The 70,727-nt window shown below is 44.3% G+C and overlaps 3 protein-coding genes and 1 long non-coding RNA gene across 4 annotated transcripts in view; 2 read left to right on the top strand and 2 right to left on the bottom strand.

The window, feature by feature from the left end:
* Positions 1-3,717, bottom strand: part of LOC140003335 (ubiquitin carboxyl-terminal hydrolase 42-like) — a 10,826-nt gene extending 7,109 nt beyond the window's left edge. The window contains exons 1-2 of the mRNA XM_072043014.1: positions 2,376-3,717; positions 539-776 (exon numbers count right to left, since the gene is read on the bottom strand). Coding sequence (XP_071899115.1) covers positions 539-776 — 238 coding nt within the window. The 5' untranslated portion in view covers positions 2,376-3,717. The remainder of the gene's footprint in view (positions 1-538; positions 777-2,375) is intronic.
* An 18,033-nt stretch (positions 3,718-21,750) lies between these two features.
* LOC140003362 (uncharacterized) lies at positions 21,751-23,925 on the bottom strand. Its single transcript, XR_011811864.1, has 3 exons — positions 23,563-23,925; positions 22,214-22,343; positions 21,751-22,061 (listed from the first exon to the last, which is right to left on the bottom strand). It is a non-coding gene; the product is annotated as an uncharacterized lncRNA (long non-coding RNA).
* Positions 23,926-30,949: 7,024 nt separating this feature from the next.
* Positions 30,950-46,745, top strand: LOC140003349 (cysteine protease ATG4A-like). Its single transcript, XM_072043096.1, has 12 exons — positions 30,950-30,966; positions 37,863-37,960; positions 38,424-38,522; positions 39,316-39,417; positions 39,973-40,045; positions 41,387-41,466; positions 42,005-42,192; positions 42,302-42,380; positions 43,266-43,411; positions 44,462-44,518; positions 45,671-45,782; positions 46,054-46,745. The coding sequence occupies exons 1-12, from the start codon at positions 30,950-30,952 to the stop codon at positions 46,116-46,118; spliced, it is 1,116 nt and encodes a 371-aa protein (XP_071899197.1). The 3' UTR covers positions 46,119-46,745.
* An 11,340-nt stretch (positions 46,746-58,085) lies between these two features.
* On the top strand, positions 58,086-68,125 carry LOC140003348 (cysteine protease ATG4A-like). Its single transcript, XM_072043095.1, has 12 exons — positions 58,086-58,100; positions 59,376-59,442; positions 59,906-60,004; positions 60,801-60,902; positions 61,458-61,530; positions 62,837-62,916; positions 63,455-63,642; positions 63,752-63,830; positions 64,715-64,860; positions 65,916-65,972; positions 67,125-67,236; positions 67,508-68,125. The coding sequence occupies exons 1-12, from the start codon at positions 58,086-58,088 to the stop codon at positions 67,570-67,572; spliced, it is 1,083 nt and encodes a 360-aa protein (XP_071899196.1). The 3' UTR covers positions 67,573-68,125.
* The last annotated feature ends 2,602 nt before the right edge of the window (positions 68,126-70,727 follow it).

Below are 70,727 nucleotides of genomic sequence, written 5' to 3'. Positions count from 1 at the left end.
TTCGTCAACCATTTTAATTTTTCTAAGGCAAGGCTAACTGCCATTCTGTTTGCAGTACCTAATGCCAAGTTCCTCTCCATCTATAATCTTTAACCTGATTAACTCAACTACTGTTTTTTTCCTTATTATAACTTAAACCACAAGCTTAGACTTGAAATTATACGGAAAAAAGGTAAAAACTAGTAACTAGGAATGACGGTACCCCTACAGATACCAGATCTTTTCCTGAGCAATGTTATCATTCAAAAAACGTGTGAAAAATGGAAGCTGTGAATAGCAACAATCAAACACTTTTCTTTGCAAAACGGAAAAGACATGGATGAATCTGTGCATTACAAAAAGCTCCCCATATTTCTCTGTTGACTGTAAATATATCAAAATTAATTTCTGTAACATCAGTCACTTCAGTTGCCTTAGGGGATTCGCTTTTGAAGTCTTTGTTCACACTAGTCCCCTTCTCTATCAGTGCAACAAGTAAGAACTGCATTTTCTACTTTTGCTTTGAAGAAAATGGAGTCAGGATAAAGCTCACACTTACTTAGATCTCTTGGGGCAAAAGCCTTAGATTTTTCAGATGATCTACAGTAAATAGCACCTCCACGTCCTTGGGCCACAGAGACTTGGCTTGAATCTTCTGCAGGCGGTATCTGGCCCCAGTTTGCGGTGCGTGACATCAGTATTTTAGTACTTGGTTTCTTGGATTTGCCAGACCGCCTTGAAGAGGGCTTTTTAGACTTTGAAGATTTGGGCTTCTTAACTACGGTCATTGTTGACATCTGCGACAGAGACAGAAGTTCTGGTTGACGTAAGAATATCAAGAAGCATTCCAAGAAGAAAAGAATAGCAGAAGTCCTGTCACTTAATCTCAAAGAAACAGCCTTAAGAACTAAATCGCTGGTATGAATGATTTAAAAAGAATCCCCAAACTAAACACACAAAGTGAAAATTTCCATCTAAACTCTATCGGTATTACTTTTAGCTTCTGCAGAACTAGTGGCTGATGCCATTTCTTTCACTTCTGTAGGATTTTAATCCATTACAACTCTGGAGTCTTTTTAATATAAAAATGTAGAAGACATTCTCTGAGGGGAATCAGTTATTTATTGATTTCCAGAGTTGCACAATTATCTGTTAATTATTACCTATGATCTAATAGGTAATTGTTGCAATTATCTATTGCTGGCGTTAGTAATGGAACACTATTACTTCACTGCCTGTGTTTTTCTGTTTCGTGTGCACAAAGGTACCCAGAACTCACTGCTCCTTTTCTTCTGTCTTTCCAGGGATCGCCCTCTACCTCACTGTCTACTGCACCAATCATGAGGGGTTTGTTGTTATTCTATAATGAGCCTAGCTTTTAAATACACCTTTTCTGGGCGTCACTTTGTGATAGCAAGTTAATTTGTGAGGGCTCCTCAGTCTACATCATGTGGTCGCTTTTTCCAGGTGAAAAAGCGGAGCCGTAAGTGGCAGTACACTAAAGCCCTGGCATGTTGAGATCCAAGAAGAGAGATGTTTGGCCCTCCTTCTCACTCCTGGGAACCATATACCTCAAAACCCACAGAGGATGGGCTATATCTCAGAGAAATCTTGGGAAAGGAGAGCATGAAGAGCACGTTTGCAAATTTATTTCTCCCTGGGCTTCTTCTGCTTCTCCACGAAATACGAGTTTGAATATAACTTTGGCAGCAGTACTTCTGGTGTTTTACTCCTACCACATTTAAAACTCCTACAAAAAACTGAAACGTTAGACTAAAAAGCAGCTCTTTCCGTTCTGCTTTGTAAAGTTGCACGTTTTCCTCATGCAAAACAACAGGGCAATGTAAGCTAGAAACGGAAATGCTGAATGTAAAACAAAACAAAACAAACCTCAGCCCTCCAGGACAAAAGCCAATAACTGCTACAAAGTCCTTTTTAAAATGCTGATTAGGTTTCAAGGTGATACCGCTTTAAATAAGCATAATTGTGTGTCCGTAGGCAGAAGCATCCATGACAGGATGAACTTCTATACTTCATGTTTTGTTACTGTCTTACTGTAGCACACAGGGACTTGTTACCTATAGGGAAACCACTAACCTAATGGAGCGTTTAAAACATAAGCTAGTTTGTTATACCAAAATGACTGAGAGAACAAAGCATAAAGTGCTTTCAGATTTCTAGCACGCCTTGATTGCTATCCATTAAACTTCAGACACGTTAAACAAAACACAGTAAATAAGAAAACTCCTAGTCCCACAGCTGGCAAATTATGTGCAGAGGTTGTAACTAGAACTTTTTTCCCTTGACATTTTACATTTAAGATTGATTTTAAATCCATTTTATACACACTTTCCATTCCTGAAAAAACAATACGCAAACCTGAAAAATGCATTTACACGAGAAATGAAGTCGTCCTTGTCCGACTGGAAGACTAAGGTGACAGCTCCTGGGCTCAGGGATTTTCAGATAAGCTCCGATCTTCACCAGTGACAGCTCCTTTTTTCGGATTGAAAGAGAAAATGTTTCAGCAACACACTGAAAACACACTTAAGGGACAAGAAACAAAATTAAGACTGTAGTGAGAAGGAGAAAAGAAAAACAACACTGGGGAAGAAAGGAAAAGGTAAAGGAAAAAGGAAAAAGGAAAAAAGCCTTGATCTTTATACTGACCAACGAGATAAGCCTTACACATTTTTAAGTTTATTTTTGACAACTGATTGAGGCGTTACCAGGTATTAAGTACGATTCAAGAGCAAATATTAACACTAGAAAGAAGAAATCCGATCCACCACCACTGTTTCAAAATACATCCATTTCTAATGTGGAGATAACGTCTCTCTGACAAGGTAGTAGAAAAACTGTAAATACCGACAGAGCTTCCTCTCCCGATGTTCCATATACATACCGATGCTGTTCCTACACCTACGCTCTGAGCATAAATTTATGTTGACATGAGTATCGGGTGTTACTCCTCTCTTTGTTTGCCTTGAGAGACACACCTCTTGTCCACTGAAAAGTAAACTCAAGATTCCAGATCAGTTAAGACAGTTGCTATCCCCCCATTCAGAGTTCTGCAGCAGCACTGTTCAGATGTGTTTAGCAGTCTCTTTAGAAAATGTTATCACTTAGGACCTGCTTCTCAGTAGGTACACGTTTGGCCTCCGCTTAGCAGAGAGTCAATCCCAGCTTAAGCTTTCGTACAAGAGCCCCTTCACAAAACGGACTTGGGCCCTGACATAACTGAGCTTAACCTTTAACCTTGAAGCTTCCTTAAAGAAGGAAGCAGCACCCAGGCCAGGAAATAGAAATTAATCGTCACTTTACCCTGAAACGCAGTGAGCTATTCTGTGCTGGCAGGATTGCTGCCGGGCTGGCCGACGAGGCGGCGGGCAGCTCCCCGGGGCCACAGGGCCTGTCACAGGGAGCCGCCGGAGGTCTCCAAGGTCCGGGAACAGCGGCAACAGCGGCAACAGCGAGGACAGAGGGGACAGCAGCAACAGCAGCAGCCACCTCAGCCAGGGCCGTCTCCACAACCGCCAAAACGGTCTCGGAATGCTGCCGAACTCGGAGCTCCAGCGTGACGCCTTTTGAACCTGGCCGCTGGAAGGACCTGCTTTTTGACTCTCCTTCTCTTCACTAGGAGCATGTTCCCTCGTGCTTTGGTAATGCTCTTTCTCAGTGTTTTTAGTCTTGTCCTTTCTACCTTGGCATCTCTCTGCAATAGCTGAGGAGGAAAGCTTTTTAGAGCTACATTCAGTGTCACACTTGAGAGAGGAAGTTTGCCGCAATTTCTCACCAGGCTCAGAAGACTCTTTGCCGTACAAAACGTTTTCTTTTGAAATAAGGTCACGTTCTTTTGATCTTCTTGGTTTCTCCTTGTCTCCACTGTCATCACATTGGTACTGTGCGAGGTATTCATCCTTCCCAGTAGATTTCGGAGGGTCCGCGACACTGCACAAAATAAAATCACATTTCTCACTTCTGCTGAAGGACGTGAAGATTAACAGTAAAACCTTCCAAAGGCAAACAAACAAACAAAAACATCCAGACTACAGGAACACTCGCAGAGATATGCCATTTAGAAACCTCTCCTGCGATTAGGACACCTTCTCCAGCTCCCAGAGAAAGTGTTTTTTCCCCTCTTGCTTCTGAAGCCATTGCACTAAAAAAGCACACGCATCTGTCTCCCTCCACATGCTGCTGCTCTGAATAAGAGCCAGAAGATTCAAAACCACCCTATTTGGTCTCCCCACATAGCCGAAAAAGACACCAGTTGAAACAGAGTTTTCTACCTCTCTCCCAGGAATTTACATTCACATATCTTGTGACTGCAAAAATAGAAGGCGGGGCTCAAAAGGAACAGCCAGTGTTGGAAATGAAAAAAAGCAGCCCGTTTCTTCAGAGTCTTAAGCCTATGCTACTAGGAAAACAAAACAAAACAAAACAAAACAAAACAAGAGGAGAGGAGAACAACAGCGGGAAATTTACCTATTCTCCAGGTGTTCAATTGCAAAGCCTCCTCTGGAGGATCAACAGCTGTGAATTCAGCGTGCTTAGGAGAAATCAGATCTACGTCTGAACCACAACTATTTCAGTAGCATCACTAACTTATGTTACTCTGAAGAAGCAGTCAGCACCGTTTCTATGTTAGGAAATAGCTGAACAGTCTGTTATTCACAGGAATTATTCAGGCAGGCTTCTTTAGGAAGGCTGGGTTTCACTAGAACATTGCTCCGCAAGTCCCTTCTATTCCTTTTCCCCTTAGAATCTGGGGATGTTTCAGCTAAAAAGGAGGGCAGAAACACTCTCCGTAGGTCTCCACCATGTAGTAAAACAGTGCTGTGTACCTGGTTAACTTCTGCAACCAGCAAAGCATTGCTATTTGCAGCAGTGCCCTGACCCCAGCCTCTTGCTGAGCTCCGTCCTGTGCTGCTCGGATGCTCCCGCTGCTCAGACACGGGGGCTTAGAGAGCCACCGGGCCAGCACAAGCCCCCGAGCTCACTGTCAAACTTCACTTTTGGCATCTTTCACTTCACCATCGCCGCCGGACGAGGAGCCCAGCAATGCCTGACGCCGCTCCGGGCTCACCTAAACGCGGGGCAGGAAATTCAGATTCAAAGCTGCGAAGGTTTTTCTTAGTGAAAGCATGGAATGAGTGGCCATCGGTGACTAACCTTACAGGAAGGCATTCACTTTGTGAATGCTGCACTGAGTGAAGACTGAAGGCGTTTTCTGAGTGACCTAAGGAGAGCCCTCCCCGAAAAGCAGGACGTTTTATTGTCTATGTAACATCTCCTTTGAAGGCTCGAGCATGAGATACACCAGGTTTAAAATCTCAAGACACGGATCTGCCACCACAGAAGCAATACATTTCATCTACTAAGCCTAAATACCGTATTTTGCCTCCTCTGTAGGTTTAAAAAAACACGGCCATGCTCGAAGGAATGCATTCTCAGATATTCTACGTATTTACAGTGCTTTAATTAATACCACAGACATGTTGTGCTGTTGAGGGGAATTTGCAATTACATTTTCATTTCCAACCAAACGCAGCCTGACACAAATTGGGAGCAAAAGGAACTAATCATCTGGAAGCCGGGATATGCATCATTCGCCATTTTCTAAGAAAATGACAAAAATATAAAACCCCAGCAGTCTGAGAATGTGAGCGCTGAGGTAAAGGCCTGATCAAACAAACGCACACAACTATGATTTGTCCTTTTAACTCAGCAAAAGTCTGCAAACTGCCATGGTAGCAAATGAGGAGAAGGAGCTGGTATTTACAGAAGTTGCAGCTGAAGATTCAGATAAACCATTCGGGTCGATGCTCCCTTCCTGCAGGTTTAAGCTGCGGTCACATCGCCTATTTCAAACCCTTTTGATTTCTACCAGTCACCCCAGATCCCACCTATTTTGCACGTTTTCCAATCAATGAATTCGCTACATGATTTCTGGGGCAGAAGAGCAGGCCTGGTGAAGAGGAGCATGCCTGGTGCCATCATTCAATCAAATCAAAAGCGTCCAGGAGAAGCCCGGGGTGTGGTACTCACAGGGAATGTTTGCGAGCGGCCAAGTTCAGCAGAAGAGAATAGGCAGGACTGGAAGCCCAGGGGAACGAGATGCATCTGTTGTTGCAGGCAGCCCCAGCAAAATGTTACAGCTTCACTAGCCTGGGGCATGATCCCCCCCTTCCCTTTTCACAGCCAAGTACAATATTAGCTTGCCTTTTCTTTTTTTTTTTTATTATTATTATTATTTTTATTTCTTTTTGCCATCGTCAGGCTGAGGCCGGCTGAGAATATTTTGTGTCTAGACTAATAAATGTTTGTGCAGATTTTACAAGAGCGGCTTATGGGAACAGAATCCACTTTTTGTTTTCTGCTGGAGGAAAAAAAATAAAATAAAAATAAAGGAGGAGCATTAAAAGCAACCAAGCACCCCCGTGCATTTGTTTGAAATTGCATATTACGGTGCTGCTATTTTATGTGCAATCAATACATAATTTGGAAGAAAAAAATGCTTTTAAAATTCAGAGCTATCCCTGAGCAGCTAAGGTTCTCTTGGAAACTGAAGGAGGAGTCTGAAATTATTGTTCTTTTGTTTGCCTCCCCCAGTGGGAAAGGCAGCACACAAGTAGAAACCACTGTGCTTTGAGGCGGCATGAATCATTAAGAATAAAGATCCCCCCCCATTTAAACATGAGATATTAAAACTGAATCTAGGACAAAGGTAAACTAAACAGACTCCTTCCTTCCCAGGCAGTCAGTGGGTTAAATCAAATATCAAAGGGGCAACATCAACCTTATAACTTCCTCTGCCGAAATTAAAAAAAAAAATAAAGGTAACTTCTATTTTGCCTGCCCCGACCCCAATCGCATCGCCCGAATGGGTGCAAACTGCTGGGATATGTGAGGGCCCAAGCCTACATTTTCCCTTTTTCGTATTTGTTGGAGGAGGGCGGGGTATCTCCAGATGAAATGGCTGACCGAGCTTTTTATTTCCTCGCTTTGGGTGGAAATGACTGAATCTTTCCAGGCAGCGGAGCAGTGCTCGACCGGCTCCCTCGGCCTCCCCGCGTGGGAAGAGCTCTGCCGGGAGCAGCCCGCGTAACCCTCAGATGCCAGCCCCATCAGGATTAGGTCCAGCAATGGGATGTTGGCTCCTCTAAGTGAGGACGCATCCTCTCGAAACACATACACAGAGATTTAAATGAGATATTCCCAAGAACACCTGCCTATTCTTTCAGCACGTGTGCAAAGAGTAAATTCATTTTACTTCATTCCTCTTTTTCTCAACTCTCCCCTCCTTCCTCCGGAAGGAAACAGCCAAGCAATATTAGCAGGGCCTTCCTTTTCCCCTGGTGGAGTCCAAGAACGCGAGAACTGAGAAAAGCGACTTGTCAGGAATCAAGTTTAAGAAGAGTGTTTGTGGACTGCGAGGTAAAATACCGGAAGCTGTAATCAGAAACACAACTTTTAACTAAAAAAAGCTTCTTTCCATTGTAAATTATTCCAGTTAGTGAAATAACAAATTAGTTCTCTGCTCAGCCACAGCCTCCTCCACCAAATTTAAGTAAAACCTGCAAAGAAGTTGAAGTTGTAAAACATTTGTCAGATGCAAGGGGCAGCGTTGCGTGGGTTAGCATCACGCTCAGATGCCCACAGTACCAACAGGTGCTTTCTTTCCAGAGGCACTGGCTCCTCCACGAGTTCCCCGCACGAAGAACTGAAGAAGCTGCAGGCAGGGTGAGCCTTCCTCAGTCCTCATCCTCACAGCGAGGAGTACTGGGGACGGGGAGCTGTGTTTCGGCTTGCTAAGAAGCAGAAACCCCCCGAGTTTTCAGGCGGGCTCCGCTCAGCTCCCCTTGTGACTGCTGCTCGGGACATGACCCTGCCTTGCTCAGCACCCTCGACTCCAGCAGGTGCTGCTGCTGGCAGCTGCCCTATGTATACAAAAAAAGAAGAAACCAACACAGTATTTTCCTGCTTTTAAGTATATCCCAAAGATTTACTAGGCATTGTGACGTTCTGCAGAAGCCCACAGCTGTAACTAAGGTTTGTGGGGTGTAGAGGGGCTGGGGGCTAAACAAGGCCAAGAAGAGCCACATCTCCTCCCCGGTTGTCTCCCCTGTACTCTTTTTAGGACATCCAACATTCCCAGATCTCGTTTTGTCCCAGTGACCAAACAGGAGCCTGGCACTCATGCACTACGCCTTAAAACCTCTACAAACCGTGCGCCTAAGTCACAGCACTCATTATAAGCCGGCAGCTCTTTCTGGTCTCACAAACTATATGTGGCTTGAGAGATGCTCTCCAGATTCAGGGCGCTGAACACCTGCAGCCTTTGCCATAACCATGACAAAGTTCAGGAGCTCCCTGCTGGCTCCAAGGCTGGCTCCAGCAGCGGCTTCAAGCTGTGGGTCAAGAAGGCCAAGACACCCAACGAGAACCTGCAACACCAAGTGGCTTTCTGGAACGGCTCCAAACACAACTGGAAGCCTGTTGGTTTTTTTGGAAGTGAGCTCTTGTGGACCTGTTAGGTGCAAGCAGAAGTCAAACTCTCAAAGCATGTTTGCATCATTAAGCTCTCCATGATCTATCTCCAAGGTCTTCTAAGAGCTAGTAGCAACGTGGTCAGAGTTCTTGCCTGTTTTTCCCTTCACGTTCTTCCACGTCAGCAGCCCTGTGCTCCCTTTGGGCTGACTTCCAGAGCTGGGTAGAAAGGATCCCCTGGAAGCAGAGATGCTGCTTTATGCAACACCTTGCAGCTCACTGCACTCTGAAGGGTACACGAAAAGAGGTGAGTGGTCCTGGTGTGGTTCCTTCCAGCTCTCAGAAAGGCAAGAGAACTGGAAATGAACCATCAGCCAAAGGGAGGCACGGCGCAGCCTTGCGAAATGCCATCTGGCTGCTACAGGATAAGGAAAGGAGGCATTTTTGGTGGCTCCCATCTCCACAGAAAAAGAAACAACTATTTATGCAGCAGAGTGGTTGGAGTATTTCAGGAGGCCCTGAGCTACCCCAAAAACCAACAACAAAACCACAAACCAACCCGAAACCAAACCAAACTAACATGATGGACTGCAATAAAAGATGAACATCAGAATTAATACTACCAATGACAATAAAGATGTTGAAAACTTGAGTCATCACATCCCTTGTGTAGACTGCAGGAGGAAGCACCTTTAGTGCCTGATGTGACAGTGTCAGAAAGTTAATTAATAACACCACAAAACTGGATTCCTGTGAGCACACACTCGGCAAAGGTGATACAACCGACAGCCGGACTTGAACACTGATACTGGTACCTGACTGGGAAACAGCGAGGAAACAAAGGGAGGAGGGGAAGCCGTGCTATCCTGAAAATTGCATCACTTGTTTACAAGTCACCGGCAACTCCGAGGCAAACCATCTCGGGCATTTATGGATCAGTGACCTCACGTCTCTGGCACAGGACGGAGAGGGAATACCGACCGCTATTCACAGAAGGGAACAGCGCGTCCAGGCCCTCCTGCACTCCACCAAATGTGGTCAGAATGTCCCCTCCCCTCATCACCCCAAAACTTATCACGTAGGACTTCTATTAAACAGACCCCAAAGAGCTCGTTCTGTCAATTTTGCAACAGGCTCAGCATTTCTCAAAATTAGAGAGGCTAACTTCATAATATACAAAAATACTGCATCTGGCACAGGGGAATTCTCAGCTAGACTTCAGCCTTGAGACAAAGCGAAACTGACCATAGAAATAGAGATTGGCCAGAGCTCAGCCACAAGAGAGTATGCCTCCGTTATATTTATTATGTGCAAACAGAACTAGAAAAACAGTTTACACTGACTTGCTGCTTTAGAAGTTAGTTCCATAAAGATGGAAGAAATTCTCAACTCAAACTTGAAGAAAGCATCAGACTTCAAAACCAGTCGTAGATCTTTGAAGTAAGACTGTTATGAATTCAGAAGTCACATCCAAACAAAAAGATCATTTATATTAATGGTAACTAGATTAAAAAAAAATTAATCCTGTCCCTCAGGCTTTGTAAGTGACTGGGGGAAAAACAGCGCAAGGATAGTAATAAGCCTAAGTGAAACACCACAAACTGCTAAGGGAAGCAAAAGACCCAAAGAAACAGCCTTTTTGGTACATTAGGAACAAAAGGAATCCTAACAACAGCACAAAGTCCATCACTTGACAGAAATTCTTCAGCGTAGAGAAATTTACAAAAGGCAGAACCGTTCAAAACCAAGCTCTAACAGGCTCCAGGGACGCATGGACACGCAGCAATAAACATCGGTTTTCCCAGTAATAACCAGCAGAGATAAATGACGACAATTACGGCTAGCAAACGGAGCGCTGGATGCAGCTGAAGCAGGCACAGGTCATCGAGGGCTTGGCAAGAGAAGAGAGAGCCCAGGAGAGCCACAAGAAGCATTCAAGGAGTAGGAAAGCCTCACAAAGAGAATGCGTGCCCTACCTCCAAGTGTTATGTCTCAAACTTGTCTTTGTTAAACAAGCACAGTGCACAGGTGCTTTACGGAAATGCAAAGGGCTTTTTGGCTGAGGAAAGCTAGTAGGACTGCCAGCCTGAAGTTAGCAGTCACCTCGTTTAGAAAAAATGGCACCTCCTTCTAACGAGCTCCGGAGAACCCAATTAACAGCGTAACTGGAAGAGGCTGCCTTGCTGGCAATGTTTCAAGACGGTAACAAATGGGTTTTCTACATAATGTCTGCTTGTTCGGGGAGGTTTGGACTTACAGCCTATGGCATTTAGGTCCTGGGGTTTGCCTCATACAGGTTGATCTCCACAGCTGGACCAGGTTCCTCAGAGCACCCACCAGCTCCTCGTGCGTGAAACCCCTCTGAGCAAACACCAACACAGCACAGGCTGCTGCTTAACACCAGCAGCACAGCTTTCCAAACTCCCCTCTCCTTTCCCCCTCCAGCGGGCTGCTCGTGTTCACCTCAGGCCTTCCACAACAAAGCCCCCTTTGCACGGATCGCCGTGCACTTTGACAGCCCCAAGGCGCTCTCTGGGGCGCCTGTCCCGGCTGGGACCGCCACCTCAGCCTTGACTCACCCTTCAACGAAGCCAAACTCCTCCGTCAAGCCTGACAGGGAGCCCCAGCACCTACCGGGCAGCGCTGACAGCCGCAGCCTCTCCGCTCCCTCAGCGCCCCGCCGCCGCCTCCATTAGGTGCCTCGCCCCGCCGGCTGCCGATCTCCAGCGCCGCGCAGCACCTGGGGGTCAGCCGGGCGTCAGGGCGGCCCCTGGTACCGCAAAAGCCCCCGGCACCGCAAAACCCCCCGGCAGGGCTGGGGACATGGCCCCGCTCCCCTCCCACCGCCACACCGAGCGCGTGTGTGTATATATAGAGGGGGGGGGAGCCCGGTCTCGGCTGGCTCCGTCCCGTTTCAAGGCACGGAAAGCGAAGTTGCTCGCCCTGCCCGTGTGCCCCCCATACCCCCGGCTCTGTCACAGCCCAACCGCGCCCCGTTCCCCCCTCACAGAGCCGGGGAAGGGGTGCTCGCAGCCGCCCCTCTCCTCAGGGCCGGCCGGGGGAGCGCCTCGCCTTCTCCCCGGGGGTCTCCCGTGGCCGCCTGGGGTCGCCTCCCGCAGCCGCCTCGCCCCCCTCTCCTCTCAGCCCCGCCGCCTGCCTCCTCCGCCGCCGCCGCCATTTTGTGTCTCCGGGAGTCGTCCGCCGCCGGCGGGGTGGGTGCTGAGCCGTCGCCAAGTCCCAGCTCCGCCGGCCGCCCGGGCCCTCGCCTCGCAGCCCGCGGCACCCACTCGCATCCTCCTGGCGCCTCGCAGCTTCCCCCCCCGTCCCCGGGAGGGTTTGAGAGCCGGGCAGGGCCAGGCAGCGGCGGGCCGCGGTGCCTCAGCCTCCCCCGGCAGGGAGCGGGGCGGAGCCACTCCGCCCGGCAGGCGGCGGCCGGCCCGGCCCGGCTCGGCTCGCCTCGGCTCAGGGCATAAAGGCGCTGAGGGCGCCCGGCTCCCCGACCTCGGCTTCTTCTCCAGCCCCGAGTTCCCCTCAGGTGCCCGCTGCTGAGGGAGGAATGCCCTCCGGGGCTGGCTGGGACACCCCCAAAACCTTTGGAGAAAAAAGAAACAAACAGCGAACAAACAAAAAACCCACCCCCAACCCCCTTTTTTTCCACCTCCAAGTTGAATAAAGAGGAGCTCTTCCTTCAGTACGTGTCCAGATATCTTAGTCTACGCTTCGCTTTAACTCCCACTACGTACTTCTCTTCAATACCGCTGCTTTTAGCAATGTTTTTACCTCAGACGCTAAAAGTTGATCTTTTCCCCAAGTCAGAAAAAACAGAATGGGGCTTCTGGGAACCCTTAGCTGTGACAGCTGTTCATGTCCAACCTAGATTTACTCCTTTATATATATTTAACTGTGAAGGTCTTCTTCTCTCCAGACTAATAACGGGGAGAAGTTTGCCCAAAACTTTGAAGAGCAAAAGTTTTGATGCCAGGAACGCTCCTGCTTCCTCGTTGCCTGTCATTCCCTTTTAAGTATGAAATTTTCCAGTTGCAATGCAATGAGCTGACTGTGGTTCCATAGGTAAAGATGCATTTAGGATACCAGGTTTTCAACATCGTCTTGAAGTGGATAAGAAGAAACACATTTTTGCCTCAGTGATATTTTTTTTTCCTCTCCTTTGCCTGGAGATGCAATGAAAGCTTCCTGTTGTCCGCTCAACACAGGCATCTTCTTCACGGTAGCTTTTTAAATACAGTGCTAACAACACAGCTCTTTGTTCCCTTCTGTACATCTACTGAAACGCAGATTAGGTGCCAGGCGTAGGTCAGTCTTGGAAAAAGCTGCCACCCCTAACACACTGACGGAAACGTCGGCATTGAGTTGCACCTGGCTCACGATTTGCCAGTGTTTGCCTAGAAAGCTCCATGGTTTATATAGCATAGATAGATCCTGAAACAATTGAGAAAAGTTAGACTTGGAGCACTGTGTCCAGCAGTTCTGGGCTCCCCAGTACAAAAAAGACAGGGGTCTCCTGGAAAGAGTCCAGCAGAGGGCAACAAAGACGATAATGGGGCCTGGAGCATCTCCCCTGTGAGGAAAGGCTGAGAGACCCGGGGCTGTTCAGCCTGGAGAAAAGACTGAGAGGGGATCTCCTCAATGTGTATAAATATCTGAGATGTGGTGGACAGAGGGATTTGGCCAACCTCTTTTCAGTGGTTTGTGGGGATAGGACAAGGGGCAATGGCCACAAAATGGAGCCCAGGAAGCTCCGCACCAACATGTGAAAGAACTTCTTCACGGTGAGGGTGACGGAGCACTGGGACAGGCAGCCCAGGGAGGTTGTGGAGTCTCCTTCTCTGGAGATATTCAAGGCCCATCTGGATGCCTACCTGGGCAACCTGCTCTAAGGAACCTGCTTTGGCAGGGGAGTTGGACCCGATGATCTCTGCAGGTCCCTTCCAACCCCTACAATTCTAACAAAAAGGACTGGTTCATATTCATACTGGTGCCACAGTGGTGGAAGACGCTTATTAGACTGGCCTAGAAACCTGAAGTAATGTGCTCAGGAGTGCTAGCTAGTATCCCAAAAACTCAGCCCTGTAGAATGCAGTCACGGGAGAAAGATGACAATGCACTTACAACAGATTAGGAAAAAAGCTAGGAAGCAGAAATGGATATTTTTATGGTGTACTCTTTTGAGCACCTCAGAAGTTCTTGTCATCTGTCTTGTCTGTGATTCCTCAACTTCATGTTCATTATATAAAGGATTTCTCAAAAAGTCATTTTAGAGAACAAGAAAAGCAAACCATATACACAATCCCATTAAAAATGTCAAGCATAGATAAAAAACATCATACGATGGGTGAGCAATGTCTGACGGGTAGGGCTCAGAGGGTTATGGTAAATGGGGCTACATCAGGCTGGTGGCTGGTCACCAGTGGGGTCCCCCAGGGCTCCGTTTTAGGGCCAGTTCTTTTCAATGCTTTTATAAACAATTTGGATGTAGGACTAGAAGGTGTTTTGAGCAAATTTGCTGATGACACTAAACTTGAAGTTGTTGACTGTTGAGGGTGGAAAGGCCTTGCAGAGAGATCTGGACAGATTGGAGAGCTGGGCGATCACCAACCGCATGAAGTTTTACAAGAGCAAGTGCCGGGTCCTGCACCGGGGACAGGGCAACCCTGGTTATATGTACAGACTGGGCGATGAGATGCTGGAGAGCAGCTCTGCAGAGACGGATCTAGGGGGGTCGTGGTTGACAGCAAGTTGAGTATGAGCCAGCAGTGTGCCCTGGCAGCCAGGAGGGCCAACCATACCCTGGGGTGCATCAAGCACAGCACTGCTAATCGGTTGAGGGAGGTGATTGTCCTGCACTGCTCCGCGCTGTGCGGCCTCACCTCGAGCACTGTGTGCAGTTCTGGGCACCACAGTACAAAAAGAACATTAAACTGTTGGAGAGTGTCCAGAGAAGAGCTACGAAGATGGTGAAGGGCCTTGAGGGGAAGACATATGAGGAGCGGCTGAGGGCACTGGGCCCGTGCGGCCTGGAAAGGAGCAGGCTGAGGGGAGACCTCATCGCGGTCTACAGCTTCCTCATGAAAGAATCATAGAAACACAAGGTTGGAAAGGACCCACAAGATCATCTAGTCCAACCATCCTTCTATTACCATTACTACCTATTACTAAAATAGCAGTAAGCACAAATGAAAGCTTAAGAACACTTTCTATTACTATAAAAATAAATAATTTGTAATACATGGTTAGTAATATTTAGCAAACAGTGTGCTACCACCATCACAACGGCCTATTACCCCTTCTAGCTTCAGAGGCATCCTTACACATCCAAAATAGAGAGGAGGATATAAACTATATGGATCTCTCTCAGCAGTGGTTTCACAACAATTAGAAGGAAGAAACAGTTGCTGAGAAGCCACAACAAGCTCAAGTTAATTTCTGGACTTTGAATAATTACTCCTTAAGTCCTCTCTCTCTCCATACAGTAGAGCACGCTCCTGACTAACTTGTACAGTGCACTCTGAATAGGAGAGATTTGTTTGCCTAAGCTAAAGGAAGAAATAGAAAACCAAGAAAGCTACTTAACTTTTAACACTTAAATTAAATGTTAAGTTACAAAAGTTCACAGGCCATGAGATAACATAAATAAATCCCTTCTCGAGCTAAAAGATCTCATTTTTTTTTTTCAGGAGCGGCCTCCCTGAATCTAAATAATCCTCTCACAGGCAGAACAGAGTGTCCGTTCTAACTCTTTATCACATGTGGAAGAAGAGATCGAGATGACCAGTGCCTAAAAAAAAGAGGCACTCTCTTTTCAAGGCAGACTGATCGGCACAACAAATTTCATCTGTTCTCAAGCACAAGCAACTCTAAGATAAATGGGTTCAAGGATCTTCAATGTGAAGAGTGAATATCCAAGCGTATACTGGGAACACCTGACTTGGACCATGGACGCCTCACACAGATTTCTGAGGAGTTCGGACAACTCCGAAATCATCTTTTACAGGAAGAGACCAGAGAATTTGACTCAGTGTAAAACTGGCACAGGCAGAAATCTCCCCAATTACAGATACTCAAGCGCATTAGTTAAAAAGAGATTAGAGTGTGACTAGAGAGAAGTCTCAAACTCTTGTTATATACTTAAATTTCTCTCCAAGGATGGAACAACTGCTATCACCGTGCATGACTGGCTGTAGAGGGAGAGAGCGAGTGAAAGACTTAGAAAAGCACCTTCCCTTCGTAGTCCTCCCGCTCCCAAAATGGTTCCCAAGGAAAACTACTGACAGACTAAGGTTAACTGCTTTGAAAGGGCTGTGTGGGTGGACCCATTGTCTTCAAGTTCAAGCTTTTTCCTGCAGAAACTGCCAACAGTTATGCCAAATATAACAATTGTTTTGCAAGGTGGATAAACGTCTTCCAGACTGAAAGGGAGAAGTCGTACTGTTGTTGTCTGTGCACAGACAGCTAAGCAGTGAAGAGCAATGCTAAACAACCACGATACCCCAGAACACACAAATACTGCGTAACAGTGACAGAAAGTGCTAGAATTCAAAACAAAAATTACCTTCACCAAATCGGTTTTGTCGTAGTCTTCTCTCTGGTTGTAAATACACTGATTAATGACGCCATATACTTTTTCCAGGTGATAAATGTCAAATCCCTTCGTTATCTCAGTGACAAAGCATAACAATTTCTGAAGACAACAATGGAGCAAAACAACAACTTTAGAATAGTACCAGATCCTTTGAATACGCTCTATATGTTTTCGGAGGTTGAACAGTAACAATACAAGTGAGAGCCTACTTTTTCTTACGCTATTAAATAAAATGTGACACTTCAGAGAACAGATTAAATATCCCATGAGATTTCAGCAGGGAAAATGAGTTAATTTTTCATATTTCAGAGAAAGGAAAGGCTGAAATTTCGGACAATCTTTTACTACTAACCAATCTATCACATCAGTGGTTGTAATTGTAAGTCGACTGCTCCCAAAGCAGCAGGGAATGACACGATCCTCTTTGTAGGACAGCTGCTGCCACAGCAAAGCCACTGTTGCATTTCATTAGAGAAGCACTGCAGCAGCGTGGGGCACTGTAAAAAGGCTGCAGATCTTGTAGATACAGCTGTGCCAGCTGGAAAAGGAAGCACCCTTAGGTGATTACCTTTACCCACGTGTGCCATGCCTACAACTCTGCTGGCAGAACAGATTGCTCAAACGCCCAGAGCAAAGGTGGATTAGTTTGCTCAATCCTACCTTTAAATTCAGGGGTGGGTAAATAGCAAAGCGACTGCTTGTAGCAATCACCTCTCTCTCACACAGTCATTTCTATTACCAAAGATGCAGAGATGATAATCTCTGGCACAGCAACAGTGGCAAGCTAGTGGCAGCACCTTCTTCCACTGCCACAGCTGTCCATTACCTGTGTGAGCCTGCAAGCATGTAGCTTTAGGGAGCAGCCATACCAAATGGAAATACTACTGCCCCCTGGAAATAATGCTGCTTATCATCTTATCAGCAAACTCTGCCTCCTTCATGTACATATATATATATATATATATATATATATATATATATATATATATATACACACACACAATATAAGAAATTCTAATACTGCACTTTCAAGGAATTTCAGAAAAGTAGTCACTTCTCCATGGCTAGCTAGTTTACGTCAACCTGCTAACTTCAGGTTTAATATCATCACTGCAAGAAATAAAGATCCTTTTCAGGTTCTTAATACATCAAAGCATGAAAAAAAATCCCCAAATAAAAGCCCTCAAACCCATCATAAGAATTATGAATCATTAAAATGATATCCATAATAGTACTAGCAGGTTGTCAGTGTGGTATTTTAAAATTCAGCAAGGCCTTTTGTCTTAAAAATTAGGCAAAGAATCTGTCTCCTAAACTACAGATAACCAGAAGCAAATGGTAGCCTACAGAAATCTCCATGAGGTGTGGAAACTAAACAGTCACAGTGCATTAAAGGCTGAATTATTTCACTATCTGTATGTCCTTCCAATTAATTGTTTTAATTGGCATTGGTTAACAATGGGCTTAATTTGCAATTTTACATGACGCAGGAATATGTCCTATTTGAGCATTAAAAAAAAGCTGAAATTAGACATACTTTGAGCTCATAGCGATCCACAATAACTATGTAGTCTGTCTCCGTAGGGACTTGTACAGTGTTCTCATCACTTATCTGTTGTTGGTCTTCTTCCCAAGAACGTTCAGGAGTCACCGCTTGAAATGCCCAGGAATCTGGAAGGACACAGATTTCTTCAGTCAGGTTTTCTGTTTATCTAGAATACAGTCTCAGTGAAGTATCCTGTACCTGCCAAACAGTCTCTTTCTACAAATACAGAGACAGAATTGTTATCGTCTTCACTGAGAAATACTTGGCTTCTCCCTTCTTTCCAGCTAAAGTCACTGCTCTACAAAAATTAGAAACTAAGACAAAAAAAGCAAACAAAAATACCCACAAACAAACCAAAAGCACTAATGAAAAGCTTAATAGTGGAAAAAAATAGTCATGTTGCCAATTCAGGTTAGGGAACACATCTTAGAGTACAACATTAGGGCTTAAGTCTCCTATTCCACATGTTACTCTGGATCCACGCATCTTGAAGTGCAGCTTTTTCACCTAAGCTGCTCGTTATTGGAAAGCACCTCGTACAATAAAAGAATGTCAGTGACTGCTGGCTTTCAGTTAGGTACCATTAGAAAAAAACAGACTTCAGAATCAAAAAAACAGCACCTACAGAAACATGCGGGCTTGGCTTGCACAATTAGAGGAGCAACATCATTACGGAATAAACTGTGTGGTGACTTTTGAGAGCTGTAACAGAAAAAATAGAGTGAAATTGAAGGCTAAAGCTAATAAATAGTGCAATCCTCCTCAGCAAGAATAAGGTGCTAAAGGATCCGTTGGACTTCTCCCTTACCATTTGAACTTGGATTTTCATTAGTTATAGTTCCCCATCTTGGTGGGGAATATCCACAAAGCTTAGCACTTTCCTTTTCAGTGTTAAGTTTTACTTGACATATGTCAGAAACATGTTTGTCCACAAACTCTTCATCACTATCGTTTTGGTCATCTGTTGGTACTCTGTTCTCTGTATCGAATTGAGAACTCCTTCTTCGCTTTGCTGCAGCATGCGCACAGTTGTTCCTTCTGCACTTTCTTTCTGACGCACCTACAAAGAGACAGCATAAAAAAGTAATCCAAAACATAACCAAAAGAATTCTTTCTTCAAAATCCATTATCTTCATCTTACTTGACTGACAAGGAAAACAAAGGAACTGAGCTACCACTGCCTACATATGCTGAGAAAAGAGTTGAAAGTTAATGGGGTCAGTTTGCTATTAAGATTAAAAACAAGCAAACAAACCACACACACTGCTATGGAATTTCATTCACTAAACAGTCACTTTCAGGATTTTACATGCTGAGGATTCTTACTTTGGATTGGCAGTATTAATACAACGTGAGGTTATTTGATAAAGTCACTGTCTTACTGCATGAACTAATACAGATGAACATCATAAAAGCCTCTGGAAATAAGCTCTCCTTCGAGTCTGGTATCAAGCTGAAGACTTCAAAAGCTGAATACATAGAATCATAGAATCATAGAATCATAGAATATCTTGAGTTGGAAGGGACCCTTAAGGATCATCAAGTCCAACTCTTGACACCGCACATGTTTGGAAGAGATTAATTAATGAGACAATTTTAAGGGAATATTCAAAGGAGAAAAAACGTGAAGACTTATACCTCGTATGCTTCCTGATTCGGTAAACCTTTTGTGAAAAAACAAACTTTGTGGTTTTGCCCAACATTCGTAGTATTCATATAGTATTGCAAAAGGATATGGGTGGAGTCCATGGCAAAATTCCCACTCTCACTAGTTAGACTTCCCTCCTTCAACTGGAAATCACAGTATGAGGGAGCTAAGATTTTAGCATTTGGGGAAGGGAGGGGTGGAGTGGGGGTAAAAATACCATTTTGCATAATTAAAAACTAGTTAAGTATTCAGAAACTGCCATCCACAACATTTTTTACCTCAAGAATTAGCAATTTAGGGGCGACTAAATGGCAATTGGGCCGTCAAAGTTTTTGTTTGTTTGTTTTGTTTTATTTTGTTTTTGTTTTTTGTTTTTTATATTGTAAACCAACTTTCTTTGAACTTTAATTCATAACTATATTGAATGGATGACCTCTGGATTTCTCTCTCACATTTTGAAGTAAATTTGAAAACAAAATACCTCTGGCATAAAGAGCCAGGCATCAGAGACACCTGTTGCGTCTCAAGAACAGAGAAGGTATGAATGACAAGAGCAGCTGAATAAAATGCAACTTACCATTAGAAATAGGTGTACTGGCATCTACAGGTGCCGCTGTCATCGCCTCATTTTCATTACTCTCTTCATCTGGTTTGTCGTCTTCAGTAGCAGGGTTCTGCTGTGGTGACTTGGAGTTGTCACATGGAGCACATGCTGGAGAGGTGCGACCTTGCATTAAAGAATAGATACCAAAGATCTTCGTTGTGCATTTTCAGTTACAAATGCAGAGACAAGTCTTAAAATCCTTAGCGTTAAAGCACGTACCTCTTTTCTCACGAGATTCTTTAATTTGTTCACAAAGTCGTCCAAACTCTGTATCCATTTTGTTCCTCACCATTGAATATGCAGTGTCTTGCAAAACATAGGCTCTTTGACAATCTGAAATTTTACGGACTTTAACTGAATGTTGTCTACCAACCAATGAAACTGTTTTGATCACAGAAAAAAATTGCTTTCTTCATAGGTTGGTTCCGAAAGGTTATCTCAGTGAATATTTTCAGCATATCAACATAGAAGTTAATTAAAACAAAAGCACTAGTTCCTTGGGAACATTTATATCACAATTCCATGCCCAAGTAGCAAAATGATAAAATATTTACAATGTGGTAAGAGATGTTCTCTGTGGATGTCCAAAATCATCGAATCCATCCAAAGTCTATTGTCCGCACACAGCATTTATCCATCTATACGTTTGACAGATTTTTTAAACTAGGGCTAAAAAGCACATCCTCACTTGTAGATCTTTTATCTGGGTAGTACTCTAAGGCATTGTTACAGATTAGATCGATGTCCTTCAGATAGTCTCCTGCAGCGGGGTACTGGCACGAGTCAATTTGAGTCAGAACTGTTAAAAGATCCATCGGCTCTTTAATCCTTGTGGCATAGTCAGGTACCTGCAGATCAAATACAAGCATTCAGAGGTTTTCTTAACCTTGCACACTGTCTACCAAAATTACTCTGAAAACTTTAAATAAACGACTTCCTAAAAACCCTGAACATTTGCGATGCATCAGAAGATGCTGAAATTAACCAGTTTGCTTCTCAAAAATGGAAGGGCTCTTTCAACTGGCATTAGAGCTGCTAGGAGAGGACAACAAGAAGTAGGGACGTCAGAAGCACGTGCATGGTACAGAAGAAACACTGAGGGTGGGAGATTCATTTCACTTTGCTTCAGAAAATCACAACAGTGAAAGCTGAGTAAGCCATCCAACATTCTTTTTGCTGTCGACATTGAGGAAAAGGTGCATGAATTGCACCTGTGAAGTACCTATTGCAGGCATCTACTTTAGAATGAGATAACTGGGCCCAGAGGTGCTGATTTCTTCCCTCAGACCATAAGAGGAGCCTAATGACTAGTTCAGATGAAGACATACGTATCTGTCTAGATTTTTCACAGCTCAAGAACCTAGGAGAAAAGGGGAAGAAAAGCCAGTGGATGCCCACGTGAAGAGGCCTTTGCTGATCCGCAGGTATAGTCAAGTTACACCTGTCTTTGAAATATACGCCCCTAGTTTAGGCTTATCTAATCAATTAAGGAGAAAAAGGGATCTAAGCAGCCTATTGGAGGAAAAAGAAAACACACTGCACTTATGGTTGATTCCTCTTGAGGAGTTCCAGATGAAACAGAGAACAGGATCTCAAAACTTATTTTTACAAACTGCTGCTCCTATTCCTGTTCCCACAGGAACTGACAGTCCAATAAAGGGCTTTAGACTTCATTAAAGTAGTCCTGTAAGTACTGTTTGTAATTATAAGGAAAGATCTCTGTGCTTTTCAGTGCTGTGACATGCCTACATATCAAAGCCTTTTCACGAACAGACTGTGTTGGCATTTGGACTGGCTTCTTAGAATGAAACCAGGGCTTTCAGCGAATAATCTGATAAGAGACATCTGAGAGTCAGCAGAAGTAAAAGCACTGCCTCTGCTTCTTGCAAAATCCTAATAGTGCAGCCCTAAAAACAAAGTTGAACCTTCCCCAAAACGCTGAGAAATACGAACGCTGAGAAGTTACAGACACACACAGATCAGCACTAGTTTACCTTCTGTGGGTCAACGGGCTTTGCAAATTCCCTGAAACGTCTGTCAGTGGCAAGTCTGTGAGTAACGTCCCTCAAGAAAATTCTAAGTTCACGCAAGGCATCCTCCTCTTCCTCCTCCAGCATCCCTACTTCTTCCTCTTGTGGCTTCTGAGGCTCAGCTGGTGGTGCTACAGGCAGGACTTCCAATGTCCGATCAACTTCAATTAACCAGGAAAAATTAGCCAATTTACAGTACTCAAATACAAGCATATGACAAAATTACTGACAGAAAATGACCGCCAAAGCAAATCCCAAAGAGCTAGTAACTTCGATAGGAAAGTTTTAGATGTACTTCTTATATCCTCCTCACCTGTTTTCTTTACAGGAGGCTTAGCCACTTGATTTAGAATTAGGTCCTCAAAAAAAGCTGCTCTCTCTGCCCTACCAGGCAACTCAATATTGCACACTTCTCCAAATTCCTTATTAAATAATTTTTGGATCTAAAGCAGAAGGAGGAAAGACATTTCAGATTTAAGGCCACAAAAACTCATCTTCTATTCCAAAAAGATGAGTACCTTTTAAAATGAATAATAACCTGAAGAACACAAACTGAAAAAAGTTATCTTCCTGGCCTTAAATGGCTACATTTTCACAGGCTGGCATGGCAAATTCAAATATCACCTTTAAGAATCACCTGTAGAATTAAATCTTGGTGAAGGGATTGTACGCTACACTGATAAAGTAATGGCTTTCACCACATCCAACATCGCTTCCTTTGTATTTACTGGCCCTGCTGCATCCTTTACTTAGAACCTTTATGGCTATAGAGGGAAGAGAAAGGCTTCAGCAGACAAGTGAGGGCTTTTTGCTGAGTTTTTATTTCTCTACCAAAAGGTGTCTGAAGTAGCTAGTACCTCTACATCTTCCTCCATTTTCAATTTCTAGTATTAAAAGGTAGGTAAGGAATTTCACTACTTATTTTAGAAGGAATTTAGAACCTGTACAAAAACTTCTGTGGGAACTCAAGCACTTTCAAAGCAGTTGATAATAAACACATCTAGGTAAGACCTGTTCTCTTCCCCCAGTAACTGAGACAAAATAATCGGAATGAGAACAGCGTGTTCCTGTTTTGGGCACCTTCCCTTAATGTAAACTCTCAGAAGTCAATGAAGTTCTGCATGTACTTTTACTACAGTTTATTTAGGAATACAACTAGAATTCCATTCCAAAGTTACTTGAGCAGAAATTGGAACTCAGCTTTCCAGCTTGGAAAGCTTTGGCCTATATGAAGAAAGAAACTGATTTTTTTTTTTTTTTTAATCAAACTGTTTCAATTCTCTACTAAATTGCATTATTAGCAGTTTACCCAACATAGCATGGAATGGCAGACTGTCAGAAGAAATCTCTTCAGTAAAAACATCTTCTTGTCATTTCAAGCACTGCATATTCTTGACTGAACCACTTTGTAGCCACCAGAATTATTGTATTAATTTATTATTTGCATGCATGAGAAGGGGGTGAAAGTCACTTGCTTGACTCAGAAAAAACCTTAAGCAGATGCTTTCACAGTATTCTTTTTCTCTAAGCAAATTTTAAGTGATTTGTTAGGGTGCCTGAGTAATAACAGTAGGCATTTAAGAAAGCGCAGCATTTTGATGCTGAAAGCATTCATAAATTACAAGACACTGAAGAAATAGTAAGAAAAGTATTGACAAATACCTCTTCTGGGAGATCTGAGTGACGTACATCAGACGTAGCAAGCAGCAAAACAGGCGAAAATGCTGGAAGAGTTAGAGTTAGAAAAGTAAGTTTCAAGGCAGGTCCAACGTTGTCCCACCATAAATGGATATCTGGGACATAAATTATGCTTGGTGCTGTCTTCTGAGCATTTCGGATCAGCTAGTGAAAAGGAAAGCTTGGGTAAGAAAACTAAAACACGTAGAATAACCTGTTAATACATAGCTACATAGCCACCTGACTGCCCCATGAAAGGAAACTATGTGAACAGAGTGGCAAGCATCCTTTCACATAAGGAATTTCTCTGTGCACCCTTTCAGATTACCAGTATTCGAAGAACTCTAGTCAGAAGATGGGAAGGATATATTCAGGCAGTGGCTAGACACCGTAGCTATATGGCCACAGCCACAATCATCGCATAACAAAGAAAGGAAATGTCCCTCTTACGGGACACATCAGTATTCAGTCGTGTAACATGTCTGTCCTTACTTGTATGGCTCTCAAATGTTCCCACTAAAGGTAAAAATATTTAAAGGTAGTGATGCCAAACAATAAAATGGATTTCCTGCCTAAAAGTAAAAACACCAGATCTGTTTAGTTTTTCTAGTTAAAACCACATCAGCGTGCAAATGAAGTGTTTAGTGAATGTTAATGCTTTTATTGCACATACTGCAACGGCACAAGTTGTGTATGTCCGCGTGAAAACAAAATAAACAGAAGCCCCAAACCTTGGTTGCCTTACTAATACAATTTAGAAGAAGGCTACAAAAAGTAGCCGACATGCAGTCTGATACAGAGCCATCTACTGGGAGCACACAGTCTTCGGAGGCAATGAGAACTACTTTCTGGATCCCGGGGAGATGAGCAGCATTTCTTTCCACAAAGAGATGTTTATTAGCAACACCGCCCAGCTTCCTGAGCTGCTAGCAACATCATCACTGTAAAATTGGGTATGGAAAATGTGGACATGTACAACATCCAGATTGTTTGTGGTTTTGTCTAAAAGAAAAGGGGATTTTCAGACAGAAGCAAACATCCCAGCACATTAAAACAACGCCACCTCCATTACCAATGAATTTTGCTCACCTTACTTGCAACTCGATTGATCCTTTATATACAGTCAGTGAATCCGATGAGAATAAAAAGAAAAAAGGTACCTGTCTGCAGATCTCTTCTGGCGGTGCAACGTTTGTAAGCAGAACAGAAAGGTCCAGGGTGTGAACAGGAAACTTCTCCAAAGCGTGCAACACCACGGGTGCCACGTAAGAAACCTGGCCGTACCCTTCTTTTCCTACTATTAGCAGACGGGGCCGGCGTGATGTTGGTTCACAGAAAGCACTCCTAGAACAAGAGTAAAGAAAACAAGTTTATAAATGAGGTGCTGAATAGACACACACAGATGTTCCAAGTAATTTTCCTATAGACTTACTTTTCCATCCCCAAATAATCCAAATGGTAGCGGTACATTAAATACATGTAAGATTTCCAGTTAAGTTATTCAGTCATTCCAATTGTTTCATCTTCTTCCCTTGTGTTGCCTATTCTTTACTGAACCAAGACTGCAAATTAATATCCCTGCAATCTTGCTTTACTACTAGGAAATAAATTTGTGAGGAGCATTTGTTTCCCCACTACAATCAGGCTGTACCTTTGCTGGCTTAAATCAAAGATGCTAGAGACTTAGCCTTGCTCTAGAGGACAGAAAATCTTCTGGACAGCACAGCAATAGAAACTGAGAAAAATAACTGATCCAGCTGTGACAACATGATCTAACTTTCCAACAGTGGGCTTGCATGACTTCCATACTAAAATACCACAAGATTAACACAACTTGGTGGCTTAACAAATAAAGACACCATTCAGATTTTTCTCAAGGTGTTTTAACAAGCCATTTCTCAGTTTTCTTTCTGCTACATAATTCACCATTGGTTTAAGAATCCTGGAAAACAGAAGGGCAAAAGGTGGCAACACAAACCCATAAAGTTGGGGTATTTTTAGCTAAAAGGACAGACAGGACATTTATGTGGTCTTGAGTCTTTCAAAGAATGCCATGGATTAAGTCAACGTGTTCTGGTAGTCTACGGATCACTTTGGCTTAGGAAGACAAGCCTGGGCTTTTCAATTTGGTCATTCAGAGCAACTTCATTACCACTTTAGTCCCTTCACCCTTTCTCCTTGTGAATACCAAGCACCCCTTCAACACACAAACTTGATGTTACCCCTTCGTCTACCACCCCTCGCACTTTTAACAGCTGGAACTGTTTACAAAGACTCAGCAGTCCTGAGAATCTAAACATAACAGGGATCTATCTTTCTTTACCTGCTGAAACAGAGGCGTTTTTTTCTCTGGTCCGTCAGGCATTCCCTCTTTTAATTCATCTCCAGAAACCAAGGATGCATCGTCATCACTGTCGAACGTATCATCTTGTAAAATAGGATTTAAATGGTCTGAAAGACAAAAGAGGTTTGTTAACTTTCCTGAATAGCCTTTGTCTCGTTCTCTTACATGAATACAGCTTCTAAATCAGTGCCAAAACCCTTTCTTCATTTGAGAGCACACACTGAAAGCTATTTCCTAGAGTTCATCCCACCACAGATCTAAGGAGATGGCACATGGCCCTACAAAGCTGTACTAAGTCCCACTGATGTGTACGTATAAGGTACGCTACTCTTGGTGATTTTTTTCTCCCCCTTAGAATAAAGGAGATTACAAACAATTTCCGCAGTTGCTAAATAGCTAAAAACAAACAAACAAACAAGCAAAAAAAGAAAAAAAAACAAGACCATTTCTTTCTGGAGGAGGTTCCCACAATGAAAGCACGGGGATTAAGGATGTGATGGCCACAGAATTCCATTCATCTAGTAAATATCAGTGCTAATTGATCTCACGTGCACATGTATAGTACGATCTACAAACATTTAAATTAGGAGACTGGTTAAAAACGATGATAGCTAAAACAATATTTAGCTTAGACCAGTTATACTTGTATCCTGGTCCCGACATTCTTCAGAAAGGAATTAGAAACATTGACCTAGAAATGCTTCCCCTCCAAATATCTGAGTTTTGATTTTTTAAAGAAAAATAGGTGCCTTATACTTCAAACCTCAAGTCAACCTGTACAAATGCTAATTATCTTAGCTGCCATCAGAAGCAGGATGCTTCAGTAGAGAACGCATCGTCCTTTACTGTGTATTGAGTCATTCAGGGCTTCCATTTGGCATTTCAGTTTCGAATCCAGAATAAAACCTATGCGTTATCTTCCAGACATGCCCAAAAGAAAGACATGCACATGCAAATAATAAAATTCTACCATCATTATGTCTGAAAGGTTTAAGTTGATTGCACAAACCACAAGTTTTTGCTTTAGCAGAATTATAAAGAAGTGGATGCTGTGGTTATACCTTGCTGTCGGTCCTCCTTTAGTGCAAGCTGTGCATGCGGGAAGATCTTCTGCACAACTTGTAAAATATTCGCTCCTGATCTTTTAAAAAGTGGCTTGAAAATGGGTGATAGTGCTTGTCCGGGTGAAGCCACGATCCTGTTTGATGCCGGAACAACCTTCTTCAGAGCCATGAAAAAGTCCTTTGCTTTTATTTTAATAGAAGCAACCTCTCCCTACTTGCATAATATAATGCTTTTTTTTTTTTTTATATAATGCTTTTTTTTTGCTTTTATTCTAATAGTAGCAACCTCTCCCTACTTGCATAAATCTGAGGATAGCATCGACGTAGAGAGCACAGCGCAGCTTCAGTACATAAAGATTTGATATCTGCACCACAGTACATAAAGATTTGATATCTGCACCACAGTATCCTAACAAACAAAAATCAAACATTACATCAGTCAAGGCCCAGGTTTACAACATGCAACATTTAAAGAATTTGTAATGCCAAAACCAAACAGGTTAACAGGGAATTCAAAGTGCTACCGCTCTGCAGGGAAGTTTCATGTTGCGCACTGTCTGATATCCTGCGCTTATGCAGCTGAAGCAGACTCCTCATCAAAAACTATACTCTTGAGGAAGATGCCCCAGAACCATTTAACGTTCTCAGACAACAAAAAGAACGACAACAAAGAGTAAATAGATGAAAGCATCTAACTCTGATTGCTATGAAGGCGTGCCAGCTGCCTCGTTGACTAGTTGTGCAGCAAGGCACAAGAGCTTGGGTACTGCCTGGTACAAGCTAAGGTTCTTTACAACTTGCTCACAAGCAAGAATCCATTTTGGTTTCAGTCTTACCAATGCATTTCTCAGCTAGTTCATCAAGCAACATGTCCGGTGGCTTAGGGGTCCGGTCACGAGTATGAATCTTGAAAATTTCTTTTCTAGCCTGGAAGCAAAATCATTGCGTTTTAGCTTGTCCCAAGTTTTCCTTAAAAATACCAAGAAACAAACAAACCAAAAAGCAAGCAAACAAATAAACAAACAAAAAAAACCCAGTCCTTCCTCAAAACCCCTCATCTATTAATACGCTTTTCTTATTTGCTCAACTTTCAAGTATTTTACAGTTATTTAATATACACTCTGCATTTTCAACCAGGAAATTGAATATTTCTTATTTGTTATACTGAACTTTTTCTAGGAACCTACAATGAAAGAAAAGGCATTTATAGCTTCAATAACAAGTTTCCAAACTACGGGACCTAATGACCCAGAGGAAAATACTGTAATGAAAAATTTATCCAGAAACATTTCTTTGTTGTCCAAAAATCTTCTCTAAAACTTAGCAAGCTTTCATTGTGACAGTCTCATTACTTCATCACATTTGCTTTTCAGGCTGTAAATTCACAGAAAGCACTTCTGGCACAATGCTTCAAATTGCTACAATTACTATAAAGAAGAAAATAATTATGACTCAAACTACTACCACCGATCCGGGGCACAATCAAATGCAAACACGTCCCCTATTCATTCAGAAGTGAAGGATTGAGACCAAAAACACAACTTCATGATGAAAACGCCCAAGTGGACTAAATAATTAAGCAAACAGGTACAACTTTGCAGTGTCTCCACATATCACTCTTTTGTTCAAGTTGTCAATTATTTTTTTTTCCTATAAAGTTGGACTTTGCCATGGTAGCACTAACATTCAATTTAAGTTCTCACCTCTTTATTTGGCAAGTTGAAGAGGAACTCTCTGCCAAAGCGTCCTGGTCTTCGTAAAGCAGGATCTATAGAATCCAGTCTGTTGGTAGCTCCGATTACCACGATCTCCCCTATGTTATCTGTGCCATCCATAAGCGTCAGAAGAGTTGAAACAATGGAACTAATAGAAAAATATAGTTTTTATTTACTGGTTCAGTAAATTTTGTTACATTCCACGTGACTTTCTTGATGCCGGAACAACCTTCTTCCTAGTAGTCATTCAAAAGTAAGAAAAAAATAGTCTACCAAGTCGGGGTTTTTTTTGGTTTGATAATAAATCTGCAGACTGGTAAGTCATCAAGCACTTCAAGACTGTTTGATATAATCTCTACAGGAGGAACAGCCAGTGTTGGAAATGAAAAAAAGCAGCCCGTTTCTTCAGAGTCTTAAGCCTATGCTACTAGGAAAAAAAAAACAACAAACAAAACAAAACAAGAGGAGAGGAGAACAACAGCGGGAAATTTACCTATTCTCCAGGTGTTCAATTGCAAAGCCTCCTCTGGAGGATCAACAGCTGTGAATTCAGCGTGCTTAGGAGAAATCAGATCTACGTCTGAACCACAACTATTTCAGCAGTATCACTACCATGTTACTCTGAAGAAGCAGTCAGCACCCTTTCTATGTTAGGAAATAGCTGAACAGAGTCTGTTATTCACGTGAAGTAGTCAGGCAGGTTTCTTTAGGAAGGCTGGGTTTCACTAGAACATTACTAGCCTGTAAGCCTCATGGCATCACCTTCCATCTTGACTGCTAAACCTCCTTGTCCCCTACTATCTTCTTTGCCAAGGTACAGCTGTCCACATTTACTTTTCCTACTTGGCTGGACTGAATTTAAGAAGGGATCTTGCATCTAAGAAAGGGAACAAAAGTTTCTGCCCAGCAGCGTCTGGCTCAGGGAGGAGTGGGAAAGCTCTGTGCAGCCCCCAAGGGCCGTGCAGCAGGAGGCAGGAGGTGCTCCAGGCTCACAGCAGCAGTTCCCTTGCGGCCTGTGCAGGGAGAGGCCCCTGGTGGAGCAGGCTGTCCCCCTGCAGCCCATGGGTCCCCCGTGGAGCAGATCTCCACGCTGCAGCCCCCCTGTGGGTGGAGGAGCCCCCGGTGGAGCAGGTGGCTGTGGCCTGGAGGAGACCGCAGCCTGTGGAGAGCCCCCGCAGGAGCAGGCCCCGGGCTGGACTGGAACAGGCTGTGCTGAGCCTGCTTTGCCCGTGACGCTCCTTGTGGAGTGATCTCCCTGTCCTTCTGGCAGCCCTTGAGCCCTTTCCAGCCTCTTTTCTCCCCTTGGCGTTGGAGGAGGGGCAGGGAGAGAGCGCTTGTGCTGGAGCTCAGCTGCCCAGCTGAGGAAAACCACCACGGTTTGCTCTCTCTTGACGCTGCTGCAGCACGCTGGTAGCAGCCAGCAGCGTCTGTTCTTCGAGCCTCAGCAAGCCCACAGCATCTTCCTTGAAGGGATCCCTTTCCTTCACGCCTGCCAGGCGCCGCCTCCAGAGGCTGAGGGCTTGTGCCCCGTTTGCAAGCGCTTTCTCAGTGCCCCCTTCCCCAGAGAAGGATCCCAGCTGCTTGGCTTCCCTGCCCTCTGCTGCCAGGCTCCCGCAGCTGCTATCCCAGCAGCGCAGCAGCCAGCTGACAATGTGCTCGCCTGGAGGACAGCTGCAATCTTGTCCCATGGCTCGCAGCTCGCCCAGGGATGGGGATCACCTGCTTGCTGCTGCTTTTCTCTCTGCTCTCCTTTCCAACAGCCTCCTGTTCCCTGGGATGGCCCTACCTTGGGGTAGGCTGCCTTGCCTTCCTCTTGCTCCTTCCCCTTCTTGGGAGGACTTTCTGCCCTTCCAAAACGAGATGACTTCTGCATGCATTCCTTCCCCTTGTGTGTATTGGCGCCTGAGACAGCACCGGGGTAGTCCCCGGAGCCAGCTCTTAGGGCCTGTGCCAGGCTTGGAGGGGCTGCAGGGAACATGCCAGGGGCTCGAGGGGCTGCAGGGCGAGTGACAAGGCTTTGAGGGGCCTCAGGTCCCAGCGCAGTGGTTGAAGTCGATGCAGGGAACATCAGAGTTGTTGGAGGGGCTGCAGGTAAAATGCCAGGGGTTGAGGGGGCTGCAGGGTGCTGAGTCACAGCTTTGCATCAGGTCAAGACGCATTTTCCTAGAACCATCCATTTCCTCCTGAAGGGGCTGAATAGCATGGAACGGTCTTCAAAATGCACAGAGCAGACCCCAGCAAACGTAGGGATGCTGCTACCAAGTAGGTAACTATTTTGTTGCTGTTCTTAACATTGCTTCACAACAACAGATGCAAACATGATAAGATTAAATAATAATCATTATAATTTTATAGTAATAAAACAACGCCATACTGTACAACACAGTCAATAAAGTGGATTGAATGCAATAAAAATAAAACCCATTTATCCCATCCCAATGAGTTCCTATCCCCATCATCACTTCCCATCCCACTGATCATTTCCTATCCCAACAACGTCCCAGTTCTGATCCCAAGGCTGAATTCCCAACTCCCACCCACCCACCCACCCAGCCAGCCATGCACCCATTTTCTGCATTTTCAGGTCACAAGACTCTGATGAAGGCCACCTCAGCCTTTACCCCGAAAAAAAAGCTGCGCTTTATTGTGAAAAACTTCACTTTTGCACAACACTGCAGACCCAGCCAAGATGGTCCTGCAAGACAAGGTGAAACAAACATACAAAACCCATATGGAGGTAAATTGGTTCATCTAAACAAATTCCTACCACGAAATCCTGATCCTCAATCTCAGCACCGATGAAAAAAGAGGATACAGTTCCCTCCTCCAAGGTCCCTCTCTGCCCCTGCTCCCCGTGGGCTCCTCTCCATGGCTGCAGCTGCGGCCCGGGGCCTGCTCCTGCGGGGGCTCTCCACAGGCCGCAGCCTCCTCCTTGCCACAGCCACCTGCTCCACCGGGGGCTCCTCCACCCACAGGGGGGCAGCAGCGTGGAGATCTGCTCCATGGGGGACCCATGGGTGCAGGGGGACAGCCTGCTCCACCAGGGGCCTCTCCCTGCACAGCCCGCAGGGGAACTGCTGCTGTGAGCCTGGAGCACCTCCTGCCTCCTGCTGCACGGCCCTTGGGGGCTGCAGGGCTGCTTCTCACTCCTTGCTCTTCCAGCTTCTGTTGTGCAGCAGTATTTCCCCCTGCTTACATCTGCTCTCCCAGAGGTGCAAACAACATCGCTTATTGGCTCAGCTCTGGCAAGCGCCGGGGCCCTTTTGGAGCTATCTGGAGCTGGCTGTTGTCTGGCCTGTTCTCACAGACGCCATCCCTGCAGGCCCCTGCTACCAAACGTAAATCCGATCGAAGTGTATGCAGCAATTACAAAGCCGCTGTGCTTTGGGCTGTCACGATCCTTCTGCAAGTGCAGGGGAGGTGCAGGGTTGCTTTGCATTTCCAAAAGGAGGAAGAAAGCCTCCAACCCCACTGGACCTCAGCCACTTGCAGGATCCAAGCAACGCTCCCCACTTTCAGTTATCTCCCTCCCATGCACACAGTGGGAGCAAGGTTGAACAAGCACATTTTTGAAAATGTTTATCTTAATGAAGAATAAAAGAAGTCTACAACACCCAATCCCTCTGTGCACCCAAGGCAAAAATCGTGGACTATTCTGCCTCAACACTATTTTCAGACCCAATTTGTCAAGTCATCTAGCAGAGGATTTCTCTCTTGTTCACTCACTAGCTTAGTAGAGCACCAGTTTACATAGGTGCTGGAGCAGATTCCTCAACCATCTGAAGGGACTTGATCCCAGAAAAGTTCAAAACTGCAGATGACTCATGATTTTGTGGTGAAGCATCTATTAAATGAGAGCTGTTCCGCTTAGGGCACAGTGAGACAATGTGAGAAGAACCCTGTATCTCACTGATTGAGGCTTTATAACTCTACAGAATTGTCAGTCAACAATAAATGGAAAGTGCAGGAGATATGTTCTTTCTTCCTCCTTTCCCTGCCATACATTAGCAGAGAGATTGTGGTGGGATATAGGTTCAGAGCCTCACAGAAGAAGGATTTGAACCCAGGCTCTCCACAGTCTGCACCACTGCCTTCCTGATGGCTTTTGACTATTTTAATTTATTTTTTTATTTTATTTTATTTTATTTTATTTTATTTTATTTTATTTTATTTTATTTTATTTTATTTTATTTTATTTTATTTTATTTACTGTATTAGTATTATTCTTCTTATTTTTCTGGATGGTGTCTAAGTCTTGGGGGGGAAGAACCAACTGTGGGAGGAGGGAATGCTACTACTGTCTGTGACAGTGGTGATTTCTGGACAGTGTTAGCAACAGAGCTTCTGCAGAGAAGAGAAAATGCCAGGCAGTCTCTCTTGGTATTCCATGTACTGAGTACTGAGTGCAGTTTTGGGCTCCACAGTATAAGAAAAAGTATAAGAACAAACCAGTGCACTGTGATAAAGAGAGTTTAATAGGGTACAAAAGGAATAAAACCAAACAAAATAAGAAATGAGAATATTGATAATTTATAATGTATCATAGAATCATAGAATCATAGAATATCCTGAGTTGGAAGGGACCCTTAAGGATCATCAAGTCCAACTCTTGACACCGCACAGGTCTACCCAAAAGTTCAGACCATGTGACTAAGTGCACGGTCCAATCTCTTCTTAAATTCAGACAGGCTCGGTGCAGTGACCACTTCCCTGGGGAGCCCGTTCCAGTGTGCAACCACCCTCTCTGTGAAGAACCCCCTCCTTATGTCAAGCCTAAATTTCCCCTGCCTCAGCTTAACCCCGTTCCCGTGGGTCCTGTCGCTGGTGTTAATGGAGAAAAGGTCTCCTGCCTCTCGACACCCCCTTACGAGTATAAAATATATAAATATTGTTTAATTAATAATATTAAATACTTATCATTTTATAATAATGAAACAATACCATACTGTACAACACAGTCAATAAAGTGGATTTCATGAAATAAATAATACAACCAGTACATTAAATAAAATTTAAAAATTTAAATTTAATAAAAATAAAACTCAGTAAATTAAATAAAATTTGAAAATTTAAATTTAATAAAAATAAAACTCAGAAATTTAAATAAAATTTAAAAATTTAAATTTAATACAAATAAAACCCAGGAAATTAAATAAAATTTAAAAATGTAAATTTAATACAAATAAAACCCATTTTTCCCGTGCCAATGCGTTCCTATCCCCATCATCACTTCCCATCCCACTGATCATTTCCTATCCCAACAACGTCCCAGTTCTGATCCCCTCGGTGTCCCAGTGCAAGAAGAGCTGCAGGCAGAGGCCTTGCTGAGTGAGCACCTAAGGAGAGGAATGTAATCCAGAAGGCAGCAAAGAAGAGCAATGCCCCGAAAGAAGAGCTAAGTCTTGTCTCTCAGCCCTTTGGTGTCCCAAGCAGCAGTTGCCATGGGCAAGCTTTCCCAGCCCAGCTGCTGCCAGCATCCCCCCAGCTTGCCATTGCCACCTTCCTGGGTGAGGCGCGCGCGCATTTGCCATTGGCATTTGCCGTTGCCCATCCCTGAGAGTGGCAAGCAGTGCGTAGGTCCAGCACGAGAGAGGGGAGAGGGCAAGCGAGAGGGGCAAGGGCTGAGGAGCGTGGCTGAAGCTGGAGCAGGTGCCTGCAGAGGTCTCTGTGCCTGCCTGCGTGCTGAGCGGGCCTGGGTGCTGCGGGGGCCGTCGAGGAGAAGCCCGAGGTCGGTCACGGGTAGCCGTAAGAGTAGGCTCTGGCGTGGTCCTTCTGCCGCTGCTCGAAGAATTGCCCGGGGCCGATCCTCATGTGGTGGGCCGCCCGCTGCCGCTCCTCCTGGGCCAGCTTCTTGAGGCGCTCCCGCTCGGGACGCTGCTGCGGCGTGATGGGCACCGACGACTCCTGCTCCTCCAGCGGTGTGGGCGCTGCGTCGCCGCCCGCCCAGGGCCCCACGCAGGGCACGTAGTCCCCGCGGGGCTGCGCCGGACTGCAAGGGGGACTGGGCAGGGCTCTCCTGAGGGCTGGGAGAAGTTGAGGCCTCTTGAGGGGAGCCAAGGGAGGCTGGGGCAGGGTTCTCTTGTGGGCAGGGATGAATTCCTGCTGGGGGGGCCTTTTGGGGAGAGGCTTGGGCATGGGTCTCCTGCGGGCAGGGTCAGAGGGGCTCTGGAGGGGACTCAGGCGAGGCTTGGGCAGGGCTCTCCTGAGGGCAGTGAGGAAATCAGGGTCGGGGGGGCTCTGGACGGGAGCCTGGGGAGGCTGGGGCAGGGGTCTCTTGTGGGCAGGGAGGCAGTCAGGGTCGGGGCGCCTCTTGAGGGGAGCCAAGGGAGGCTGGGGCAGGGTTCTCCTGCAGGCAGGAATGAATTCCTGCTGGGGGGGCCTTTTGGGCAGGGCTCTCCTGAGCTGGGGCCGGGCTGCAGGCTTGAGGGGGGAGCTGAGTGGCGGCACAGCAGCTGCAGGGGGCTGCAGCGCCCGCCCAGCCTGCACCTTGTCGGGGTGCAGCCCAGGGCTTGAGGGGACCTCACCCAGCGCTCTGGTGGCTGCCAGTCCCTGTGTGCTGGGCTCCTCGATGTCCTCGCAGAGGTCGGGCAGCTGCGAGAGGAAGCGCTTGAGGACAGGACTGCTGGGGACAGCGGCGAAGGCGTCCTGGTGCTCCACGGCATCCAGGCAGCTGAGCAGCTCCTCCAAGCCGGAGCTGTCCAGGTCGGCCGGGAGCTGGTCCTGCAGGTGCTGCAGCTGCTGGCTGTCCCCTGCCAGCTGGGGAAAGGCCTCGGCGAAGGCATCGGGGCCCAGCTCCAGCAGCTCCAGGGGCTCCTCAGGCACCTCTGCAAGTGTCGCCGCTGAGGAAAAAGCAAGCCAATGCAATCCCCCAAGCATCCCCCGCTGCCAGCTTTGCCATGGCTCCTGGGTGTGGGGCGCCCAGCGGCCGGCTGGGCCAGCCCCAAACTCACCGTCGGGCGTCGCCGTCTGGGTGCTGGCGGTCGCTGGAGCCTGGGCAGGCTCGGGGGGAGTGGGGCCGGGCAGCGGGGGCCCCTGGTCCTCGCTGAGCCCCACGGCGTGCAAGCAGGGCTCCGGCAGCTGCCCCCGGCTGCTGCTGAGGGTGCGGGGCGCGGGGAGCGCCTGCCCCCGCAGCGGAGGCCCCGGCACGAGGAGTGGTGGGGGGCCGGGGTAGGCAGGGGCCTGCAGCAGGCAGGTGCCTGCGGGGTGCAGGAGCTCCCCATGGAGCACGGCCCTGGGCCTCAAGCAGAGGGGAGCACCATCCTGGGGCACCAGCGTCCCCGTCCACATCAGCAGGGGCTGGGAGACACTGGGGGCACCCACAGGAGCGCTGTGGGGGAGCTGCCCCACAGCAGGGAGCTGCCCCACGGCGGCGGCGGGGAGCTGCCCAAGCTGCAGGTGGTGCCCCTGGGCTGGGAGGTGCCCCCCAGGTGGCAGCTGCACCCTGGCGGGGAGCTGCAGCACCTGCCCCTGGACCCCCGGCACCACGTGCCAGATGGTGGCCTGGGGCAGTGCGGAGGGGAGGGTGGGTACCTGGGGGGGCTGCAAGGGCAGCGCCATTGCTCCGGGGAGGGAGGGAAGCAGCCAGGCAGCCACCGTTGGCGGCACGGCTGGGACGACGAAGGGGGAGTTTTGCGTCTGCGGAAGCCGCGGAAGCCGTCTGGGGAAACCCTCTGTGGGAAAAAGGGCGCTGGGCTGAGCTCTGGGGCGCTGGGCTCACCAGCAGGGCCGCAGCCCCGGGAGGAGCGGGAGCCGGCTGCTGGACCTGCCATGGTGGCTGGAGAGTGGGGCGGTTGCTTGGGGAACGCGGGCAACGGGGGTTCCGTCCCAACGGCTGACCAGCCCCTCGCCGACATCTTGGGGAGGACTGCAGGCTTTGGAGCCAAGCAGGCTGCCCAGCGCAAGACTTGGCCATCCCCAGCAGGCTTTCCCTCCCACGCAGCACTTGCCATGCCCACGACGCTTCCACACCACCACTTGCACGGCCCAAGGCTTGCCCAGCCCAGGACCAGCTTCTCGGCCTCAGCGGCAGTGCCCATCCTTGCCATTTCACCGCATGGCACATTCCCAGCAACCCAGACGAAATCTGCCCCATCAACACGAAGCGTTTCTTCAGCCAAAGAGACCTCGTCCCAAAGAATTCCCCTCTCTTGGAGGACTTCTCCAAGCACTTCCTTCCCCAGGGAATGGTACCCACCCCATTCAAGACTTCCCATCCCAAGGCTTTTGCTTCCCAGGGATTTCCTTCCTAGGGAACATTGCCCATTTCCTAGCCCAATGGCTTCCCACCCCAAGGAAGTCTTCCCATGCTGTAGCCCCAAAATGCCCCCAGAGGGCACCTGGCAGCTACTGGGAAGGAAATGAGCTCTGTCATGGTGAGCTAGCCGCTCAAGGCCCTGCTCTTTGGCCCAGGTGTCTGTGAGGCGGTGTTGGCAAGGAGTCCTGTTGAGAACATAAGAACATAACGTAACAGAAGAACATAAAATCACATAAGAGAGAAAAAAATATAGAATAACAGAACGCGACATAAGAACATCAAACAAAGACAACTCTCATGATGTGGTCTGATAGGATGGAGGAGAAAGCAGAAATCCAGCAATGCTGTCTTTCTTACTCCTCAAAACCAATTCCGTTGACAACTGGGAATGCTTCCAGCTGGAAAAAAATGCCAGAATGAAGTGGAGGACTCCTTGCCATCACTGTGTTTCTGGAGCACACCTCTACCTTTCTGTCCAACAGGGGGTTCTTCTTGGGAGATAATTGCCCAACATGAAAAAACACAACCAAAGCCAGAGGACCCATCTCCGCAACAAGACGATAAATAGAAAAGACATCTCTAGATGCAGACCCCAGAGCTCCAATTCACTATGTCCCACTAGTGGAAGTTATTTTTTAGGCTTTGTTTTTAAGGCCACTGGCTGCCTCCTCCCTTATGCTGCCCATTCTCCCTGTTGTCCTGTCTTCTTTCTCCTACATTGCTTCCTTTCCTTGGTGGACCTTGCTGAGCTCTTTGATGTTTTGTTGTATATATATGTATGAAGACATAAAACTGTTAGAGAGTGTCGAAAGAAGGGCAACAAACAAGAGGGTCTCTTTTAAGAGGGGGATTGAGGTTTGTGGCAAGCTTTTGGTAGCAATTTAGGGGCTGCACTGTGCTGGACACAGCAACAGACGCACCATAAGCCAAAGTCAGACAATAAGCCAAGGTGTGTTCACGTGTGGTTTACTGTGGTTTACGTATAGAAGAAAGTTTTCGCCTATTGGTGAGTATACTGCAGATTTGCTGCATTGTTCTAAATTAAATAGCAAGATAAGTGATGGCATCGTAGGCTGGGAAAATATTTCTAGAGTATTAGCGCATTTTGAGCATCATTTTAACTGTTTATGCAAACATGAAGATTATTAAAATCAGTGTTTATTTATGTCTGTATGTAAACAGGTGATCATGTTGTATAGCATGCAGTAAATGGTTTGTGAATGCTGCTTGAAGAATGAAAAGAGTAAGTCAGCTCCACAAGGAATAAATGAATTTTGTTTATTTGTGCAATGCAGAGATTAGAATTAGACCAACAGCATGGAACCAAAGTCTTGCTGTGTGCCTTTTATCTGTAGGACAGTTCATGGAGGCTTCAGCAGCCCTATCTGTTTTCTAGCACTCTGAAATGTCCTCTGTGGTGCTGCACCCAGTTGAAAGCCTGCACTGATTGTGCTGAACTTTCCTAACAGGAGGCACGGGTCCTTCGTCGGACGCTGGCTGGGGATGTATGCTGCGATGCGGGCAGATGATGCTGGCCCAAGCACTGATCTGCAGACACTTAGGGAGAGGTGAGTGCTGGTCCTGAGGGAACTTTGGTATTGTCTGCAGACGCTTCTTCGTAAGTACTCCATTAAAAGCACAAACCCTGAATTTATTAGTGAGACTTTCTTTGATGCCCTGGTAACAGTTCCTAATGAATCAATTCATATTCAGCTGGGTGAAATCATCCCAGCCTGAAGCAGAGAAATAGGCATAGAAGGAGAACAAATGGGGAATCCTGTCGCCATTATTTTATAAACCTTTTAGTGTAACACCCAAGTTGAGGCCAAGGGAAAACCTGCCACCGTGGGACAGTGCTCTTACCCTTCTCTTCACTCCTCACTTGTCAGCAGCACGAGGTCCAAACCCCCCTGGTGCAAGCTCTTAAGCGTGCATGTCACTTCCCAGGATGCTGCCAGTGGAGTGTTTGGACTTTCTGTATGGATCTTATGTTGTTATTTAATGGGTGCTTAGAAATCCAACAAGGTCTAAACACAGCCTGTACTTTTAAATAATCTTGGAAGCTCAGAGATACTGGAATGGCTATCAACACGCAGCATGATCCGTCAGAATATGTTTGCAGTTGATGTTTTTGTTTTGTTTTATTTTCCCTGTTTTTACAATCTAGCCTATGATGATAAAGGGCAGCTTGATGATAAATAACAAGCTTGGAATTCTAGGAGCTCTACACAAAATGTAAATATTCGAGATGAATTGAAATGTCTTTTAACATCTCATTATAAAGCTTTCTGCTGTCTAGACATTTGATCAGTGTAATGAAAACGTCACCATTTTTTATTCTATATCAATTTTTCCTTTCAGATTGGCAATGGGAAAAACACAAAAAACAACCAGAAGAATATCACAGAATCCTACGATGCTTTCTCGACAGGAAGGCTTGCTGTTATTCAATCCACCAGATGGGTAAGAACAAACATAAACTTTCAGGTTTTTTCCACTGAAATTTCTACTGTGTTGAATCACTAATTTGCAGTATGTTAATTCATAATTTTAAAAAGTGGATGTGAAGACAGTGTGTATGCTTATACAAAAATAAAAAGGTATGCAGATGGGCGCAAAGACTAGTAGTACAGAAACATTCCCTGAGACCTAAATAAAGCCATGTACTAGAATCTAGCTCTTGATAAACTCTGTAAGCCTTGGGTACCAGAGTCAGTAATGTTAGAACAGACAGTCTTGTAGCTTATTGCTGTAATTTGTAATAAAGGGCACTAACATTTGTTAACTTGTAATTCTCATTGTAGTTTAGAAGCCTTTTGTTTATTAAAGAAACTGGCACTCCCTAAGTTTTGAAAAGAGCATAGATTGAGAAAATAATTGTTATTGCTAAATACAGATTGCAGTTACTCTAGAATGTTTGACAGTCACGGTATTTACTGTATATTGTTCCCACATTCTTTATGGTCTCATTTTTCTTTCATTTTGTGTACGTGTGTCTTTTTTTCACTATGAAAACAGCACAGGTGGGTGTTGGAGAGGGGAAGTCAATTGGAGAATGGTTTGGACCAAATACAGTTGCTCAAGTACTAAAGTAAGTGAGATCATACCAGTCTCATTCAGAACGTACTCCCCTGGGGCAGCCAAGACAAGGCCCAGGCAGAGTTTTGAAGGCTGCATCTCCCCCTGTCCCACAGTCAGGAATGTACTTGCCATCTCTTTACAAGTGCAGCATGGAATGTCATGCCACAGCTCGGTGTGCAGGTACTGAGTTGGGAATGGGTGACCTCTAAATTTTAATAAAGGAAGAGCCTGAGGAGAAGAAACTGCAGGAAAGTCTCCTGCTATGCCGTCTGCATGCCCTCACCAGTCACACCACAGATGTATATTCCTTTCTGCACAGTGGCACAGCTCTGGCAGGTCGAGAGTGCCACCGTGTAGGTCGGAGTGGTGGTGTGAAACATCAGAGAGAAGCCATCTCGGCTGAGGAGGGAACTGAGCTGCAATTCCTCCCTTTCTGAGCAGCAGTTCTGCCAGCAAGGCTACTGGATAAAGATGGGCAGCTCCTCATAGTCTGGGAGCCACACTGAAAGGAACTGAGGCTGCTCAGTTCTCCAGGGGTACGTGGAGGTGTCTTACCTCAGGCAGGGGCTAGGCTACAGGTCCTGCGAGCTCAGCAGCAAGTCTTTGACACCCTGGAACAGGCACATGATCTGAAGAGGGAGGGGAGCTGAAGCATGCCCTGGACTCCAGATCTTTCATGGCCAAGTTTTTCATGGTGAAACGCTCACCCCCATTTCTTTCTGGCTTATTTGAAACAGCTAATTCTGCCAGTGCAGCTTAAGAGCGTAGCTCCCTTCCCCAAAGGTTTGGATTTTGCAGAAGTGGACATAAAACTGTGTGCTGCTGTCTCCCACTGAAGTTTTGGTGCCCCAAACCCTTAGCTGATTTAGCTTTTAACGCCCCATTTCTGCTGTGCACGCAGGCTCAGGCAGAAGTAATTCCACTGAATTCAGTGGAATTTCTTAAGCAAAAAGTAATCTGCAAAACTGGCATAGGTAGGAATTTTTTTCTTTTCCAGATGAGAAAAGACACAATTGGGCAAGAACCCATTGCAGAGACTGTCGAGAGCAATAAAAAGTAATAAACTTGATGTAGTTGGACTGTTACTGTCACTGCACTTAGCAGTAAGACAAAACAGTTTGCACATGGTGCAGCGCATATGTTTTTCCTGGTACCACTCAGTACCTATTTTTCTAAAGATATTAAACATTTAATGTTTAAAGTTTTCTTTTTCTTACATGGAGATTTTAAAAAATGCAGAAAGGATGTTTTTTCTTAAGAAAAAAAAATAAATAAATCAAATGGTTCTGAGTGTAAAGCTACCCTTTTGATCCAACTAGTTTATATTAATTAGTACCTTAATGTTTTCTAGGAAGCTTGCTTTATTTGATGAATGGAATTCATTAGCAGTTTATGTATCTATGGGCAATACGGTGGTCATTGAAGACATCAGTAAGTGACACCTCATCAGTTTTCTGGTAACAGTTTCTGATTTGACTCCATTTGCCAGCATGTATCTAAACATGAACAAATACTTGGGGGGCCATGGCTTTGTCTTGCAAGGGTAAGAAGAGGGAAGAAGGACATACAAACTCAGTTGTGTTTTTTTGATCCCTGATGCCAACTTCGTGCTCTCATCACTGGATGTGAAGAGCTCCTTGAAGAATTTCTACTGTCATCATTGCTGCCATTTCATTTCTCTGGCGTTTTATAGGCAAAGCTTGACACTATTAATAACATTAATAGGACATGTCACTGCAGTCTTAAATTGTCATCCCCCAATCATTGATCTAACGTCTCACTTGGACGTGCCAGCACATACTGTCTGCTAGAATTACTTCTACTAAATAGCTGTAATTGCCATGCCCGGCTCGTTTTGTCTTGGGTGCCCTATAAAGATCCCTGGCAAACTAGCTTAATTCACTACTGAGAGGAAGATCTGCTTTGTGTTCCTCTGTGCGTTGACTGATTTCTAGTTTTATTCCCGCAGAAAAAATGTGCTGGTCCCCTCCTCAGAGCAGCAGCGCGTCCCACAGCAGTGCACATTTGCACAGAAGTGCTCTTGGCCGAAGCAAGAAGGCAGGAGGACTCTGCACAGGCTGGAAAGCCCTCTTGCTTATTATACCTCTACGACTAGGGATAAATCACATAAATCCCGTATATATTGATGCATTTAAAGTAAGGTTTTCTTTCAATTCATTGCTCGTTACTGTCAAATAAGTTTGGGTATCTGTGATGTCAGTAAAGAAATGAATTACAATTTCCTTTATTCCTTTTGAACTCCTAGGAATGCTTTAAGATGCCACAGTCTTTGGGAGCATTAGGAGGGAAACCAAAGAATGCCTATTATTTCATAGGATTTTTAGGTAAGGAAAAAAGAAACTTATTCCAAATGTGCAGATGATCAAAAGAGAACATTTTTTGAAGGGGAAATAGTAAGGGGTCTAAGCGTGAACCTCTAGAAGTAAAGAAAGATGAGAATAGAATAAAATAAATGAAGAAGCATATCTAAAAGAGTTTAGAAACAGTATGAGATGATCCTTAACAGGAGCAGAAAGTTAACAGCAAAGCTAGGTGTAAAAATAAGTGATGACATCACCAAGAGCAACGTACTGAGAATAGCTGATAGCATTTGACAAGTGTATTGGTCAAATGTCACTTTTATTTTCTTGTATTTCAAAACTGTTTCTGATAGCAGTATCTTTTTCACCTTTTGCATACCTTCTGTTATTAAGTATTGCTCTAATTAATTTAAAATGCATTCCTTCAGATTTCACCCCACTTTGGGCCAAAATTTTGCAACCCTATTTTGTCCTTTTGTAAAACCTAACCTGTTTTAGTTAGGCTTTTTTGTTCCAATTTCTGAATGAATGCCTAATGGGATTACAGATTGCATCTGTGAACATCCTGTACCTTTTAATCTGTCAAATGTTAGTGTTTACAACACTTGAGATTTAAAAAAAAAAAAAAAAAAAAAAGTACTGGATCTCACATGGAAAAATAAAAGTATGTGACAAAGATAGAACATAACCAACCAAAAAATTACAGTAATAGATGACAATAGGAAGTTATACTAAATACCCTGTGGGAAACGCTGTGTCTAAACCTTCCGATTCTCTTAAAGAATCCCTAGGTGGAAAGTCTAGATTATACTGACTGCAATGGCAATCTAATTTCTATTTTACAGTTCTGGACCAAGTGCTTATTAATGTCACTTGCTTATTTTTAACATACGGCTTTTACCCATCCAGGCAATGAGCTGATCTATCTGGACCCTCACACCACTCAAAGCTTTGTAGATTCAGAAGAAAATGGCACGGTTGACGATGAGAGTTTCCACTGCCAGGAAGCCCCACATAGAATGAAGATCATGAATTTGGACCCTTCAGTAGCTTTAGTAAGTGTCAGGAAATCTTGAATGCATGTACTTTATCTCAAAGTAATGTCTCTCTACATTGGTAAGGGCAGCAATGCATCTCCTTGAACAGAACCAAGATCACAAAGCTGTCTTCTGTGATCAACACATAGTAGTTTGTACATAACTACATGGAGAATCTTAGGGCAAGTGGGGAGCTGTCTGTACTGTAGGGAGCTCGCTTTGTTTTCTTTACTGAGCAGCTTTTACTTCTTTCAAGAGGCATTATAATGGTCAGAGCAAGGAACTGAAACAGGTTTACGGGTTTTATTCTATCACTACTTTAGGTTTGGTCACCTCTAGACAAGTTACTTAAACTTACTTTATATCATAAGTTGAAACTGTTTAAGTGGAATTATTGTATTTCACCCCAAATTACAAATACAAATGTATTATTTGTAATTCAGCCAAAATGTCATGGGGGTACTGTGGTATTTGAAAAAATTGGATCTGATCCCATGCCAGTATCCTGTGATTGGGTGATTGGCAGTTGTCACCAGTGGGATGTGTTTCTAAAGCTTTAAACAATCTGTAAAGATACCGGTATCTGTCATTCATTCACATACCTGTTTTTTAATACTGCTGCTTTTTAGAAAGTTTTTTTGTTTTGTTTTGTTTTAATACTTAACTACGTAACTGTGCAAAATGTGGCATGATGCAACGAGACAGACAAAATCATAATGAAGAGCAAATATTTTCAGTATAGATACCAGAATGGAAATGTTCCTTAGGTGGTCCATCATCTACAAGTTTTCAGCTTCTGCTGATACCTGGACTGTAGGAACCGGGTGGCGCTCCATGGAGGAGCACACAGGAGCTGCTGCTATTTTTTGGTTGACTATTTCGTTAGGGGTTTGCAGGGCCTTGTTCTCCCCGTGGGTTCTCTCCCTAGAGCTGCCACATATTTGGAGTCTTATATCTACTGATCGTACAGGGCATTACTGTATCAGAGGTCAAACCGCCTTACCTGCTGGTACCACATACCTACCATCTGCAAAGGTAAAACTCTGTGTGTTTGTTTTTTCCCCTAAGGGCTTCTTTTGCAAAGAAGAATGTGATTTTGATAACCGGTGTAGTCTTGTACAAAAGGTAAGAGTGGGAACTTAGCATCTCGATTTGTTCTTTATAAAGTCTGGTTTTTATTGTCTGTTTTTTGTAAAATTTTCCTTTGCATTTTCCTTTGTATACAAATTGTATGAGCCATGGAGAAGAATGCATTAAAGCATCAGGGTAAGGCAATACTACTGAATTGCTAATTGGAAATTGTTCAGCACTTTACCAGCCACAAACCCTGCCAGTTGGAAAATGGGTGTAAACATCCACACTTGAAGGTGTTACTGGGTGACACTTTCTTTTAACTTCTAATTCTCACTAAATGACTAAGGTTTAACTGCCATATTGTAGTGATGTATCAATGATTTGCTTCCTGATCCTTTTTTATTGTTTGACATAATAGATTGCGTGTTCTAATTATGACTGTTAGTCCCTGCTATCTTAAAGATCTGATTCTGTAAGTGCTGCAGGCCTCTAGCTCCTGCTGATCTAGGGAGAACAGAAGGTGCTGGCTGCCACAGGAAACAGACTTGAGGATGTTTCTGCATGCAGCTGTTAAGCTAAGCACCAGACGTCTGAATGTAAAGTACCATCAACCTCTAAGGGCATTTATTTAAAAAAAAAAAAATCATCTAAGGAAAACAGTTTGTAAATAACTGAAATACAGGACAGAAGGTAACTTCTCTTTGAAGAGGAATAGCGTTTGGCTTCAGGAACACCTTTTTTCCTGACCAAAACCTGTCCTTCAAAATCTGATGCGTTTTTTTTTTTTTTTTTTTCCCCTTTGGAGGAGCTGATAGATCTGTCTTTTGTGCTATTGATCAACAGAAAACTTGAGGAGAGTTCTATGCAAGCAACTTTCTTTTAAAAAGCAGAAAATATTGTACATTCCTAGTGTGCTTGCTACATGTAAACAAAATTACAGGTTTGCAGATATCAAAGCTGATATCAAAAGATGATAAGACTGATAATTTGTAGTACAGTTCAAGAGATCTGTCTTCCAGATGTGTTTTAACTAGGGATGTATTACAGAGACCATGGTGCTTGGATTTCACAGTATGTCTGTATAAAGACTTTATTTTCCTGATGGACATGCGTAATTAAAAAACACTTTCAATTAAGCAGACACGTTTTGTGTTTGAAGCGTCTCCCGAGCCAGCTTTTAAAATGAAAGCATTCTGTCCTCAGGAGATTCTAAAGCAGCAGAGTCTACGGATGTTTGAGCTGGTCCAGAAGCACCCGCCACACTGGCCTCCTTTCATACCTCCAACAAAACCAGAAGTGACAACCACAGGAGCAGGTAAGGCACCGATTAAAAGCCTAATTGTGCAATGTTATGTTCCTCGTTAGCAAATAAAAGAATAATCACAGGTAGAATAACTATCCTTTGTGAGTGTCAAGCAATATATAGCAGGCATGTATCCAAACAAGCCATACAATTGCTAGCACAGATTTTTTTTTTCACTCTTACAAAGTACTTTTCTGGAATGCGTCTTTCAAAGTTGTTTTTTTTAAGTGAACAAAATAGGGCATGTCTTTAGAAGCATTTTTTTCTTTATCTTTTTTTACAGAACTCATTGAATCTACTGACAAGCTATTTGAATTGGAAGAAGAATTTGAAATCCTGAGTGTGTGAAGGAAACTGTGGTGACTCTTCTGAGTGTTGAATATATTGGTAATATTATTGCATTGACTTAAACAGCCATGTTAGCCCCGAAGTGCCTGAAATTATGGATAACAGAGCACAGAAATCTAGTAGCATCCAAAACTCCAAGGGCAGTTTAACACACAAGCTTCCCCGGATGGAAAGGCAGTAAGAGCTCTTGTGATAAGATGCTTAAAGGGAATCTCTTTTTAACGTACCTTACCTGGAGACAAACGGGCCTTTGAGATTAAGGCAAAAATACATGTATCACTGGGCACCATGTTTGGAGAAAGGGATAACCCAAATGGATATTTCTTGCTCTCATATAATAATGCAATAGTTTAGTTCTTCAAGCAAAACAGTCTTCAGTTCAGGAGGATGTTTACTTCTGTTCCCTCCTGTGGGCTGCGTCATAGGAAAAATACATCGTCTTGTTTAAAAGATCGACTGGATCAGGAGAAAATTGTTTCCTTGTTAAATATTTTAACATGTATTTGAGCAACCAGACTTTATTACAAAAATGTTTCTGTAAAAGGAACTATGTCTAATGGACACATTTTGCAATAGCCTTCCTGTTTCTGGGAGACCTCAAGAGGAACAGGAGCCTCAAATAGTTGATACAGATCACAACCACTGTTATAGTTATGGTATATTTCACCTTGACCTTAAAATTCAAATGATTAAAACTTAGGTTATTTCTTTCCGAGTTAAAACGAGTCAAAGGTGGTTTAACTGTACCTTATTTATTTTAGAATAGATTTACACAAGTTTCTCTGTTACAGCACTTTATCTGTGCATCTAATAAATTTCTTAAGCTTTTCTTAGGTTGTATGCTGCTATGTTTGGTTAATTTGTGTGAACTAAATATAAACCAGGTTATCTTAAAACTTAATATAGAAGCGTACACAGATTACTGAATTGTTGCTTTTTGACTTCTTGCCTTTTGAAATCTGTTTTGGTAGAAGTGCCTTAACCCTACAGGTTTATCAGAACAGCCTGGGCAGTTTTATTTCTAAGGCAGAGAATCTCTCTCTCTAGCAGCCATAAGAAAAACAGTTCAGAATAAAGAAAGGCAAAGATTTTTAATCCATGCAGAAGTTCCTTTTCACTACCAGACAGTCCCCCTTGTGGTCATGTTGTCATGCTAGTGTAATGAACATGAACTGCAGACTTTCATCTTCACCAATAAATGACAACATAGAGAAATACTGAATATTGTCTCCTCTCACTTGCACCTGTCGATCAGGGCCACTGTTTTTTCAAACAAAAGAGTTAACGAGATCCTATTGCATCTTGTTTAATGTTTATTAACTACAGTTTGGAAACCACAAACGTAGAAAACAAATATCATTTCCTTATTTTATTAAAACATATATAAAACATATATAAAACATACGTAATATATATATATAACACATATTGTGTTGTAAAGCCCACAATTCCATACCAATGACAACAAAAACATCATCTAATTGAGCATGCAGTTTTCATTAACCTGTTTTTTTTTTCTTTTTTTTTTTTCCAAATACCCAACAACACATACACATGTGTTGTGTTGTGTTTTTTTCCATCATTTCTCACTGAAGCAATACCCATCCCGTATCAGATCTGTGTCATTACTCTAATTTTTGTTCCTAATATACTTGAAAAACTTCTTAACTCTATTGATTGCAACAGTGGACTTTTTTCCCTCCGATCTTAACTCCATTTATCAATTACTTATTCTCTTAAAATCCTGCTTTTAAGAGATGGTTAGGTATTCACCATCTCTCACTCTTATTTATAGATTTTCTTTTCTTTTTCAGTAGTTCAGCCCTAGTCAACTCGGAGGTGGGCAGCAGCAGCTTCTATGGAGCTCCTATGCTGAAAAAAAAAAAAAAAAAGTTGAGCCTTGAGGGAAAAGGAAGGTGGGAGAGCCAGATGGGGCAAGAGGAAGGGAGGTGGTTTGACCAGGACACCTTGAGGGTCTGGGAAGAGAAGAAATGGATGGGTGCTTAAGAAATGAGCAGCATCACAGCCTACATACGGAAGAATTGTGACGAGCAGTTTAGAAATGTGAGCGATTGGTGGTCTTGTGTTGATCGGCAGCTGTGCTCCATGGTTATAGCTGTAATTTCAGCAGGTTACTGTGTAAGCCGCATGTTGCCACTTCCTTGATCAAGGCAATGCTGTTCAGTTGCAGGGAAGAGGGGCAAGACTCAGGGAAGAAACGGAACGGAGAAAACTCTACACTGTGGATATGCACACGTAGCCATAAAATCAGTGCTGGACAGAAAGAGAGAAAGAGAGACAGACAGACAGACAGACAGAATGAAAGGAGGGAAGGAAGGAAGGAAGGAAGGAAGGAAGGAAGGAAGGAAGGAAGGAAGGAAGGAAGGAAGGAAGGAAGGAAGGAAGGAAGGAAGGAAGGAAGGAAGGAAGGAAGGAAGGAAGGAAGGAAGGGAGGGAGGGAGGAAGGGAGGAAGGTAAAGGGAGAAAGAAGGAATACCCCACACTCATAAAAGTGAGAAAGATCCAGGTGTAAAATTACGTAAAAGAAAGACAACTGTCATGTTGTGGTCTGATAGTTTCTGGGAGAAAGCAGAAACCCAGCAATTCTGTCTTTCCTACTCCTCCAAACCAATTCCGTTGACAACTCTGAATGCTTCCAGCTAGAAAAAAAAGGAAGAATGAAGTGGAGGGCTCCTTGCCATCACTGTATTTCTGGAGCAGATTTCTGGATAGTCCCCGCAGCCAGCTGTAGGGCCTGTGCCAGGCTTGGAGTGGCTGCAGGGAACATGCCAGGGGCTCGAGGTGCTGCAGGGAACATGCCAGGGGCTGGAGGGGCTGCAGGGCGAGTGACACGGGTTTGAGGGGCCTCAGGTCCCACCCCAGTGGTTGAAGTCGATGCAGGGAACATCAGAGTTGTTGGAGGGGCTGCAGGTAAAATGCCAGGGGTTGCCGGGGCTGCAGGGTGCTGAGTCACAGCTTTGCATCAGGTCAAGACGCATTTTCCTAGAACCATCCATTTCCTCCTGAAGGGGCTGAATAGCATGGAACGGTCTTCAAAATGCACAGAGCAGACCCCAGCAAACGTAGGGATGCTGCTAGCAAGTAGGGAACTTTTTTGTTGATGTTGTTAACATTGTTTCACGACAATAGATGCAAACATGTATCTTGAGTTGAGGGCAAAGGTGACCTTGGATCTGAAGCACACAGGCGTTCGCTAATGTCCCCCCATCCGGAGTGAATCCACAACGACTCGGAAGGAAAACTAAAGTCCAAACCAGTGCACTGGGATAAAGAGAGTTTAATAGGGTAGAAAAGGAATAAAAACAATATAATAAATATTAATATTTATAATTTATAATATAATAACGTATAAAAATTGTTTAATTAATAAGAGTAAATAATAATCATCATAATTTTATAGTAATAAAACAACGCCATACTGTACAACACAGTCAATAAAGTGGATTTAATGCAATAAAAATAAAACCCATTTATCCCATCCCAATGAGTTCCTATCCCCATCATCACTTCCCATCCCACTGATCATTTCCTATCCCAACAACGTCCCAGTTCTGATCCCAAGGCTGAATTCCCAACTCCCACCCACCCAGCCAGCCAGCCATGCACCCATTTTCTGCATTTTCAGGTCACAAGACTCTGATGAAGGCCACCTCAGCCTTTTCCCCGAAAAAAAAGCTGCTCTTTATTGTGAAAAACTTCACTTTTGCACAACACTGCAGACCCAGCCAAGATGGTCCTGCAAGACAAGGTGAAACAAACATACAAAACCCATATGGAGGTAAATTGGTTCATCTAAACAAATTCCTACCACGAAATCCTGATCCTCAATCTCAGCACCGATGAAAAAAGAGGATACAGTTCCCTCCTCCAAGGTCCCTCTCTGCCCCTGCTCCCCGTGGGCTCCTCTCCATGGCTGCAGCTGCGGCCCGGGGCCTGCTCCTGCGGGGGCTCTTTTTTGCACCTAAGTGCTGTTAACCATCCCAGGCATTTGTTGTTCACATGGTGAATAAGTGCTGTTTTGGATTTACAGAGATAATCTGTAGATTTGGTTCCAAAGGGGTTCAAATTCAGGCAAGGCAGTGAGAGCTTTGTGGGCTGCAGGAGAACCAAAATGCAGGAACTGTCAGGGCTCATCCTCACCCGTGACCAACTCTCATTTGGTCTTCTTTGGAGAGAAAGCCAAGCCAGCCAGATGGCTTCCACTACTTCTATGGGAGTGACATTGGGATTGATCTTTAAAATGAAATGAAGCAGAAGGCTGTGGGTTCTCCAACCTTCAAGATATGCAGCACTTGGCTGGGAAGGTTTCTTCCGTTCCTATGGATTTGAAGAATTAGGGCTGAAAGAAGCAGCAGGACCCTAGGGCCATATTCTGTCATCTCTATGGAAACTCCTGACCGGAATTACCTCCCTACTGGTGTCAAACTGCAGGCAGGCAAACGGGTGTGGTCTCCTCTCTGTGCAACTCCCCAATCCATGGTGTCTCTTTGCATGTGTGAAATTGCATGTGTATAGGGGGTGTGGTGTGGTGGCAGAAGAGGGAAAGCCTCTTCTGATGGGTCCTAAAGCTGTGAGTCTGACCCTTCTGTGACTGTGCTGAAAGCGATCCTGGGGATAGAAGGGAGAGTGATCCAGCTGCACATCATGAGACGGGGAAGAGACAGAGGCTCTGGCGTGCACTGCTGACTGGTTGGCCTCGGTGGGGTTGGAGTGAGGAAGCTTTACCCTCCTCTGTTAGCACAAAGGAGAGGAGTTATTCCACGCTATTTTTCCTCCTCTGTGTATGAATGGACAGACTGCACAGTTGGTTAAGGCCGTAGCTACTGAAGACAAGAACTCGATTGTCTGCTGCTCTTCAGGCAGAAGGCAGAAGGAATCAAGAAACAGGACTGGCTCTGTCTGCATACTGCAGTAGACGCACTTTTTTGCATCTTCTGTGCGTGAAAAAGTATGTTTTAATTGATAAGAATCCCAAGGGCCTAGAAATACTGCAGTTTTAGGATAAATCTGGTATAAACTGAGTGTCCTGAGGATTTTGAGTACTCCATTTCCGTGGCCAGACCAACAGAAACTCCAGGGCAATAGGAAACACAACTTTCTCTCTCTTATCCTAAATTTCTCCACTTGTTATCTCCTGACCAGCAATTTACAGGAAAGTTACAGGAAAGTGAGGGAAAATATTTGAACTATTTATACACCAGTGCAGGTGGTGCCATGTTAACTTCACTCTTTTGCAAGATCTTGTTTGCTAACAGCAAGTTATGGCCCCTAGGGATGTTTTACCTTGAGGGAGGGAATGGGGGCACACCAAAACAAGTAGAACAAGCAAAATACTGTGGGGTGGAGCTGACAAAACAACAAACAAACAAACAAACAACAAAAAAACAACTACCACCACAGACCACCCACTAGTGCCGTGCTTTTCATACTGAAGTGAGGAAAGAGCAGAGCATCCTTGCAGTAACTTCATGCCTCAAAACCCTCCTTTGTCACTCTTCCTGCACTTGTGTAACAGTTGCTTGCAGGTCTGTTTCCTTTCTTACTTCAGGACTGGAAGATGGCTTCATGGACAAAACAGACTTGGCTTGGGGAAGAGTAATTGAATTTATTGCCAACTGATCACAAAGTAGGACAGTGAGAATTTAAAAACTTTAAAACCAACCAACCAACCAACCAACCAACCAACCAACCAAACAGAAAACCACCTCGCCACACTACCTCCATCCCAGGCTAAACCTCAGTCTTGATTCTTCTATCTATTTCCCACGGAGCAGTGGGGGGTGGTTGGAGGATGTTGGGGACTGGAGGTTGCAGGCTCTGCTGCTCCTTCATCGTATTTGGCAATTTTATTGATGGTAGCGCTCCCCACCCCTCCCATCCCCTCTTTTCCCTTCCCTCCACTCCCCTGCCCTCCCCTATGCTCCCTGTTCTTTCTGACCAACAGTATGATAGATTCGGGTGGGTGGTCAGCACGTGGGGCTACGGGGAGAGGACATGTACACAAAGATTTGGCTCCAGATCCAAAATGTCATGTATTTGGCAATTTTATTTATGGTAGCACTCCCCTCCCCTCCCCTCCCCTCCCCTCCCCTCCCCTCCCCTCCCCTCCCCTCCCCTCCCCTCCCCTCCCCTCCCCTCTCCTCCCCTCCCCTCCCCTCGCCTCTTTTGCCTCCTCTCCCCACTTTTGCCTCCCCTCCCCTCCCCCCCATCCTCTCCCCTCCCCTCCCGTCTCCTCCCCTCCCCTACACCCCCTCCCCTATGCTCCCTGTCCCTATACTCTGCTACACTCCCCTCCCCTATACTACCCTACACACTCCTACACTTCCCTCCCCTATCCTACCCTAAACTCCCGTTCGCTACACTACCCTACATTACCCTATGCCCCCCTCCCCTACACTCTCCTACACTCCCCTCCCGTATCCTACCCTACACTCCCCTAAACTCCGATCCCCTACACTACCCTATACTCTCCTATGCTCCCCTCCCCTCTAACACGCTACACTACGCTATGCTACCCTACCCTACCCTACCCTACCCTACCCTACCCTACCCTACCCTACCCTACCCTACCCTACCCTACCCTACCCTACCCTACCCTATCCTATGTTATCCTATCCTATCCTATCCTATCCTATCCTATCCTATCCTATCCTATCCTATCCTATCCGATCCTATCCGATCCTATCCTATCCTATCCTATCCTATCCTACCCTCCCCCTGCCCTCCCCTCCCCTCCCCTCCCTTCCTTTTATTCCCTCCCCTTCCCTCCCCTCTTGTCTTCTTCTCTCCTCTCTTCTTTCTTTCGGGTAACTTCAAATCGCTTCAGTCGTTCTCATAGCTCCTGTCCCTGGCTGATTCACGGGAACCCATCAGCAGCAACCAGAAGCGCTCCAGCTGCTGTGTCACTGGTCGAGCAACAGTCTCCAACTGGGAATCGCTGACTTCGTTGTGTGGCTCAGACAGGTGCCTTGCAGTTCCACCGTGGCCTGGACGTTTCCTCTTGCTGTGTCCCCACCTACAGCGCAGTTCTGCTTAGAAGCAGCAGCAGGCTTTGGAAGATGTCCCACTCCTTCCATTTTCAGTGGTTTAGCTTGGCTAGCCGGGTGGTGTCTGTCAATAGAAGACAACAACGAGATTTGGGTTAGAAACAGCTAACTGAGTAGTTCCTTTGCACAAGGGCAAGGAATATCTACCCCTTCCTACTGGAGGCTGCAGTGTCAGAGATAATGACGGGTCCTTCCGAGAGCTTTGAAATATCCCTTGGGGATGCCGAGTCCAGAGGACCAGAGCAAACCTGTCTAAAGTACACCGTGGAATCACTCGGAATGACTTCCTAGCAGAAGCATGTGTCTGATACGGCTTCAGCTGCTTGCAGTGTTCTTCTTCACCTCCTACCTAAATTCAGATGAGAGATCTCAATGAAGATGGAAAGGTTGAGAAATAGAGAAATCACTGATGTGCTTTGAGAACTTCTAAGGACTGAGTACTGCATCAATCCAATGTTGTAACATTAAGGATTGGTTAGAAAAGCAAACGTTAAAAACAAGGAAAGGGGAAGAACAAGTAAGCTTTCTTAAAGTATCTATTCTATTTAAGGTATCTTTAAAGAAGTAAATAAGTACTGAAATATATATGCAGATAGAGAGAGAGAGAGAGAGAGAGAGAGAGAGAGATACAGAAACCTAAGAGTCTGCTGTGCAGGTTAGCTTCTTGCTCTCTTTTCTAAAAGTCACAGTGAATGCAGCATCTGTGTGCGTTACAAGCATTACCCTCAGTCCAGCACAGGTACACACGAGAGGTCAGCCTGCAGGTTGCGGAGGCAAAGCAACTGCTCTGGCTGGATGTGAAGAGCCAAGACAGAAGTTGCTGTCAGGGAAAAGATACACAGAGGGGATGAAAAAGACGGAGTGTGCTTCCGACCTTCACAACTTCTAAGCAAGCGGAGATGAGGTTGTGGAAGAAGCAAATAAGCTGTTGATCTAGAAGCAGCCTGAAGATTGTCCTTAAGCAGGGCCTTGCATTCTTCATTTTTACAGCATTGCTTGCCTTCAAGTGCACGACGATGATTTTATGAACTTTCTACCACTACAGAAATGCACCGGATTCTTTCACAAAACTTACGGGTGGTACTTGGCAATATTGGTCAGCATTCTCTATTTCCTTCTTCATCTCAATTCTCTTTTGGCCTGTGAAGCTTTCCAGATCAGAGGAGAAGATCCACGGTAATACGGAGCTTTGGATACTGCAAAGGAAACGAAGAATCCTACTGACAACTCTTTTCAACCTCGCCTGCAAGCATCACAGAAAAGAACACCGAAAGAACACCGCTTTATCATGGGAAGCATAAATTGGAGCATAGGTGTCCTATAGCTGAAGCGAGGTGAAGCAGGTTCCACACAAGGTGAAGGAGCACACCCATAAGCATTTCCGTAAAGCCGTGTTTTCAAACAAAGGGTTAAGATTTAGATTTTCTTACAAGTGAAGAATGAAGAAATAAAAGAAAAAGAAAATTACCAGGACATCCAGTTTTCCTCTAGCTTGCTTTGCTTCTTTCCGAATCTGAGTCTGGAGTGACAGTCAGGGAGCAGCGTTGTGCAGAAATGCCAAAGCCTCCCCAGCTGGTTGTACCTTCATCAGCAAGGGCTTTGATACTGCTGCCTCCTCAGCAACATCAGCCATTTCCGAGGAAAGCTGGTGTCCATCAGGTCAAATAGGAATGGGAAATCCCTCTTGCCACAACTTCACACTCACACCAGAGTTGGCAGGACAGGCCGATGGACAGAGAAGCGTCTGCAAGAGTGTTAGAAAACAGACTTTAGATTTCCGTCAACCCAGGAAGAATTACTTGCTCATCCCTTCAAAGTGAACTCTGAGTAGAAGGAGGGGATCCCAAGCTGCATTCCTGACATCTATGCTGCAAAGTCATCCAATGGGACATGTTACTGTAGCAGCCTGTTACGAACAGAAACAGGACTTTGAGGTTATGCTGTTGGATTAGAATTAAGCTCAAAGAGTTAGTCGTTTGACGTGTTTTTGTTTGCAAGTGTTTTCACTGCTTCCCAGACAATGTCTCCAGCAAGCTAGCTGCTTGCTTCATTTGTTCTGTTCTGTTCTTTTTGATTCTGTTTTGTTTTGTTTTCTCAGCCAGGATTCTTAGAGAAATGAGATTAAAGTGATCATATTGTATGTCCACCCATCCCTCCCTCCCCTTCGCTTGTCCAGAGCTTTTACCTCGTCCAGCAGCTTGAATGAACTCGGTCCTAGGCGCAGTTGTGTCCAAGCCATTCTGTTCCTAGACGTGTTGTGAGAACAGACAGCTAAGTAGTGGGGAGAGGACGTGCTGCTGTCTGCAGTGTGACCTCAGCGCTTACCAAACAGTAGGGAATACACAGAGAAGGGCCTTAGGAGAACTTCAAGCCCCAGATACTTTTTATGTGGAAACCATATTTCCCAAGATAACACTGGACACAACTGCATAATCAAAAGGGATTCATTTCTTGGTTCATTCAACTCCTGCGTTTTAGTTTTAAAACATGTCTGTCTTGGCTTAAAGCACTCTTCCAATCTCTATTTCCAGTTCCTAGGATTTCCTGAAATAGGGAATCCCACTTTTTCCTTTTACAATCTCCCAGTCTCTTCTTTTTTACCTCTCCCCAAGAAACTTAGCACTGCTCTCTTCATACTTGACAACTAGATATGGAGCTGTATCAGCCAGAAGGAAGTTTCCTTCACACTTTCTGCTTCTTACGGTATCTGGGCTCTTACCTTTACACTTACTCACCCTTCCTACATTAGCACAAAGAAAGCTGTTTTGGAGATCTGATGTCTTGTTTTCCAGAAACTGCCCTGAATCACCTTTACGAGAGCTGTCCCACGCTGCGAGCACAAGTCTTGCAGTCTGGCCAGATATTTGCCTTCTAAGTCAATAACCAAATCTGTTACAAAGGTAAGAACATGTAATTAATGGAAAGGAAATCCTTTTATCCTTTTATTTTGATCCAAATTCACTTTTTTTTTTTTTTTCTAGTCCAAGAATGAATCGTGTAGAACCACCAAAACTCAGGTGAGAAATGAAATGACAAATGTTAAGGTCAGGCAGCTTGCCCACTGCCATTGCTACCCTGAAAGCAGATGGAGTGCATCTTCATACGCCACAGCCTGAGACACTAGTCGACAGGCCAGCCCGTGTGAGGAAGTCCATTGCTGCCTGAATTTTAACATGACAGGGGGACTCTTAAGCCTCTTGTTTATGCTTTAGTACTTGCGGTCTATGGGAGGACCACAGCACACTCTTCTCTGTCTCCCCTTATTTGTTGATCGTCTGTAGGAAGAAGAGAACGTGCAGAGGCCCTCACCCGTACATTGGGTCTGTTCTCACTCTGTGCAGCTCCATCATTGAGCAAAGTACCAACCTTGAGGCTTCTGTAAGGACTTGACACAAACTACAGAATACTACAATGAAGCATTCACAACAAAACCACATTTTTTTCCTCAGCCAAGCATCAAAACACTTACAGAAGGGCATGGTCCCTCTCTGTGCACCTCAAGGGGAGATCCACAAATCCTCACGTGGTTTCATCGCATCCAGCACCCTTCTCTGTGCCTCCCAGCTAAACGTGCACGGAGGCAGCTGTTGCCAAAGTGCTGTGGTGACACAATTCAGTTCTGTTTCTGAAGTCATCACCGCAGGCGCCTCCCAGTGACGGCACAACACTCTCTGTTGCTAATGCGTCTGTCTCAGAAACAGCTAGGGAAGTGCCACTATGCCCAAACTGACTTGAATTAGAGTAGTTCCCAAATTATTCCCTGCTCCCCTACATCTGTGGAAGGTGTGTGATCAATCTTTTCCTTGAGAAAGGACTACAGAGCAAAAGAGCTTGATTCTGAGACGTTGCCCGTCCCTGTAGAGCAGTTCACCTTTGATTTCCATGTCAGAAAAAAGAAGGTGAAATCAACAATTCCCTTCCTCTGAGCTGGGAATAGGAAAGAAGCCCAATTCTCCAGGAAGCCTTCAAAAGGAAACTCTGCATTTCTTTGTTAAACACCTTGTTTAATTTCTTGAAAGAAATCTTTCCCAGGACTTTGCAACTGCGGTGGTTCGAAGCGGGTGGGCAGCCGAGTTCCACCACGGCCGCTCTCTCACTCCCCCTCCTCAAAGGGAAAGGGGGAGAAAATACGATGCAAAGGGCTCCAGGGCTGAGATAAGGACAGGGCGATGGCTCAACAAGTATCGTGACGGGCAAAGCAGACTCAGCAGAGTGACCCTCAGGGTCCCTCCCTGCCCCTGCTCCCCGTGGGGTCCCTCCCATGGGATGCCGCCCTTCCCCAGCTGATCCCACACGGGCTGCCCACAGGCAGCAGCTCCTCAAGCACTGCTCCCACACGGCTCCGTCCCACAGGCTCCATCCATCCATCCATCCCCCAGGAGCAAACTGCTCCAGCACGGGTCCCCCACGGATGGGCAGCAGCTCCCCCCAGCCCCCCTGCTCCTGCGGGGGCTCCTCTCCATGGCTGCAGCTGCGGCCCGGGGCCTGCTCCTGCGGGGGCTCTCCACAGGCCGCAGCCTCCTCCAGGCCACAGCCACCTGCTCCACCGGGGGCTCCTCCACCCACAGGGGGGCAGCAGCGTGGAGATCTGCTCCATGGGGGACCCATGGGTGCAGGGGGACAGCCTGCTCCACCAGGGGCCTCTCCCTGCACAGCCCGCAGGGGAACTGCTGCTGTGAGCCTGGAGCACCTCCTGCCTCCTGCTGCACGGCCCTTGGGGGCTGCAGGGCTGCTTCTCACTCCTTGCTCTACCAGCTTCTGTTGTGCAGCAGTATTTCCCCCTTCTTCCATCTGCTCTCCCAGAGGTGCAAACAACATCGCTTATTGGCTCAGCTCTGGCAAGCGCCGGGGCCCTTTTGGAGCTATCTGGAGCTGGCTGTTGTCTGGATTGTACTCACAGATGCCATCCCTGCAGGCCCCTGCTACCAAACCCTTGCCACGTAAATCCGATCGAAGTGTATGCAGCAATTACAAAGCCGCTGTGCTTTGGGCTGTCACGATCCTTCTGCAAGTGCAGGGGAGGTGCAGGGTTGCTTTGCATTTCCAAAAGGAGGAAGAAAGCCTCCAACCCCACTGGACCTCAGCCACTTGCAGGATCCAAGCAACGCTCCCCACTTTCAGTTATCTCCCTCCCATGCACACAGTGGGAGCAAGGTTGAACAAGCACATTTTTGAAAATGTTTATCTTAATGAAGAATAAAAGAAGTCTACAACACCCAATCCCTCTGTGCACCCAAGGCAAAAATCGTGGACTATTCTGCCTCAACACTATTTTCAGACCCAATTTGTCAAGTCATCTAGCAGAGGATTTCTCTCTTGTTCACTCACTAGCTTAGTAGAGCACCAGTTTACATAGGTGCTGGAGCAGATTCCTCAACCATCTGAAGGGACTTGATCCCAGAAAAGTTCAAAACTGCAGATGACTCATGATTTTGTGGTGAAGCATCTATTAAATGAGAGCTGTTCCGCTTAGGGCACAGTGAGACAATGTGAGAAGAACCCTGTATCTCACTGATTGAGGCTTTATAACTCTACAGAATTGTCAGTCAACAATAAATGGAAAGTGCAGGAGATATGTTCTTTCTTCCTCCTTTCCCTGCCATACATTAGCAGAGAGATTGTGGTGGGATATAGGTTCAGAGCCTCACAGAAGAAGGATTTGAACCCAGGCTCTCCACAGTCTGCACCACTGCCTTCCTGATGGCTTTTGACTATTTTATTTTATTTTATTTTATTTTATTTTATTTTATTTTATTTTATTTTATTTTATTTTATTTTATTTTATTTTATTTTATTTTATTTTATTAGTATTATTATTCTTCTTTTTCTGGGTGGTGTCTAAGTCTTGGGGGGAAGAACAAACTGTGGGAGGAGGGAATGCTACTACTGTCTGTGACAGTGGTGATTTCTGGACAGTGTTAGCAACAGAGCTTCTGCAGAGAAGAGAAAATGCCAGGCAGTCTCTGTTGGTATTCCATGTACTGAGTACTGAGTGCAGTTTTGGGCTCCACAGTATAAGAAAAAGACATAAACCTGTTAGAGAGTGTCGAAAGAAGGGCAACAAACAAGAGGGTCTCTTTTAACAGGGGGATTGAGGTTTGTGGCAAGGTTTTGGTAGCAATCTGGGGGCTGCACTGTGCTGGACACAGCAACAGACGCACCATAAGCCAAAGTCAGACAATAAGCCAAGGTGTGTTCACGTGTGGTTTACTGTGGTTTAACGTGGTTTACGTATAGAAGAAAGTTTTCGCCTATTGGTGAGTATACTGCAGATTTGCTGCATTGTTCTAAATTAAATAGCAAGATAAGTGATGGCATCGTAGGCTGGGAAAATATTTCTAGAGTATTAGCGCATTTTGAGCATCATTTTAACTGTTTATGCAAACATGAAGATTATTAAAATCAGTGTTTATTTATGTCTGTATGTAAACAGGTGATCATGTTGTATAGCATGCAGTAAATGGTTTGTGAATGCTGCTTGAAGAATGAAAAGAGTAAGTCAGCTCCACAAGGAATAAATGAATTTTGTTTATTTGTGCAATGCAGAGATTAGAATTAGACCAACAGCATGGAACCAAAGTCTTGCTGTGTGCCTTTTATCTGTAGGACAGTTCATGGAGGCTTCAGCAGCCCTATCTGTTTTCTAGCACTCTGAAATGTCCTCTGTGGTGCTGCACCCAGTTGAAAGCCTGCACTGATTGTGCTGAACTTTCCTAACAGGAGGCACGGGTCCTTCGTCGGACGCTGGCTGGGGATGTATGCTGCGATGCGGGCAGATGATGCTGGCCCAAGCACTGATCTGCAGACACTTAGGGAGAGGTGAGTGCTGGTCCTGAGGGAACTTCGGTATTGTCTGCAGACGCTTCTTCGTAAGTACTCCATTAAAAGCACAAACCCTGAATTTATTAGTGAGACTTTCTTTGATGCCCTGGTAACAGTTCCTAATGAATCAATTCATATTCAGCTGGGTGAAATCATCCCAGCCTGACGCAGAGAAATAGGCATAGAAGGAGAACAAATGGGGAATCCTGTCGCCATTATTTTATAAACCTCACCCAAGTGTAACACCCAAGTTGAGGCCAAGGGAAAACCTGCCACCGTGGGACAGTGCTCTTACCCTTCTCTTCACTCCTCACTTGTCAGCAGCACGAGGTCCAAACCCCCCTGGTGCAAGCTCTTAAGCATGCATGTCACATCCCAGGATGCTGCCAGTGGAGTGTTTGGACTTTCTGTATGGATCTTATGTTGTTATTTAATGGGTGCTTAGAAATCCAACAAGGTCTAAACACAGCCTGTACTTTTAAATAATCTTGGAAGCTCAGAGATACTGGAATGGCTATCAACACGCAGCATGATCCGTCAGAATATGTTTGCAGTTGATGTTTTTGTTTTGTTTTATTTTCCCTGTTTTTACAATCTAGCCTATGATGATAAAGGGCAGCTTGATGATAAATAACAAGCTTGGAATTCTAGGAGCTCTACACAAAATGTAAATATTCGAGATGAATTGAAATGTCTTTTAACATCTCATTATAAAGCTTTCTGCTGTCTAGACATTTGATCAGTGTAATGAAAACGTCACCATTTTTTATTCTATATCAATTTTTCCTTTCAGATTGGCAATGGGAAAAACACAAAAAACAACCAGAAGAATATCACAGAATCCTACGATGCTTTCTCGACAGGAAGGCTTGCTGTTATTCAATCCACCAGATGGGTAAGAACAAACATAAACTTTCAGGTTTTTTCCACTGAAATTTCTACTGTGTTGAATCACTAATTTGCAGTATGTTAATTCATAATTTTAAAAAGTGGATGTGAAGACAATGTGTATGCTTATATAAAAATAAAAAGGTATGCAGATGGGCGCAAAGACTAGTAGTACAGAAACATTCCCTGAGACCTAAATAAAGCCATGTACTAGAATCTAGCTCTTGATAAACTCTGTAAGCCTTGGGTACCAGAGTCAGTAATGTTAGAATAGGCAGTCTTGTAGCTTATTGCTGTAATTTGTAATAAAGGGCACTAACATTTGTTAACTTGTAATTCTCATTGTAGTTTAGAAGCCTTTTGTTTATTAAAGAAACTGGCACTCCCTAAGTTTTGAAAAGAGCATAGATTGAGAAAATAATTGTTATTGCTAAATACAGATTGCAGTTACTCTAGAATGTTTGACAGTCACGGTATTTACTGTATATTGTTCCCACATTCTTTATGGTCTCATTTTTCTTTGATTTTGTGTACGTGTGTCTTTTTTTCACTATGAAAACAGCACAGGTGGGTGTTGGAGAGGGGAAGTCAATTGGAGAATGGTTTGGACCAAATACAGTTGCTCAAGTACTAAAGTAAGTGAGATCATACCAGTCTCATTCAGAACGTACTCCCCTGGGGCAGCCAAGACAAGGCCCAGGCAGAGTTTTGAAGGCTGCATCTCCCCCTGTCCCACAGTCAGGAATGTACTTGCCATCTCTTTACAAGTGCAGCATGGAATGTCATGCCACAGCTCGGTGTGCAGGTACTGAGTTGGGAATGGGTGACCTCTAAATTTTAATAAAGGAAGAGCCTGAGGAGAAGAAACTGCAGGAAAGTCTCCTGCTATGCCGTCTGCATGCCCTCACCAGTCACACCACAGATGTATATTCCTTTCTGCACAGTGGCACAGCTCTGGCAGGTCGAGAGTGCCACCGTGTAGGTCGGAGTGGTGGTGTGAAACATCAGAGAGAAGCCATCTCGGCTGAGGAGGGAACTGAGCTGCAATTCCTCCCTTTCTGAGCAGCAGTTCTGCCAGCAAGGCTACTGGATAAAGATGGGCAGCTCCTCATAGTCTGGGAGCCACACTGAAAGGAACTGAGGCTGCTCAGTTCTCCAGGGGTACGTGGAGGTGTCTTACCTCAGGCAGGGGCTAGGCTACAGGTCCTGCGAGCTCAGCAGCAAGTCTTTGACACCCTGGAACAGGCACATGATCTGAAGAGGGAGGGGAGCTGAAGCATGCCCTGGACTCCAGATCTTTCATGGCCAAGTTTTTCATGGTGAAACGCTCACCCCCATTTCTTTCTGGCTTATTTGAAACAGCTAATTCTGCCAGTGCAGCTTAAGAGTGTAGCTCCCTTCCCCAAAGGTTTGGATTTTGCAGAAGTGGACATAAAACTGTGTGCTGCTGTCTCCCACTGAAGTTTTGGTGCCCCAAACCCTTAGCTGATTTAGCTTTTAACGCCCCATTTCTGCTGTGCACGCAGGCTCAGGCAGAAGTAATTCCACTGTAATCTGCAAAACTGGCATAGGAATTTTTTTCTTTTCCAGATGAGAAAAGACACAATTGGGCAAGAACCCATTGCAGAGACTGTCGAGTGCAATAAAAAGTAATAAACTTGATGTAGTTGAACTGTTACTGTCACTGCACTTAGCAGTAAGACAAAACAGTTTGCACATGGTGCAGCGCATATGTTTTTCCTGGTACCACTCAGTACCTATTTTTCTAAAGATATTAAACATTTAATGTTTAAAGTTTTCTTTTTCTTACATGGAGACTTTAAAAAATGCAGAAAGGATGTTTTTTCTTAAGAAAAAAAAAAATAAATAAATGGTTCTGAGTGTAAAGCTACCCTTTTGATCCAACTAGTTTATATTAATTAGTACCTTAATGTTTTCTAGGAAGCTTGCTTTATTTGATGAATGGAATTCATTAGCAGTTTATGTATCTATGGACAATACGGTGGCCATTGAAGACATCAGTAAGTGACACCTCATCAGTTTTCTGGTAACAGTTTCTGATTTGACTCCATTTGCCAGCATGTATCTAAACATGAACAAATACTTGGGGGGCCATGGCTTTGTCTTGCAAGGGTAAGAAGAGGGAAGAAGGACATACAAACTCAGTTGTGTTTTTTTGATCCCTGATGCCAACTTCGTGCTCACATCACTGGATGTGAAGAGCTCCTTGAAGAATTTCTACTGTCATCATTGCTGCCATTTCATTTCTCTGGCGTTTTATAGGCAAAGCTTGACACTATTAATAACATTAATAGGACATGTCACTGCAGTCTTAAATTGTCATCCCCCAATCATTGATCTAACGTCTCACTTGGACGTGCCAGCACATACTGTCTGCTAGAATTACTTCTACTAAATAGCTGTAATTGCCATGCCCGGCTCGTTTTGTCTTGGGTGCCCTATAAAGATCCCTGGCAAACTAGCTTAATTCACTACTGAGAGGAAGATCTGCTTTGTGTTCCTCTGTGCGTTGACTGATTTCTAGTTTTATTCCCGCAGAAAAAATGTGCTGGTCCCCTCCTCAGAGCAGCAGCGCGTCCCACAGCAGTGCACATTTGCACAGAAGTGCTCTTGGCCGAAGCAAGAAGGCAGGAGGACTCTGCACAGGCTGGAAAGCCCTCTTGCTTATTATACCTCTACGACTAGGGATAAATCACATAAATCCCGTATATATTTATGCATTTAAAGTAAGGTTTTCTTTCAATTCATTGCTCGTTACTGTCAAATAAGTTTGGGTATCTGTGATGTCAGTAAAGAAATGAATTACAATTTCCTTTATTCCTTTTGAACTCCTAGGAATGCTTTAAGATGCCACAGTCTTTGGGAGCATTAGGAGGGAAACCAAAGAATGCCTATTATTTCATAGGATTTTTAGGTAAGGAAAAAAGAAACTTATTCCAAATGTGCAGATGATCAAAAGAGAACATTTTTTGAAGGGGAAATAGTAAGGGGTCTAAGCGTGAACCTCTAGAAGTAAAGAAAGATGAGAATAGAATAAAATAAATGAAGAAGCATATCTAAAAGAGTTTAGAAACAGTATGAGATGATCCTTAACAGGAGCAGAAAGTTAACAGCAAAGCTAGGTGTAAAAATAAGTGATGACATCAACAAGAGCAACATACTGAGAATAGCTGATAGCATTTGACAAGTGTATTGGTCAAATGTCACTTTTATTTTCTTGTATTTCAAAACTGTTTCTGATAGCAGTATCTTTTTCACCTTTTGCATACCTTCTGTTATTAAGTATTGCTCTAATTAATTTAAAATGCATTCCTTCAGATTTCACCCCACTTTGGGCCAAAATTTTGCAACCCTATTTTGTCCTTTTGTAAAACCTAACCTGTTTTAGTTAGGCTTTTTTGTTCCAATTTCTGAATGAATGCCTAATGGGATTACAGATTGCATCTGTGAACATCCTGTACCTTTTCATCTGTCAAATGTTAGTGTTTACAACACTTGAGATTTAAAAAAAAAAAAAAAAAAAAAGTACTGGATCTCACATGGAAAAATAAAAGTATGTGACAAAGATAGAACATAACCAACCAAAAAATTACAGTAATAGGTGACAATAGGAAGTTATACTAAATACCCTGTGGGAAACGCTGTGTCTAAACCTTCCGATTCTCTTAAAGAATCCCTAGGTGGAAAGTCTAGATTATACTGACTGCAATGGCAATCTAATTTCTATTTTACAGTTCTGGACCAAGTGCTTATTAATGTCACTTGCTTATTTTTAACATACGGCTTTTACCCATCCAGGCAATGAGCTGATCTATCTGGACCCTCACACCACTCAAAGCTTTGTAGATTCAGAAGAAAATGGCACGGTTGACGATGAGAGTTTCCACTGCCAGGAAGCCCCACATAGAATGAAGATCATGAATTTGGACCCTTCAGTAGCTTTAGTAAGTGTCAGGAAATCTTGAATGCATGTACTTTATCTCAAAGTAATGTCTCTCTACATTGGTAAGGGCAGCAATGCATCTCCTTGAACAGAACCAAGATCACAAAGCTGTCTTCTGTGATCAACACATAGTAGTTTGTACATAACTACATGGAGAATCTTAGGGCAAGTGGGGAGCTGTCTGTACTGTAGGGAGCTCGCTTTGTTTTCTTTACTGAGCAGCTTTTACTTCTTTCAAGAGGCATTATAATGGTCAGAGCAAGGAACTGAAACAGGTTTACGGGTTTTATTCTATCACTACTTTAGGTTTGGTCACCTCTAGACAAGTTACTTAAACTTACTTTATATCATAAGTTGAAACTGTTTAAGTGGAATTATTGTATTTCACCCCAAATTACAAATACAAATGTATTATTTGTAATTCAGCCAAAATGTCATGGGGGTACTGTGGTATTTGAAAAAATTGGATCTGATCCCATGCCAGTATCCTGTGATTGGGTGATTGGCAGTTGTCACCAGTGGGATGTGTTTCTAAAGCTTTAAACAATCTGTAAAGATACCGGTATCTGTCATTCATTCACATACCTGTTTTTTAATACTGCTGCTTTTTAGAAAGTTTTTTTGTTTTGTTTTGTTTTGTTTTAATACTTAACTACGTAACTGTGCAAAATGTGGCATGATGCAACGAGACAGACAAAATCATAATGAAGAGCAAATATTTTCAGTATAGATACCAGAATGGAAGTGTTCCTTAGGTGGTCCATCATCTACAAGTTTTCAGCTTCTGCTGATACCTGGACTGTAGGAACTGGGTGGCGCTCCATGGAGGAGCACACAGGAGCTGCTGCTATTTTTTGCTTGACTATTTCGTTAGGGGTTTGCAGGGCCTTGTTCTCCCCGTGGGTTCTCTCCCTAGAGCTGCCACATATTTGGAGTCTTATATCTACTGATCGTACAGGGCATTACTGTATCAGAGGTCAAACCGCCTTACCTGCTGGTACCACATACCTACCATCTGCAAAGGTAAAACTCTGTGTGTTTGTTTTTTCCCCTAAGGGCTTCTTTTGCAAAGAAGAATGTGATTTTGATAACTGGTGTAGTCTTGTACAAAAGGTAAGAGTGGGAACTTAGCATCTCGATTTGTTCTTTATAAAGTCTGGTTTTTATTGTCTGTTTTTTGTAAAATTTTCCTTTGCATTTTCCTTTGTATACAAATTGTATGAGCCATGGAGAAGAATGCATTAAAGCATCAGGGTAAGGCAATACTACTGAATTGCTAATTGGAAATTGTTCAGCACTTTACCAGCCACAAACCCTGCCAGTTGGAAAATGGGTGTAAACATCCACACTTGAAGGTGTTACTGGGTGACACTTGCTTTTAACTTCTAATTCTCACTAAATGACTAAGGTTTAACTGCCATATTGTAGTGATGTATCAATGATTTGCTTCCTGATCCTTTTTTATTGTTTGACATAATAGATTGCGTGTTCTAATTATGACTGTTAGTCCCTGCTATCTTAAAGATCTGATTCTGTAAGTGCTGCAGGCCTCTAGCTCCTGCTGATCTAGGGAGAACAGAAGGTGCTGGCTGCCACAGGAAACAGACTTGAGGATGTTTCTGCATGCAGCTGTTAAGCTAAGCACCAGACGTCTGAATGTAAAGTACCATCAACCTCTAAGGGCATTTATTTAAAAAAAAAAAAATCATCTAAGGAAAACAGTTTGTAAATAACTGAAATACAGGACAGAAGGTAACTTCTCTTTGAAGAGGAATAGCGTTTGGCTTCAGGAACACCTTTTTTCCTGACCAAAACCTGTCCTTCAAAATCTGATGCGTTTTTTTTTTTTTTTTTTTCCCCTTTGGAGGAGCTGATAGATCTGTCTTTTGTGCTATTGATCAACAGAAAACTTGAGGAGAGTTCTATGCAAGCAACTTTCTTTTAAAAAGCAGAAAATATTGTACATTCCTAGTGTGCTTGCTACATGTCAACAAAATTACAGGTTTGCAGATATCAAAGCTGATATCAAAAGATGATAAGACTGATAATTTGTAGTACAGTTCAAGAGATCTGTCTTCCAGATGTGTTTTAACTAGGGATGTATTACAGAGACCATGGTGCTTGGATTTCACAGTATGTCTGTATAAAGACTTTATTTTCCTGATGGACATGCGTAATTAAAAAACACTTTCAATTAAGCAGACACGTTTTGTGTTTGAAGCGTCTCCCGAGCCAGCTTTTAAAATGAAAGCATTCTGTCCTCAGGAGATTCTAAAGCAGCAGAGTCTACGGATGTTTGAGCTGGTCCAGAAGCACCCGCCACACTGGCCTCCTTTCATACCTCCAACAAAACCAGAAGTGACAACCACAGGAGCAGGTAAGGCACCGATTAAAAGCCTAATTGTGCAATGTTATGTTCCTCGTTAGCAAATAAAAGAATAATCACAGGTAGAATAACTATCCTTTGTGAGTGTCAAGCAATATATAGCAGGCATGTATCCAAACAAGCCATACAATTGCTAGCACAGATTTTTTTTTTTCACTCTTACAAAGTACTTTTCTGGAATGCGTCTTTCAAAGTTGTTTTTTTAAGTGAACAAAATCAGGCATGTCTTTAGAAGCATTTTTTTCTTTATCTTTTTTTACAGAACTCATTGAATCTACTGACAAGCTATTTGAATTGGAAGAAGAATTTGAAATCCTGAGTGTGTGAAGGAAACTGTGGTGACTCTTCTGAGTGTTGAATATATTGGTAATATTATTGCATTGACTTAAACAGCCATGTTAGCCCCGAAGTGCCTGAAATTATGGATAACAGAGCACAGAAATCTAGTAGCATCCAAAACTCCAAGGGCAGTTTAACACACAAGCTTCCCCGGATGGAAAGGCAGTAAGAGCTCTTGTGATAAGATGCTTAAAGGGAATCTCTTTTTAACGTACCTTACCTGGAGACAAACGGGCCTTTGAGATTAAGGCAAAAATACATGTATCACTGGGCACCATGTTTGGAGAAAGGGATAACCCAAATGGATATTTCTTGCTCTCATATAATAATGCAATAGTTTAGTTCTTCAAGCAAAACAGTCTTCAGTTCAGGAGGATGTTTACTTCTGTTCCCTCCTGTGGGCTGCGTCATAGGAAAAATACATCGTCTTGTTTAAAAGATCGACTGGATCAGGAGAAAATTGTTTCCTTGTTAAATATTTTAACATGTATTTGAGCAACCAGACTTTATTACAAAAATGTTTCTGTAAAAGGAACTATGTCTAATGGACACATTTTGCAATAGCCTTCCTGTTTCTGGGAGACCTCAAGAGGAACAGGAGCCTCAAATAGTTGATACAGATCACAACCACTGTTATAGTTATGGTATATTTCACCTTGACCTTAAAATTCAAATGATTAAAACTTAGGTTATTTCTTTCCGAGTTAAAACGAGTCAAAGGTGGTTTAACTGTACCTTATTTATTTTAGAATAGATTTACACAAGTTTCTCTGTTACAGCACTTTATCTGTGCATCTAATAAATTTCTTAAGCTTTTCTTAGGTTGTATGCTGCTATGTTTGGTTAATTTGTGTGAACTAAATATAAACCAGGTTATCTTAAAACTTAATATAGAAGCGTACACAGATTACTGAATTGTTGCTTTTTGACTTCTTGCCTTTTGAAATCTGTTTTGGTAGAAGTGCCTTAACCCTACAGGTTTATCAGAACAGCCTGGGCAGTTTTATTTCTAAGGCAGAGAATCTCTCTCTCTAGCAGCCATAAGAAAAACAGTTCAGAATAAAGAAAGGCAAAGATTTTTAATCCATGCAGAAGTTCCTTTTCACTACCAGACAGTCCCCCTTGTGGTCATGTTGTCATGCTAGTGTAATGAACATGAACTGCAGACTTTCATCTTCACCAATAAATGACAACATAGAGAAATACTGAATATTGTCTCCTCTCACTTGCACCTGTCGATCAGGGCCACTGTTTTTTCAAACAAAAGAGTTAACGAGATCCTATTGCATCTTGTTTAATGTTTATTAACTACAGTTTGGAAACCACAAACGTAGAAAACAAATATCATTTCCTTATTTTATTAAAACATATATAAAACATATATAAAACATACATAATATATATATATAACACATATTGTGTTGTAAAGCCCACAATTCCATACCAATGACAACAAAAAAATCATCTAATTGAGCATGCAGTTTTCATTAACCTGTTTTTTTTTTCTTTTTTTTTTTTCCAAATACCCAACAACACATACACATGTGTTGTGTTGTGTTTTTTTCCATCATTTCTCACTGAAGCAATACCCATCCCGTATCAGATCTGTGTCATTACTCTAATTTTTGTTCCTAATATACTTGAAAAACTTCTTAACTCTATTGATTGCAACAGTGGACTTTTTTCCCTCCGATCTTAACTCCATTTATCAATTACTTATTCTCTTAAAATCCTGCTTTTAAGAGATGGTTAGGTATTCACCATCTCTCACTCTTATTTATAGATTTTCTTTTCTTTTTCAGTAGTTCAGCCCTAGTCAACTCGGAGGTGGGCAGCAGCAGCTTCTATGGAGCTCCTATGCTGAAAAAAAAAAAAAAAAAGTTGAGCCTTGAGGGAAAAGGAAGGTGGGAGAGCCAGATGGGGCAAGAGGAAGGGAGGTGGTTTGACCAGGACACCTTGAGGGTCTGGGAAGAGAAGAAATGGATGGGTGCTTAAGAAATGAGCAGCATCACAGCCTACATACGGAAGAATTGTGACGAGCAGTTTAGAAATGTGAGCGATTGGTGGTCTTGTGTTGATCGGCAGCTGTGCTCCATGGTTATAGCTGTAATTTCAGCAGGTTACTGTGTAAGCCGCATGTTGCCACTTCCTTGATCAAGGCAATGCTGTTCAGTTGCAGGGAAGAGGGGCAAGACTCAGGGAAGAAACGGAACGGAGAAAACTCTACACTGTGGATATGCACACGTAGCCATAAAATCAGTGCTGGACAGAAAGAGAGAAAGAGAGACAGACAGACAGACAGACAGAATGAAAGGAGGGAAGGAAGGAAGGAAGGAAGGAAGGAAGGAAGGAAGGAAGGAAGGAAGGAAGGAAGGAAGGAAGGAAGGAAGGAAGGAAGGAAGGAAGGAAGGAAGGAAGGAAGGAAGGAAGGAAGGAAGGGAGGGAGGGAGGAAGGGAGGAAGGTAAAGGGAGAAAGAAGGAATACCCCACACTCATAAAAGTGAGAAAGATCCAGGTGTAAAATTACGTAAAAGAAAGACAACTGTCATGTTGTGGTCTGATAGTTTCTGGGAGAAAGCAGAAACCCAGCAATTCTGTCTTTCCTACTCCTCCAAACCAATTCCGTTGACAACTCTGAATGCTTCCAGCTAGAAAAAAAAGGAAGAATGAAGTGGAGGGCTCCTTGCCATCACTGTATTTCTGGAGCAGATTTCTGGATAGTCCCCGCAGCCAGCTGTAGGGCCTGTGCCAGGCTTCAGTGGCTGCAGGGAACATGCCAGGGGCTCGAGGTGCTGCAGGGAACATGCCAGGGGCTGGAGGGGCTGCAGGGCGAGTGACACGGGTTTGAGGGGCCTCAGGTCCCAGCGCAGTGGTTGAAGTCGATGCAGGGAACATCAGAGTTGTTGGAGGGGCTGCAGGTAAAATGCCAGGGGTTGCGGGGGCTGCAGGGTGCTGAGTCACAGCTTTGCATCAGGTCAAGACGCATTTTCCTAGAACCATCCATTTCCTCCTGAAGGGGCTGAATAGCATGGAACGGTCTTCAAAATGCACAGAGCAGACCCCAGCAAACGTAGGGATGCTGCTAGCAAGTAGGGAACTTTTTTGTTGATGTTGTTAACATTGTTTCACGACAACAGATGCAA

This window comes from Anas platyrhynchos, chromosome 10, assembly GCF_047663525.1.
Source record: "Anas platyrhynchos isolate ZD024472 breed Pekin duck chromosome 10, IASCAAS_PekinDuck_T2T, whole genome shotgun sequence".
Taxonomy (NCBI): Eukaryota; Metazoa; Chordata; class Aves; order Anseriformes; family Anatidae; genus Anas; species Anas platyrhynchos.
The sequence above is the reverse complement of the archived record's forward strand: the minus strand, read 5'-3'. Positions and strand labels throughout refer to the sequence as shown.

Excerpts from the sequence above, each read along its gene's own strand:
- LOC140003349 (XM_072043096.1), top strand. Across the intron at positions 37,961-38,423 it reads AAGAAAGTTTTCGCCTATTG|GAGGCACGGGTCCTTCGTCG; the intron begins GTGAGTATACTG and ends CTTTCCTAACAG. Across the intron at positions 44,519-45,670 it reads GGTGTAGTCTTGTACAAAAG|GAGATTCTAAAGCAGCAGAG; the intron begins GTAAGAGTGGGA and ends TTCTGTCCTCAG.
- LOC140003348 (XM_072043095.1), top strand. Across the intron at positions 60,903-61,457 it reads TTATTCAATCCACCAGATGG|CACAGGTGGGTGTTGGAGAG; the intron begins GTAAGAACAAAC and ends CTATGAAAACAG. Across the intron at positions 61,531-62,836 it reads ACAGTTGCTCAAGTACTAAA|GAAGCTTGCTTTATTTGATG; the intron begins GTAAGTGAGATC and ends AATGTTTTCTAG.